This window comes from Antennarius striatus, chromosome 1, assembly GCF_040054535.1.
Source record: "Antennarius striatus isolate MH-2024 chromosome 1, ASM4005453v1, whole genome shotgun sequence".
NCBI lineage: Eukaryota > Metazoa > Chordata > Actinopteri > Lophiiformes > Antennariidae > Antennarius > Antennarius striatus.
Genome location: NC_090776.1, coordinates 22,427,166 through 22,499,254, shown reverse-complemented (window position 1 = coordinate 22,499,254; position 72,089 = coordinate 22,427,166). Strand labels below are relative to the sequence as shown.

At 39.1% G+C, this 72,089-nt stretch overlaps 3 protein-coding genes across 4 annotated transcripts; 2 read left to right on the top strand and 1 right to left on the bottom strand.

The window, feature by feature from the left end:
* The first annotated feature begins 16,510 nt into the window (after positions 1-16,510).
* zgc:162592 (uncharacterized protein LOC561993 homolog) lies at positions 16,511-18,763 on the top strand. Its single transcript, XM_068312732.1, has 2 exons — positions 16,511-17,312; positions 18,468-18,763. Exons 1-2 carry the CDS (start codon positions 16,511-16,513, stop codon positions 18,761-18,763), a joined length of 1,098 nt encoding a protein of 365 aa, XP_068168833.1.
* Positions 18,764-24,787: 6,024 nt separating this feature from the next.
* On the bottom strand, positions 24,788-30,219 carry cyb5b (cytochrome b5 type B). The gene is made up of 5 exons (XM_068308854.1): positions 29,812-30,219; positions 28,530-28,658; positions 27,917-27,943; positions 27,370-27,401; positions 24,788-27,006 (listed from the first exon to the last, which is right to left on the bottom strand). Exons 1-5 carry the CDS (start codon positions 29,989-29,991, stop codon positions 26,916-26,918), a joined length of 459 nt encoding a protein of 152 aa, XP_068164955.1. The 5' UTR covers positions 29,992-30,219; the 3' UTR covers positions 24,788-26,915.
* Positions 30,220-30,932: 713 nt separating this feature from the next.
* dhx38 (DEAH (Asp-Glu-Ala-His) box polypeptide 38) lies at positions 30,933-48,253 on the top strand. Of its 2 annotated transcripts, none has more exons than XM_068308752.1 (27): positions 30,933-31,141; positions 31,989-32,317; positions 32,593-32,780; positions 33,093-33,251; positions 33,350-33,512; positions 33,889-34,007; positions 34,112-34,188; positions 34,284-34,439; positions 34,606-34,767; positions 34,873-34,980; positions 35,554-35,678; positions 35,812-35,949; positions 36,535-36,721; positions 36,992-37,177; positions 37,353-37,493; positions 38,051-38,161; positions 38,931-39,047; positions 39,175-39,282; positions 39,378-39,490; positions 40,443-40,651; positions 41,666-41,820; positions 42,806-42,961; positions 43,499-43,633; positions 43,980-44,105; positions 44,190-44,285; positions 44,785-44,906; positions 47,096-48,253. In XM_068308752.1, exons 2-27 carry the CDS (start codon positions 31,992-31,994, stop codon positions 47,175-47,177), a joined length of 3,765 nt encoding a protein of 1,254 aa, XP_068164853.1. In that variant the 5' UTR covers positions 30,933-31,141; positions 31,989-31,991; the 3' UTR covers positions 47,178-48,253. The 2 variants fall into 2 exon arrangements, with proteins under 2 accessions (XP_068164853.1, XP_068164770.1); XM_068308669.1 differs by having other exon boundaries at positions 32,590-32,780.
* The last annotated feature ends 23,836 nt before the right edge of the window (positions 48,254-72,089 follow it).

Sequence of the window (72,089 nt, the reverse complement as noted above, 5' to 3'; positions counted from 1 at the left end):
GAATCCTTTTTTTTCATTGGACAAGAGGAGGTCATAACCCGAGTGCATATTTAATGATCGGGAGCGTTCGGGTCACTTCGGCTATTTCCGTCGGCATGCTTTGGCTATTTCCGTCGGCGCATGCCGACGGAAATAGTGGCGCTGGCTGGAGAAATATTTGTTATTGCACGGGGATTTTCGCGATTTTGCGGGATTTTAGCCTTTTTTTCCTAAAAATAAGAACGCCACTGTGGCTACACAAGCTAAAAATCTTGTTGCCAATATGGAATTTACACGCCTATGGCGACATGGCGAATGGCTAGCACAAGCCCAGACTCCAGTACCTGTCTTCTATTGGGAGCAGACCCAATAACTACTCGAGTACCTGTCTTCCATCAGGAGCAGACCCAATAACTACTCGAGTACCTGTCTTCCATCAGGAGCAGACCCAATAACTACTCGAGTACCTGTCTTCCATCAGGAGCAGACCCAATAACTACTCCAGTACCTGTCTTCCATCAGGAGCAGACCCAATAACTACTCCAGTACCTGTCTTTCATCAGGAGCAGACCCGACTAATCCAGTCCAGTCTTGCCAACTCCTCTTCCTGTTGTCCATTCAAGAGCAGGCCTACAACTACTCCAGTGTCTGTCTTCATGTTGAAAACACACCCATCAACTGCTCCATTATTCATGTCTTCTATGTGGAACTGGTCCCTGTTCCTGAGAGAGCCCCTTTGTCACTGGCCTCCCATCTCCACTGCCATCTCCTTGCCTGAGTGAATTGTTCAATGCATAATGATGGTCAGTCTGGATTCTTCCTTTCTCTTCTCCTTTTTTTTTTGGTTTATTAAATCACTGAACTACGCTTCATTGTTTTCACCATATTTTGTTACCTGCATCTGGGTCCTTTTTTGTAACTTACTATAACAGATATTTCATTTGTGAATATTTTAAAATAAAATTCCTTTTTCACCAGGCATGAAGTTGAGCAGGCCTTTCATTTGTGCTGTATTGTACTTCTCTTTTAATTAATTGGCATTCAAACAGGAATCCCATTGACAATGAAGGATCCAGCTGGGACAAGGTTGACCCTCAGTCAGAAAGATCAGCGGTCCAAGCAATCCGCAACCTGCTCTGAATATTAAACCTTTGCTTATGTCTGATACATTTTTCTGAACTTGACATTGCCTGAAATACACTGCTAATTATGAGGCACAGATGAGTTTTAGGGTGCATGCTATGATTTTTCATTTGTTTTTGAAGAGCAATAGCTGCACAAAAAAACTTATTCGCAATGATTCCAAAAACCCACAACATTCAGTGGTCAACTGTGGAATATTTTAAAATCATATTGTTGAGACTTTCAGCAATTTGTTACACTCTATCCTCCTCTCATCATCTACAAAGACAAAGTTTTCAAAAGAGAAATGACTAAACTCATTGAAAAAATAATTTCTGTAGGAGAAAATATGGTACCCTGAAATGTCTGTCTTTGATCTTCGGCGACTTGTAATGAGGTTTACCTCTCTTCCATCAAAGAGTTCAACAATTGGAAAATGTTTGAAACCATATACAGATAGTCCTTAACATAGAAACACAATTAGTTCTGAGATGTTGTATATAAGCTGAATAAGTCATTTTTATTAAATTTCGATCATGCATCTATATCTGTGTATCTGTAACAAGTAATAATTAAAATAACGAGAAAACCATTCAAATAAATAATATTGTGTTACAAGAATGTTATAAGAATAAAACCATATATCATGTTAAAATCCATCTGTATAGCTCCAATATCTACTGTTAAGCGTCACTCTTGATTGTTTAAATTCAGATTATTTTACGGTAAGCTTTTGCTCCTTATAATTTACTCTTGAGGAGAAGAAGAACACCTCGATGAACTCTCAACCAGTTTTTTAAGCGCATCAAACAATAGCCAAAGTCAGTTGTTAATGTTTAAAATTTATGTACAGTACTGTATTATGTAGCATGTAGCTTACATTTTGAGTGAAGGAAGAGGAGGAGGAGGAGTTATTGTTAGTGAGAGGCAGACATGGTCACCAGTAGCATTATCATTACTAGCCTTCGCTTTATCATCAATGATAAACAGTAGTGTCCAAGGCAAGAAGCTTGCTCTGGACTGTTGAGCCTAAGTACTTAAAATCCTCCACCTTCTTGATCTCTTCTCCCTGTAACCTCACTCTTCCACTTGGGTCCCTCTCATTCACACACATGTACTCTGTCTTACTGCGGCTAACCTTCATTCCTCTCCTTTCCAGGACAAACCTCCACCTCTCTAGCTTCTCCTCCACCTGTTCCCTGCTCTCACTGCAGATCACAATGTCATCTGCAAACATCATAGTCCATGGAGATTCCTGTCTAACCTCGTCTGTCAGCCTGTCCATCACCATAGCGAACAAGAAGGGGCTCAGAGCTGATCCCTGATGCAGTCCCACCTCCACCTTGAACTCCTCTGTCACACCTACAGCACACCTCACCACTGTCTTACAGTCCTCATACATGTCCTGCACCGCTCTAACATACTTCTCTGCCACTCCAGACTTCCTCATACAATACCACAGTTCCTCTCTGGGCATCCTGTCATAAGCTTTCTCCAGATCTACATAAACACAATGCAGCTCCGTCTGGCCTTCTCTGTACTTCTCCATCAACATCCTCAAAGCAAATACTGCATCTGTAGTACTCTTTTTAGCCATGAAACCGTAGTGGTATGGTTTGGTATGAAACCATATTCTAAAGAAACAGTAATCCATATGTATGGAGGAAGACTATGTCATCAGTGTTTTCAGCCCCACTTCCATTTTGCCCATTTACGCAACAATGGATTACTTGAGTTGATTTTGAACGAGGTGTTATGCACTTACCCAGGGATTGGCTAGGCACTGAACCCTTGAAGGAACTCAATGCTCTATTTTCCTTTTCCTCCATGTAGAGATTGGCCTCAATAGGAAACTATGTGTAGTGGTTAAGCAAAGGATAAGTAGGGCACATATCAGATCTGGGGTGAGGTTGGTTCTACTGTTTATTTTTTTGACTGCTGTATTTGTGTTAAGTCCTAAATAGATAAATTAATTGATAAATAAATAGAATAATTGATAAATAGAATAATTGATCAGGTGTAGCTACGTTTACCTTTTATCGTTATCTGTTAATGTCATACAACTCTAGTGAAATAACAAGTTTTCAGTGTGAAATCTTGGAATGAATCAACTTGATATTGATATTTTTGATCACAAAGAACATTTTCATATATTATGTCATAAGTTTGAATGAGTAAACTTCAGTGAGATTTTCCTGAGAGTATTGATGTACTTTTTAAAATATTTATAAAAAGTACATTGTCACACATATTTCAGTCCTCACTCAATCCTACTGAAAGGCAAGGCTGATAAAAGGAGGTTTTAAAGTATCTTTAAGTTGTCCAGGAAGTTGAAGCACTGCACAGTGAAACAGATGGCTAAAAGAAAAAACTCAAGTTTGCTGTCAAACTAGCGAGGCAGTAAAAAGTAATAGTCTTCAGACATATGTGGATGATCTGAAAAAGGCACAGAAAAGACAGATTGAGATAGACAGTCCACTTTTTTGGACATTTCTGGAGGCACTTAAAATCTTCTGGCAGACATGGATTGATTTTATAAGACTGGGCTGAGAGACAGAGAGGATAATGACAAACAGTGGAAAATGAAGTTACGAAGTTCAGTCATCAAATGAAACAATTTTGTTGAAATTTTTTTTCAAACTGACAGCTTTAGAACAACTTGGAGGTTGACAGAGAACTAGAAAGAAACTCAGAGACTGTACTCCTCCATCAACAACAGTAATTCGCTTCTCTGAACATGAATTCAGCAAATGCAAGAACTGTATGTGTGAACATATTTCAATCTTGTGAAAATATGGTTGTGTATAACTGAAGCATCAGGGGCACATCACAGTCATCAACAATGACAAATGAGAAGTGCGTGGCGGGGTGTCTGTTCCTGTACGTCTGCTAGTCATTATGATTTTGCTGTATTGGAGTCATTTCAGCCTCTGGGCTGTGGGCTTCAAGTCAAAGAACGTCATAAGAACTGATGACTAAAAGCATAGCACCAACATGTCATTTTCATCTTTGAGGGGAAACTGTTATAATCAACAGAAATTTTGGCGTGACATTTGTGACAGAAAAATGACAGGTGAGGAATAAAAAATTAGGGAAATGTATATATTTTTTCCTAATCCATGTATCATGCTGCTTCATCCCTTTTCTTTTTTTGTTCTTCGAATACATATTTGGACCGAGGCTTGGTGTTGAAAACAGAAGCTACTGGAGTTGAAGATTCCATCCCTAAAGCTCTCTCTATTATACTCCCTCTAGCATGGATTCTACCTACGCCTTGCCTCACATTGATGTGTTTGACATTTCAAATGTTTGACTAATGCTTCATCACTGCCACAGATTTTATCTGAAAGGCTTGCTTCAAGATAATGCCTGTCGTATGTCAGGACATTGGTATATAGAGAGTGTTTGGACTGGAATGCTGCATAAACAAAAAGAAAAAATTGAAATGCAATTTTCATCAGTTTAAAGGTCCCATATGATACTTTTTTAAATTAATGTCATTCAGCTGTTAGATGTCCAACTACACTGTATTTGAAATGTGTCGCCCCAAACGGATCCGTCATCCTCAAAATCTTCGATTGAATATTGATCAAATCACGTATGGTCCAGACGCTTTGTTTAAAGGGGTTGACCTCTGAGTTACCTCTGTCAACACCCACCACTAACGTTCAACCTGGCCCCAACTGTTTGCAGTCTCCATGTTCACATAAATACATTGTGTGTTCATTCCCTGCTCAGAAGTTCACAGAGACGTGAAAAAAATAAGGACAAAACGTTGATGTGATGATGATGTGCCAACAGGACAAGTCCAACTTTAGAGCAAACTGTTCCATTAGTCTTATTTGCTGTTATTTTGACATGGGATTTGAAATCTTAATCTGTTAATGTTACGATGCTCCGGGGGGGCTGTGACAGAAAGGGGAACTACAGTAGTTGGACATGGCAGCACTGAGTTGTTCATACCTACAAACGTTCGTATCTTTAGGACTACCTGTACAGCATTAGGCACATGCTATTCATCACTAACAGTGCTGTGACTGTCTTTACTACAGTATCTTATTTCTATTTTTGTAAAATAGTATGAGTTGATAATCTCTGTCACTCTTACAACATTAATTTATATGTTTGGGATTTAATTAAAACCAACAACAACAAAAGCCTTGTTATTAAATGGAGGTTAATTCTATAAGACACAGAGTTTCTAAGAGGGTAACTCATACAACAGTAAAAACTTTGAATCAACTTCAAACAATGATAAATCATCTGAAGTTTAATATCTTTTGCAATGATAATATTTGCTATATTGTTATTGCCAAATTTGCATATACAGTCCATTATAATGTCAAATGCAGATTTAAATTAATAACATTTTGTGCCACATGTAGTATATGGTGTAACTGTTTATAGAAGCCCTTTCATATCCAGACAAAATGTGCTACGCATTTAAATCAATTATTTGCTGCTGATTTTTAATTTGATTTGATTAGCCACATGACAGTAAATGAGACAGTAATGAAAAGGAGATATGAGAATTACAAAGCCCTAATAAATGTGAATGATTTTGCAAACATAAAAACTATTTCTTATTTTGAAGACAGCATTCATAAAGAAGCACTTGCCTGATTTAATAAATATTATGCATTTCCACTGGGTTCCAGTCATTAATGAGAGAAAGAAATAAAGAAATTTTGCAAGCTTATCACCATTTAGACACACAAGCACACATATCAATCTGTAGTAGTTTAGTAGCAGTTGCTGCTGCAGTCTTTGGTGTGTGTCTGTCTGCATGTTTTACAGAGTTCTACCATGGCCATAGTTCATACACCTTCTGAGGCTGTGAGTCATTCTGTCAGGTTAAATTGGGTTGTTGATAATAAGACTTACTGCTTCATCATGAAACCACTGGTCAGTGACAGGAAACCTCATGTCTCACATTCATTCTCACTCCCAGTCAAGTCTCCTTCCACACTCATTATTTGTTCTTTTTTTGTTGTTCAGAAATTACCCACATTTATATTCTACATATTTAATTATTCCATCATTTATGGCTGACAGGGTCTTGTCATTCTTTATTTGTGAAAGAAATTAGAGGTTTACTCAGCAAAACTTTTGACTATGAGTGGTTTTTTTTTAACCAGGAGGTGTAAGCATGATTAACAAGAACACTGAATCAGATTTGCTGATTGTTTGGTTGTCAACATATCAGTATTTGAGTCATTGAACACACAAGGCATGCTGGAGAAAGACCAACAACAACTGCACATTTTCAGTAGAAAGGGACCGTGTTTACATTTGGTTAAAAATCAGAGAGCTATGTGGTGATGAATCTGTTTACTATTCATTTATGCTTGTATTTGAATTAAAATTACATTAAGGGTATCCTTAATGATGTTAAGGATATTGTAGAATTTGTGCTGCAATTTAAAAAAATTATTTTATATCTCTGTCAAAGGGAGTATACGGGGCTAACCTTGTCTACCTGGATGTAACCGACAAAGAGTATGGCCGCCTCACAGCAAAACTCAGGCAAATTTCACACATGCTTTGTTGGAGCTTTTGCAGTGTGACTCTCATGGCTGGTTTCTTCAATTTGCTTATTTTTTTTTACATTTTTAGGTACATTTGAACCTAGATGACAGGAGTTATACTCTATAGCCTACCCACATTGAAGCACAAACTGATGTAACCATGTCCTTGGACCCTTTTGTATGTTACTGCCAACCAGCTAAGGGGCTGGATGCTCACTACTATTCAGTGTCAACGGGAGAATAAATTAAGCACAGTTTTAATTATGCACAATTGAAACACCAGACATCAGGGTTCTCATTTGCATTTTGAGAATATAGAGAAAACCTTTACACATAATAAATATTCATTTTATTATACAGAGAGCATATTTCTTTGATTGAAAATCATCATACCATTCAGTCAACTCAAAATATTTTCAGGCTTTACAAATTAAACATTGAATTATTATATTTAGAGAGTAATAATTTACACCAATGATTCCTGATACAACCTTTTTCACAATAAACAGAGAGGAAACTGTGTGGCTCTGCAAGTAAATGAGAAGATCAGAGCTTCAGTCCCCGTTGGCTACATGTTTGAGTTTCTCTGGGCCAGATACTGACTCTTACATTGTTCCAAATGGTTGCTCCATCAAAATAATGAAGTGCTTTGGATGTGGCATTTGGAGAAAAAAATTTAAGTGTGAAGGTAATATCTAAGTGAATGGAAGCAGTAAAATAATGTTTAAATCAATGTTCCGTATCGCAGGAAAAAGGCAAAGGACAGACGTCAAGGAGATAACAGTAGAAGAATACAGGACAGCAGTTTGCTTTCATAATAACCATTAACTCTTTTTTTCAGGTTGTCATGGACTATGATTAAGAACCATTATCCAAGATTTAGTTTCTCTCTGGATCTGCTTGCTAACTTAAAAAAACAAAAACAAAACTGAAACCATTGCATATTTCACTCTATGGTTGAAGAGCCAAGTCAAACACTGGAACTGGCAGAAATGAATGGACTGAAGCCATTCGTTATTCCCAAAATCAAAGTCTTATTATCCTTTCAAGAGCTTGAAAAATATCATTCAGCATTTTCTGTCTTCCTGTCTTGATTATTGCAATTGACTGTTCACCATCCAGACTACTCTGTTCCTTTCTGTCCAAAACGCAGCAGCTAGACCTCGAACTACAGTTTGACATAAAAAAACATTTAATCACCTGTAAGGCTAGATCAATTTTTATTTCAACCACTGCAGTAGCAAATCCAGTGGCTAAGGTTTACTGACTTCTGATCACTTCAGAATCAAATGCTCAGAACCAAAGATGACAGAGATTTTGAGGCTGTAGCCCCTCCCTCATATAACCCCTTAGTAAAGCATCCAGTTTTGCTTTTGCATCCACTTGACAGTTTTGAAGAGCTATTTAGATTGGTTTTTCATTAGAACTCAAATAATGGTTTCCCTCCAACACACCCAGTGCTCTCTGACTTTTCACCATCCAACCATATGCAAACAGCAGGTGCAGATAGATATGGGTAGGTCTTATTTGCCAATGGAAATGGCAGTAAATGGAAAGGATGAAAGTGGTTTGTTAAGTCTGTGACACATTGGAATTGGTGAAAACGTGCATTTCTTTGCCAGCATGCTCAAACTGAAGCCTCTGTTTGACAGAAGTGATTTTGCCAACCTCCATATTCATTATCACCACGGCTGCCAGTGTGTTGCTGTGATAATGATTCATAACTGGACTGCCTCCCCAAGTCCTTTGCATTACTGGTGCATTGTAAAGTTGTAAAGTTGAAATGCATCAGAAAAGCTTGTTGTCCATCAGTTCAGTTTGATTTCGTCTTGCTATAATAGTTTGTATTTTTTATTAGACTAGCGTATAATGTATTTCTTCTCAGGCAGCCTGATCATCAAATAATATACTGTATTTGTTTATTGCTAGAGTGACCATATTAGCTTTGCTGCAATACTTGAATGTAGCCTGGGTCTCTATAATGATCATTTCGAGAGCTCCCTCAGAGGCATTTTTCTCAACAAAAGTAATACTGACTAATGATGAGTTGGAGTTTAGTGTATGTGAAACCTTGGTTATCACTAAATAATGACTTTCTATTAACTCAAACATTTCTGTTAGGAGATTAAAGCAGTCTCAGGATTCCTCTGCGATCCTCATCTTTATTCAGACGCAGTTATTAAATCCTATGTTTAATGTGAATGCAGTAACGCTGAATCGTTGTTGTTTTTATTATGAATTCGGCCTGTTTAACTTGGACCTAATGACTTCTGTGGCTTAAATTTTTATCATCTATAATACATACAACTACTGCTAATTCAGAAACATGAGGGGGTTTGGCTGAATTTACATTTTATAATTGTAAGAAAATCACTTCAAGGATTGGTCAGATGGACATATACATTGTTTGAGACTGTTGCTTTGGTATTTATCACATCACACACTAATTATGGAACAAAACAGGGAATCATTGCTGCTTCATTTGAAGAATTATCATGATCAATAGTACGTAGTCTATTTAATACCTGGTTTAGATGAGATTAACCAACAGTTCACTGTGGTCAACTCAATCTTAATGTCACTATTAGCAATGGAATCAAAACATTTTTTTTTCATGCTGTTTTTTTATGATCAATCACAACAGGAACAGGTGTAAACTAATTTACCCCAGAGTAATTCAACTAATGGAAAAGTGTGAAAAACCACAGCCATTGATTATTATTTGCTCTACTAGTTTTCCTACTGCCACATGCAGTTTTTAAGCACAAAATTATGACTTTATTTGAGTAAAATTGGAAATTAATTATCATAATGTTTGTCTCTATGATCCAAATGGGTGATTATTTTCTCAGTATGTCTTGAATGCTCTGTTGAAAACAAGAGAGTGTAGCATGAACTCATAAACCCAACCCAGACGAGATTAAAAAGCCATTCAAGTAAATTAACATTGGCCCGTCTCAGAATTAATGTCCTTGTGAAAATTAAAAGTATAAATAATTTTTGAGGTCTGCATTCATACTCCACTGTTTGTTATTCTAAATGATTTGGAGATCAAGATTGGAATAAATCAATATTTATTCGAAAAGTTTTCTTGGGGCTGCACTTTAAATTCATTGTGACGGGTGTACACAAGGAAAAAAACATCCATTAGGATGACAGTGTAACCTATGTAACCTTTAAGATTTTCAAAACTCATTATGGGATTTTTTTTGTTGCAATCTCTATGTCTATGCACAGTGAAATAACTTTTTTTTTTTTTTTTTTACTAAAGGTTATTGTGGATATTAAAAAAAAAGACCTCCCATGATTTATGACTCACCAGGACAGTCTAGTCTCTCCTTGGGTGAGACACTGATGTCCTGTTTTGTGTTTGCAATCAGTATGAGAAAAAGGATACATGGACATAAACAGGACAGAATCAGCCTTATTTCTCAAGAAATACTTTTACCAGAAATCTATGGATGGGGAAGAAATCTGTCAATGGTAAACAAGAGTCCTTTAAAAAAGAAGTCCTGTGGGACTGTTGTGCAAAAAGCTGGTCTTAGATTAACAGCAGTGAATCAAAAGGAGAGTATGTATACTGGGGGTGGGAAGAAGTGGAGGGAGGGGTGCATGCTGTCAATGAGTGTGAGATCCTTTATCATTCCACAATGACAGTTTGTGGGATGTCTGATAAATAAACAGAGCTCAAAATGAGAAATTTAAATATCTCATACATGTCCTGAACCAGGACAGAATAAATTAATCTGGGTTTTCCCTCATGTGCCATTGACTCCAATCTTTGATTTATTGCAAAATACTCCATGTGCACATATCATTGACTTTCATGTTTGAGTGACTAATGATGTATGAGGTCCAATGATAATCACTAGAAAAATCATTTAGATGTAATATTAGGAGCGATAACTCTTTATTGTCTAACAATACCATTATTTAATCCTGACAAAAACCGGGATGTTACTTCCAGGTAATAAAGTAAATAACATTTCTGTTTCCATGCCCGCTGATGAAGTCGTAAAATGACTCTTATCACAGTCTACTGCTGAACACCACGACTGAAAATGAGAGGTCTTCTGTTCACTTGTTAAATGTGTTTTGTTTTTCTCCAGCAAGATGTTATCTTTGGCATTACAATCTGATATTCTGTTAGCATGGTAAACAAGTCATTTTCCTCAATGGACAGATTTAATAAGTGCTAGTTATTAGACTTCACAGCAGCCCTGGAACTGGAAATTAAAAGTTTATATTGTGTGCATTCATTATTTCATTACTTCTGCTTTTGATCTTTTCATGTGTTCTTCACAAAAATAGGATAAACCTTTAGCTTCAACAGACATTATGCTCTGGGAATGATACACTATGGGAGGACAACACCAGAAGAGAATATCAGTGGGTAGTTGTAGCTGTAAAGCAGATAGATATTTTAATACATCACTAACATGATTTCATTACTCAAGGATAAATTAGGTAACGGACATAATGATTATACCATTAAGAATAATTTTAATAGTCTCCATCTGCTCTGTTTTACTGTTAATTTACCAACAATAGCAGTCAACCAGTCAACCCAGACCAGTTAGCTGACACTGAAATCTCTATTTCTGTATTAATTGCCATCAAATTTTCATTCACATTGGTGTAGCTATAGTTCCCAGAAAAAGCAGTTTGTGTGCTTTTGAATTGGTCAAGGTTTTAATATAATCATGCTTAATTCATACTGTTTAAGTACTCCTTACTATTACTAATACAGTACTGCTCTTTACAAATACAGTTTTTCTCCCTTCCTTGACCTGCATGATGGCAGTGGTTCTGTGGTGTGAAGAATAATAAGAATAAGAAAGGTGCATTTAATGTGCTTGTTATTTTCATTGTAGTCACATAAATAGCATTCTTTAGTTAACATAATCTTTGGAGTCGAGTGAACCAGGCCGGGTCGGGTTTTGTACTCTGTATGATATTGGACTGGAGTGGTAGTAACCTTTAGAATCAGACCATAATAAGCATAGAGATTATTAACATAATCTATATGTTCTCCACTGATCTACTGTTTTTATTACTGTTGTTTTCTTCATGTTCTTGTTTTACCTTAAACTTATGAGTAGTATTGCTCAAAAAACACTTTTAAAAAGTTCATGCAAATGATTTATACAATAGGAACTTTAAAGGGACTATATAAATAAAAGTTGATTGATTGATTGATCTTTACTGATGTCATCAAACAGCCCCTTTAAATGTTACTGATAGGCCCTCTAAATATCAGATTCAATCAGAAACATTTACCATCAAATTTTAGGAGAGGGATGGTAAATGGCAGTCCAGATAAGCAGCAGAAAAAAGTGCAGAGTCTGAATGTGGAAAATTGCTAAATGTTACATGCAGTCACTTCTAGTATCAGATTGTATGTGTGGATCAACCTGAAATTTTGATATTCCAAAAATCCCTTTATTTTAGATTAGTGGTGAGTAACTGACTTTGAAGTAAATGTACTGGGCTGCTAGCGGAGAGACTATTGTGCGGCTCTGATAAATATCATTATGATGTGTGTTATTATTTGCACTAAACAAAACATGTGGCTTCAAGTGACACACATTGAGGCACTTTTGTTGATTCATTCATCTTGTTTTATATAATCCTACATTACAATGCTCAATTCACAGTATCACCAAAGCAGGATATACATCAGCTGTTCTCTATCTGGTAACCTTGTTTCAGGATAACCTTTTTGAAAGAGATCCACTACAGAAAAGCAAATTAACTGAAACCAGTGGTGATTGTCTAAATGACTCTATGAAAAGGGTAAAAATATCTTCAAAGGTATTCAATGCAAAAACCTTTATTATGAAACAGTGGTTATGCAAGGCTAAAATTCTTTGCTCCAAAGAAGAGTTACAATGACAAATGTGGGGTAACGGCATAAATATGTGCTGCTTAAATTACTCAACAATTTATTTTAGGACAGTGGTAGATTGCTCTATTTTGCAACAATTAAACAAGTTTCCCTGCACACTCATTAGATGAACTTGTTTTATTTGGCTAACTTAATTTTAAAAAATTATTTAAGTTCATGTTGAATTGAAAAATATTCAGTTTAAAAAATATATTCATATATATATATATATATGAATTAAATGATTGAAGAAGCAGACGAGATGAATGAATACAGTTGAATTATTACAGGAATTTATTACAGGAATTATTTGGTCAAATCTGAATATGATGAATCTATATTCCTTCTGTCTTTCATATGGAATGCGTGATTATGTATGAGCAGTTCACTTATAGTACTTCCCCCATTCAGATTCTGCACTTATCTCTGCTCACAGCACACTATGATCTTTACTATTTGAGTCCACAGGACAAATTGATGTGTAGGAGCAAAAAAAAAAAAAAAAAGATAAATCTTCAGCACTATTTTCATAATGCAAACCTACCAGGGTGGCTTTGTCTGTGCTGGCAAGCCCTCCTTATCAGTGAATGCTCCCTGCTATACTATCTCCTCTAAACATTGTGCATCATCCGTCACTGGTAGAATTAGATAGTGTTACTGCCCACACACACACACACACACACACACACACACACACACACACACACACACACACACACACACACACACACACACACACACACACACACACACACACACACACACACACACACACACACACACACAAACAATTCAAATCCATGGGTACTTCTTCCTCCACAACAGGAAATGGTGTACAGTAGGTGTCTGATGGAAGAGACCACCCACTCACCGGATATTCAATTGCAAGCAGATACAAATTCATCCATTCTATCTCACACATGTTCACATGGGACCATCTACATATACACATACACCTTTGGGCAAATACCGCTTGCGAACGCACACCCACACGTGGACTCAACATAGAAACACAAACAAACAAAAACACTGATCATTTGATCCTTGCAAAAATATTCTAGATGCAGCTGGATTTATGAATGAACTGAAAGAAAACAAAATAGGGTTGGAGAACACTTTGTACAAAATGTGCATCGGGTTACTCCTTTAAAAACACTTCTTGCTGCATTGGCTGACAAACGACGTAATGAATGACATTCTATAGTTATTGGAGCAAAAAAAGGGGACATTTTATATATGGAAAGACAGGCTACCATTCACTCTTATCACCTCATCTAGTAATACATATATAAAATATAATCTTTTGTGCTATTTCTGTGCCGTCCTGGTGCTACAACATCCTTTCACAAAGAGACAGAATCAGGTACTGTCATCAGCATGAAGGAGTGAAACAGGAGAAAAGGGCTGAGAATATTAACCCAAGAGCCTGAGTCCATTCCATCCTCCAGGTCTCATGTTAGACATCGCTGAGAGAAATCCACTCATTAGGAGAGAGAGCAACACATATATCAAGCACAAATATCTGTCAGTTCTCCTCTGGGGGATCCAACCTCAGCAGCAGAACAGAACAGCTATATGTCTTTGAGCCATATATTGCTCTTGTATATTTACAGACTGTGTGTGTGTGTGTGTGTGTGTGTGTGTGTGTGTGCGTGCGTGCGTGTGTGTATGTTTACAACTACTGCCTCCCAAGGCTCATCAAAACATCTGCTGCTCTTAAATCATTAATATCCTCTGAAATAACGTTGATTAGTTGAAATGATACTGTAGGAGGCTGCAAGAGGAAAAATGATTTCCGTTGAATCTTATGACTTAATTAGATTTTCTATACATTCAAATGGATGTAATTTATTCCCACATGGCTAGTTTTAAGGTCATTATTTACTGTAAACTAAAAGTTAACATCTCCTTCATTTAATGTGAGAAATGATGGCGTATAAGACTGCTCGATTTTTTATTTTTTTTTGGCACTGGTATAATAAATCATTGGTGATGTTAGTATCCTTGGGGATGAAGGAAATTGGGTGACTGTGGCTGGGAAGAGTGTTGGTATGTGCTGCTTAATGGACTGACTGTCACACAGAGGAATATGGCTGAAACAGATGCACACTTCAGTGGGAAAGGTCAACGACAATCTTTCCTGCCCTTGTTTTTTTAGGAGTATTGTGTTTTTTATTATATGCAGGAGGGCAGCAACCACCTGGCAGTGCAGACAAAATCATTCGTGCCTTTGAAGCAGACGGTGGAGAAAACATTGACACTGATGGTGTGTCATCATGGAAATTGGTGCATGAATGGTTGTGAGATGTCACACTTCCAAGGCTGCGACTGAGTGTACATTCTCTGGGATCTTAATAGTGCTGAACTGGTGACTGTTTTGTACTTTTTGTTGGTGATAAAACCAACCACAAGTGTTGCCCTGCAGTCTCGAGAGTTTGATGGATCCAGTCTTTGAGTCTTACAGCTCTTAGAATACCTCTTTGAATCACAATATGTCTGCTTTATTAATTATTCATGAAATGCTCCATACATTTAGTTCATAACAGTGTGCTGCTGTAGCCACATTTACACACTCACTACACCTTTGATTCTGATTACGCAACTCTACTGGATGTAATAAAAGCCCACACAGCTGAAATGGTTTTGCCATCTCTATGTAAAAGAACCATATGTAAATATACAAATATTATAAATTGAGCATGATTTATGTTCCATGTGCCACTGGATATTTAAGGTATTTTAGATTCTTTATATGCAAAGACAACCCTATCATTAGCAGCTCAAGGAACAGAATCCAACAGTGCAATCACGTGTCTAAATACTTGGATTTTGCAATTTAAAAAGGAGATGACAACCGGATTCCACTAACCATCCTGAGAACATGGATCTTCATGTGGATAGTTTCAGTTTATTCCACTTCGCCTCAACCTGATTAAATGTGGACATTTGTTCTGCCATCTAGTGGTATGAAAAGTACAACAGATTGTGGATGTGGTTCATAACTGAATCGCATGTAATGGTTGAAATATTTCTTTGTGTGCTGGAGCATTTTTAGTTTGTTACGATGCATCAATTTGATGTACGTTAGCAAATGACACAACAGCTCCTTAAATAGCCCTTGCTGGTGTCTTGTCCAGGGTGTACCCCGCCTTTTGCCTGTACCCTCCTGGGATAACTTGCAACCCCATGACCCACAAGGCAGATAAGCTCCTGTAGACGAGAAGATTGTGATCATCTTGCCTACAAGTAAATGGATGGATGGATGAATGGATGGATGAATGGATGAATGAAACTTAAAGTTCATTCAAAGTTAAGGTGTAAGGTTTTGTATTTAGCCAAAGATGTACAACAGAATAAACACTTTTGGCTTGTGACCCAAGTTGTCAACATTGACTTGGATCTGATGTGTTAAATATTTCCAAATCACTATAGATAAGAGCAGAGTGGCACCATTGCCTTACTATGACCTCATTAATATTTTACATTACTTCTAAGTAGCCTATTTACCCTACGGTTGCAGTATAATAAATAGTATTTTTCACAATGTGTATAGTGAGAAAAAGAGCTGATAATTGAGTTGGATTTTACCATCGGAGACTGATGAACTGATTATTCTAGCCCAGGAGACAAAAAGAATTAAAAACAGCACTAATGCAAATAATGTCTGTGAATACGCTCAAATTTTGTATTACATTACTTATTATAATGCTCTGAAACACTGGAACTCAGTGACCTGTTAAGATTACTGGTATTAATACCAAACAGTGACGTCATTCTAACCTGTATGACGTCTTCACTAGTAAAAACGACCCGCTTCAGTGAACGGTACCACCCTGCACTAATTGCGTCAGGTGCGCGCTGATTGTTGGTTAGAGGCGACCGGCGGCTGCTGGCTCTTCACGTTTCCCCTAATCTCCCCCAACTTCTGCAGATCAAATCACCATTTTTACTCTTTAGTTATGTTTTAGCTGCCGTCATGCCCCTGTAAGGGAACATGTATGCAATACTTAACCTGACAGTGCCGGACTACGCCGGCCTGCCAGGTGTTGACCCGCAGAGCGCGCAGGAGATGACCCACCGCTCCGTTAAAATTAGCGTCATCATCGCTTTGGGCGTGATGATCACTCTGGGAAACATTGCGGTTCTTCTGGTCATTACTTCCTCCGTGGCTGGTTGGTCAAGAAATTCTCGGTACTTCCTCCTGTCTCTCACTGCTGCAGACTCCGCGTTTGCGCTGCTCGTCATGCCCTTGAATCTGGGGGTGAGTCTGCTGAAGGATTACGCAGAGGGCCCAGATGCGCTCTGTCATGTCGTGGCCTTTTGCAACGCCACCGTCTACTCCACCTGCATGTACACACTGGCTATGATAAGCCTGGAGAGGTACATTGCGGTGTTCTACCCGCTGCAATACTCCACCCTGATGACAAGGAGGAGGACGCTGCTTCTGATCGCCTTCGCTTGGTGCTTCCCTCCCTTTCTCCTGTCGCCAATCTTAGTTCCATATGGCATCATCGAGGTTCATTTTTCTCACGCATCACTGGTCTGCAACCCATCCTATTCCTCAAATGTTGGATATTCCCTAAGCCTGACATGCTTTATATTCTTTCCATGCTCAATCGTCATGACATTCGCAAACTTAAGAGTGTGGCGCGCTGCCAGGAAACAGAGGCTGAAATTGCGTCAATATTGCTGTGCGCGCCGCAGCAGACACGACGTGGCATCCAAAGTGCTGGTTCCAGTGATGGCAGCTTATTATACCTGTTGGACACCCTGTATGGCAGCTATGATATACAATGGTAAGCAACGAATTATTAATCTAATAGGAAAATCTTAAAATGTGGGAGATACCTGACACTTTGATTATATTTGGTTCCCTAATTGTTGCCCAAACACTCCACTAAGAAAACATGAATGGACAAATCCACAGCATCAGTAAAAAAACAAACAGACTTGTAGAGAATGCATCCTGTTCATACATTTAGACTAAATTGCATAAATCATGTTGCTGGATAAATTCATTTTCTTGAATTTTTACTATCCGTTTCCTGTCAGTTTTTTTCTTTAATGCATGTTAGATCTCACTTGTATTTCTTTGAGATCACTTCACTCTCAGCTGTTGCACCTAAAACTCTTATCATGAGAAAAGATGAGATAATAACTGGGAAAAAGCCCATTTTCTCATGTTAATATTAAAAACACATTATTTAAATCAAGAGGAAAGTGGAGAACCCTTGCGAGATCTCCTCTTAGATCTTGTTATTGTTGCCTTTCTGTTTTACTCGGATGAGATTTCTCCTGTCAAAGGTAGAAAAACAACTTCAAAGTGAGGCTTTGAATAGTTACAATTTAAATAGCTTTCCAAAAAAAAAATGAAAAAAAGGGGGTACTGATGGCTCTTTCCCCCTCTCCTTTAAGTTCAACCACAACTTGGCAGGAATAAAGCTGCAAGTTATTTTTGTAAATCTGGGCATGAATATACTAATTCAAGGCCAGTTTTATGACTCAGACCCTTTTTTGACATTTTCTCACCTACCTCAACTATGTGCTGTCTTGGAGTAATCAAGATTGAAAAATGAGTCAGCTGAATATTTTTAGAAGTGAAGACCTTTCCACAGAGGGCTGTAATGTATCTGTAATGGATGAAAGTCCCAGGAAAATTAAGCCGACGATCTTACCCGAAACTTCAAAGTGTATTGCTGTCCAAAAGCTTTTGAGACTCACTGTAAAGTGGATATCTGCATTTTACCAAATGTTCTGTTATATCTAAACAGTCCCTTTTAAGTTAATGGCTGAACAGTCTTGCTTTCCAAATCAATATAGCTCTATCTTTCAATTATGAACACTTTTAAGTCTTAAGAAGCCCAATCACTCATTGAGACGCATCACTTTTGTGTTGCTGTTGTACTGTAGATTCTCGCGCCTCTTCATTCCCATGTTTTCTGCCCCCACAGCGGTCTCAGGTTGCAGCGTGCCAGAGTGGATCGAGTTTGTGGTGGTATGGCTGCCAACTTCCAATGGCTTCCTAAACTGCATCTTCTACTTCTGGATGAACCGAAGCTTCCGCAGGAAATTCCGCCTCGTCCTCCATAGGCTGGCTCTGGCCCTCTGCCCTGAACTGGTCGATGTCCTTGCGTGCTGTGATGCTTCAAAGACACAGTTTGTGTCAGGAATCCTGGATAACAACAACACTGTCCATGAACGTTCCTGCAGCGTGTCCTCGACCAGCACCCTGTTGAGCTTGGCTTAGGATGTCTGCTCCTGAGGGGTGGGTCATAGGAACATAACAATAATGGTTCGCAATGGTTGATATTTGGACTCGGACAGGATGGCAAGTATTTCAAATAACCACTGTACTGTATGCATCCTTATAATCAGGGATATGGATCATTCCATGTATATACACATTTTTAATCAATTTTCAGTTTAAATGTAGGAACACAGGCTCAATTTGTATCTTATTTTGTTTTGTTTTACTTACGCAAGATTTGATTTACTGTCGGAGACGGCCTCTTAAGCACTTTTTTAGTTGTATTATATTTAGCCATCAACTATGTCTGTGGCCCAGAAATGTGAAATCAATTATTCTGCTTACAGTCACATAATCAATCTTTTAATAGAGTAATCTGGTCAAAACTCCCCCATGTTGCTTGGCTCGACATATTTTACTTCAAACATTTGAGGGTAGTCAATCAAGTCATCACAAGAATATGATATTTAGACATTAAACTTGGATTGTGTGAGCAGTACGAAGTGTGGACGATTTGCCTCTTTTGATTGAAATTATGCATCAAAAATCTTGACACAACAGCTGGGAGATGTTAACCTTTACGTCGCAGCATTTCAGCGTCTGGATGAAGAAAAGTAATTATGCACCTGCTGGGTAGAAAGGTCGCCACGTTTGTGCTGGCAAACAGATAACTTGAATAACTTGTGAGGCTGTGGTTGTTAATTATGAGATGGTTAGATCCTCCTCATAGAAACTTCCACTGCAGTATGGCTTCAGTGATCATGTCATTTCTGTGTGAATAAGTGATTTTGTGAATGAATATTAATGTTATACAAAAGAAAAGAAGTGGAATGCAAAACATTTTATTAAGCTTGTTTTAGCTTGTGGTCGCTGTTGCTATCAAAGTTTATGATTCTACAAGTGGTGACCTTAAAAACCTCTGTTGAGCATCAGAGGGTCTGTCTTATGTGTTAGAAATTACCATCCTAATAATATATTTTGTACACTGTATAAATGTTATGTTTCTAAAGAGTAATTTTTATAAATTCAAACAAAACAATTGAAAACACATTGGTTTATGGAGAATGTACTAAATAAAGCATTATGCCTTTGGTTGTTGTCATTTGTGGTCTGATTAAGTTTTATGAACACATTACTAAAGAACAATACAGGTTATTTTTTGATGAAGCTATCAAATGTTTCCTGACTCCCCTGGGCTTCACAATATTTTATTTCAGTTATCATGCCATGAAGAGTTGCTGTAGGTGATCACCTGTATTTGTATATACAAATGATAGCTTGAAAAGTTGTGTAGGAGTTGTTTAGGAATCAAAAAGGGGGCCTTCATTGCATTTTGATTGAAGTTACTGATACAGATTCCTAAATATTGCGAGATACATTTAATATTTAATATTCTCACAACATAGTGTGTTGATTTGCAAGCAACCTCATTTCCAGTCAAGTAGAGTTTATGTTTTACCACTAAATTCATGCAAATTGAATTCTAATTGAAGATCTGTGAGATTAAATTATAGTATTTGGAGGAGGTGTTATGTCACACTAGCAGGAGTAGAGCCATAGGGCTGTATAATATGTAGATGAAATAAGGCTGATGTAGTTTCAGTGAAATGGATTTCATGTATCTGTGAAATGTAAGCAGTGATCTCAGTGAAAATTAAGTCTGAATTTGAAATCCTTTCATGTGGGTAATAATGTTTTTGTTGGTAGGGACATAGACATTAGGTTATATTCATTTGTCATAAGGCAGAACTGAGTAAAGCATGATGTTCAATATGCTCCATACAGCATGAGCAACAACCAATGGTCTCAGAATGATACCAAATGGATGAAATGTTCACACTGGTGATTGTATTCATTTCTTCTCTCAGACGTCTGAGTATTGATGTCAGATAATGAGAGGGCTCTTAAATGGGGAAAATAACTTCCTGGTTGTCTGTGGTATCGTGGGAATGGTGTTGGAGGATGTAACCAGTCTGAGGGATTTTTTTAATTACATGGAATGTGTTTCACATACTGTATTCATGCTGTTTTACAGTTGGCTAAAATATGTAGTTTAAATATGTTTGTGGGTTACAAAGAATAATGTATAAGGAGCTAGTTTAATGTTTTTGTAATGAAGAAAGCAAATTAAATCATTGCACAGCACAATACAGACGGGATGACGGGTTATATCACTTAACAATGCATCACTATTGAAATTATCAATTATGTGATGGAATCTTCATGCGGTTAATTTTGTTGATTAGCATTACAGATGTTGAAGTTTCATTTTACAAATGCTTTAACACTCCTGTGAACAAACAATAGGCATGATGGCTGACTAACAGGTCCATGGAAATACTCTTAACTCTTCAGTGAACAGTTTAGTTTTTGTCTGAAAAAGTGTGCTATAATATATAGCACACTTATATAATGAATATTTTGAATATCTTCCAATAAGATAAATTATGGATCACATACGTGAGCGTAAAACATTTAGGATAGTCAAAAACGAATGGTTACAAATTTGTTGCCAAAAAGAAAGTACCAGAAGAAGAACTTGCAACTATTTGCCTGGACTTAATCCAGAAAATAAAAATAAAAACTTAACTACAAACTACTTTATATTAACAAACAGCATGTTCCCAGTTCTGTTTTTTCAATGGTATATAGTGCCTGCAGCCTAAACACAGTCAACTCATTACTGAGCAGATAGAGTATATGTGATGCTTGCATATATTAGGTTTGTATTTTCAAAATGTCAAAACTCCTCCCATGGCACTAATTCAATGAAGTGAGAAGGCAAAATTACAACTCAAACCTTTTCACCGAAGCAGCTGCACTTTGTGAAGTGTTTAATGTTCTCAATTCTATTAGTACTAAAAAAAACTCCACTGGGGCAGATCATTTGGAGTCAAGCTTTTAATATTAATGCTTCCATTTGTTACTGAATGTTTAACTTTACATTTTAATCCAACTGAGAGTGAATTCCTGACATTTAATAGACAGTGTACATTTTACCTTCGCACTTCAGCAGAGACTAGATTTGTCCGGCAACGGAATCATTGAAACAATCATAACTATCACATCTACATTACAGAATCTTTTGAACAATTCGGTGAGGATGTTATTATCTCAGCTCTTTTTATCAGAATGTTATCAATCTGGCATTGTAATGGGGCAGCAGTGAACCAGCAGTTATTTCTAGTGCACTGCATGATAATCAGGACCATTTTTGCCCTTTTTTGTATTAATTTGTCAAATGCGCCATACTGTCACTCATTCACACCCCCTCCACACACACACACACACACACACACACACACACACACACACACACACACACACACACACACACACACACACACACACACACAGATGCACACACAGCTTTTTTAAACTAGTGAATAAGGTGTAGATTTCAGCAGGGGTGGTACTGTGGTGTGCAGTGGTTATGTTGCACTCTCAGCTCACTCTGAGAGCTGAGAGTAAACTGTCTCTTCGTACAGTTTATACATATTCCTTCTGGGTGTTGTCTTTTCCTTCTTGTCCTAAAACATAAAATAAAAATAAATTTGGGATTCTGCATTCGTCCATCTCAGGTGCATGCCCCACTTTACAGCCAATACCAGCTGGGTTCCACAAAGAATACGTGGTAATAGAAGAAAAATGTACGAAGGGGAACAATATAAATTGTACAAATTGTACATTGAAATACAACAACTCAAGCATTTTGAAATATCTCTATCCATTCAAAATAACTTCAGTCATCTTAAAACTATAATGCATGATATTCTAGGAAAAGCTGAAAACAAATCTACTAAAGTTGATATTACTTGTTTAGTTGGACACCAGTTGAAAGACAAACCTTTTATAAATTAGCTTCTCACTCCATAAAAAACTGTGCTCTAAGAATGTGTTTAAATCCATCCATCCATCAAAACTAGAAACAAGGCTTTGTGGTCAAAATGATTGAAAACACACATTTCTCCGATCTACATTCATCTAGAGACGCAGCTATTCATTCTTGAGTGAGATGAAAGCAGGGACAGCTTAATGATACACTGATGTTAACTGTGATAGAAAATGTGTGGCAAATGTTAGTAGGTAGAAGAAATAAATACTGTATTTTCTGCACTATAAATATATCCCTGCACTATTGACACAGATTTACAAAGTTCTTGCCTCTTAGATTTCCATCCATCCATTTTCATGTAGACAAGAAGATTGCAGTTGTCTTGTCTAGAGCTGTTTCTCTGTGGGTCACAGAGAACCTGCAGTGAACCCATGCAGACACAGGGAGAACATATGAACTCCACATTGAAAGGAATTGAACTCAGAACCTTCTTGCTGTGAGGCAACAGTGCTTCCCACTGAGTCACCATGCTGCCCTACTATTAGACCTCTTACCTCACAGGCTCAGGAATCATCCCGAGGTGACGTAGGCACTGGAAACAGGCTTTCAGTAGGCCTTAAGGCATCTGGGTTCTCGTCCTGCCGTGAACCGAGATGAAGTTCTCTGTGTGTGTGTGTGTGTGTGTGTGTGTGTGGGGGGGGTTAGTGTCAGGGGTCAGCAGCCTCAGTTGCCATACCAGACCACTTTGCCTCCACATCAGAAATGTAGTCTGCAGCATCACACATGATGCTAGTTTATCTGTGATGCAGTCTTTAACCTTTTGTAACAGCAGTCAATCTACATGTATCTGCACATGTATGATGTGAATGAACTTCCTGTTCACATCATCAGCTTCATTATGTGAGGAAGCCTTGATGGGAATGTGGGTGCCATCTGTGCAGTCACTGACGCTGGGATATCCTGAAAGAAATTAAAGTTAGTAATCCAATTCTGAGGTTACAGCACACTGTCAGCAAGAGAATATAATTTCAAATTAATTGATCAGATTTTGACATCATTCGACTGCAATCCTGTGGAACTTCTAATTGATGATTGTGACAGATTTATCTCCAGGGAAATTTGCAAACTAGAGTAAAAGCTTTTCAAGGCTGACCGAGGATTAAAATGTAACACATTTGGCAAAAAACATCAGACTGTATTTTCTGAGTGAACACAATGATCTGATGGGTCCAAGAACTTCAGGGGAAAAAAAATAAAGTTGGGAGTATCTCACTGATGGGAGCTGAGTGTTTTAGTGATCCTTTCAGGTAGTTGTTAGAGCTGCAAAATCTTCAGCATTCCCTCTGGAGACAGATGTTTTGACACCTTTCATCGGTGTTGGGGTGTATCTCTGATGTTACCTATTATAACTGCCCAGCAAAAACCAACAGAACTGAATTTTCTACTGTAAAATAATATCTGATATGTATTTTATGATTAGATGAACTACTACAGCCCTGACCCTAACCTAACACCGTTAGTGAGGGATCATACTCATTCCTTTAACATCTGCCAGCATTTTTCCAGGCATTTGAGGTTTTTGCTCAGCGTCTCTCCCAGGACACTGGGGTGTGTGCATTAGCAGTCTCAGATCTCCTTGACGATGACCGGCAATTCAGTCAGGGGGAATGCTGTCTGAGGGCTTTGTGCACTCCCACTGATACAATATGCTGTGTGATGAGAGCTCATCTTTCTGTCTAGTCATTGCTGTCACAACACTGATGCCAACATGGATATTGACATTGACAGCTTTAATGCTGTTGAAGATGGAGAAAATATCCAAAACACACATCTATGAAAATCTCAACCAGGACTTACATACATCAGATATCAGCAAGGCTAGTTAATCTGTAGAAATTCACTCAGAAACGAGAAAACAAATAAGAAAAAAATATAAAAGGAAACACTTAGTAAAAATACTTTTGTTAATGCAAATCTGTGATTCATGTGCATCAATATAAATGCATTTTGTTTTCCCTATATGGTTCATAATGATTTTCTTCATGCAAAGTTATTGGGTATTTCCTCCATATGCCAACATTGGCCTCACTGAGTTTTGTATGAAAGCCTGAAGACAAAATATGGATATGAATGTGGGTGCGCAAGTGAGATTAACCATTTTAATACACTACATACAGTACTTCCACTGTCATTTACATTTAACTCCTGTACATGTATGCTTGATACTTTGGCACCATCTAGTGTTCATAACAAGTATGACATAAAAAGACAAGCTTTCAGAAAGTTTGAGATTCACATTTACTAATTATGGTTATGGTTGATTTGAACAAATTTTATTTCATTCATCATTGTGTGACATTTACTGCCCTTCAAAGCTGCCCATATTGTTATTTGGCTGCTAAAGCAACTCTACTGCTGTGATTTAAGAAACTTATAAATGCAAAACAACCAGTTCAATTACATCAAGAGGGCATCCAGTTCCGATCCGTCTCACCACACAAAACGGGATAGTTGAATGGATATTGACTGTTGTTTTCTGCAGTGTGCTGTTCAAGGTGTTGTGAGGATTGCACTGCAGGTGGACAGGCTTTTATTCTAATCACTAGCTCCTGCTCTTCTCCCCAGCAGCTGAAGGGAACATATCAATATTGGCATGAAAAATTATTCACTTGCTGTTATCACAGTACCAACCTCTTATCAAAAGACAGGTGTTTAACCACATTACAGTATTATTATATTCTGGAGAATAACCCATCTGTCAACAGGCAGGAGGCAAGGTATGCCCCAGACAGATCAGTTTCATTGCAGAACCACATGAAAAAGAAAAGTTGAAGTTCGTTCACGAGTTAAAGTTCATCCTCTGCGGGTAACATGTCACGTGACAGCTACATACTTGATATTGTGTCTGATCTAAACAACCATTAAATGTACTCCAATTAAATCAATTACATACTAAGAAATTTGATATTAGTACATTATATCAATGATGGGCCAGTTGTACGTATTTGTCTTTTCGCTGAGTGAAAAAAAAAGGAAATTGCATCTTTTTTTGACTCCAAAATGAAAGGCAGTTGATGGAATTTATAATACAGTGTACAGTGTAAGTACATTGTAGTTTGTTGGTTATCCACTTTTAGTATATTCAATAAATGGGGAAATTTAAGCACGTCATAAAGCTCGCCCATGCAAAAAAAATATATTTATAAGCTAAACTCTGGCCAGGAATATAATGAATTAACTACTAACTAAAGTAACTACAAAAAATTAATATGCATGCAGGGAAAATAACATCTTTACCAACATTATTCGATACAAATCAAACCATCCTGAGACAATTAACTGTACCTTTCAGTACAACACTCTTGAGCTGTATCACAATGAAACAGTTGTAAAAGCATAATTAAAATAAACAATTAAACGGCATAGTGAGAAATTAGTTTAAGACACAGGAAAGAATTGTCTTTGTCCACATCTATTCACATATATCTGGATATTAAGCTATTAATGTATGATTAAATGCTAAATTAATTTATATTAATATATGGATCAACACTTTAAAACAAATTCCCTATTAAAGAACTGTACAAAAACAACTTGGATCACATTCTATCATACTCACTGATGAAATATAGTTCTGTCCTATTTTCAAGAAGGAACAGACAATCTGACACTCCAGTTGTACAACTGTAAACATTAAGCATCAACAAAATGATAAATTTAACCAAGTATTGATTAACAATAGAACTGAGTGCTCAAGAAGAAGGGACGACACTCATGAGGGGTTAGACAGATGAATGGGTGACTTTAAAACCGTTTTTGGAACTTTACCTACATTCTACCCCAGCACCCTAAAAACAATTACTGATTTTAACCTTTAAACATAAAATCTTACGAAAAACTGCATTACAGAAGTGACAAATAATTACATTTAACAATTCATCAGAAGATATAAATCAACATAAACATAGAATGCATACCCTGATTCAGCATTCGTCATCATTGTGCATATTAACATTGTCTGTAATGTAACATAATCATGGTGTGTGGGCAGTAAACCAAGCCAGGAATAAATGTTTATCCAAGATTAAATTAAAGACAACACTTAAAATTAATTAAAAAAGGCATAGTTACAATGACACACAAAGAAAGTCAAGGCAGATAATTTATAAAGCTGCTGCCTAACCGTAGCTGGGACAAACTGTTCCCCTCCCTTGCTAGTTGTGGATGCAGACACCCTTGCGTGCATCCACTTTGAGGAAGGTTCTGTCAAACACGTCAAGGCCTCCAGAAGAAAAGATGAAAACAAGATGCCAGCACTTAAGACGACTTGTGTTCAAACATGTAGTAGCGACACACGATGCCAACTATGGTTGCAACGATAGCAGGTATCAACCACACGGTCCAGGAGCTGTGGGAAAGATTATTTTGTTAAATCAAAGGAATCAAATGAACGAACCAAACAAATAAAAGGGCAAACACACAACAAAGAAAGTTATAACTGGAACTCTTTTTTTTTTAATCTGTAACTTTTACATTAAATAATAAAACAAAAAATGGTGGAAACCCAAACACATTTGCAGAAGAACACCAGCCGGATGTTTTTAAAACACATCAAGGTTGATTCATACACATGTAATAAAGGATTCCACCATTTTCCAGCACATTTTCAGAACATTTTCCAGAATAATTGGACTTTGTTTACCAGAAACAAGTTTGATCAATGTTGGTTTGCAGTAAATAAGATAAGTGAGTTTGAAGCTTGGTGGCTCACCTGGACTCTCCTGAAGTTGTCTCATGTTCCTCCTTGAATAAAAACAAAATGGCAAGAACAGATATTGTATGAAATAAAACCAAAATGTTTGGTACAGGTAGTCCTCAAGATACATTTGACTTACAACTTTCGTTGCTACGAGTAAATGCGTACCACCATGCGCGACGACTGTGGTGGAATACCTCAGTGGCTTAAAGCTTGTTTAGCCTCTACACCCCCGAGGGTAAAATTTATTCAACAGAGGTAGAGATGTAAAAGTTACATTATGGTACAAAAGTATTTTATCCCGTTTTTGCTGTCTTTATGTTCTGTAATTGTTTCTGGTAAGTCTTAGGTACTAGTACTTTCGTATATCGAGTAGTATTTGCAATTAAATGACCTCAAATGGCGATTATAGATTGAAATTTAATAAATAACGACATTGAAACAATTTAATTTACAAACCAAGTGTGTTTGTAGGTTGAGGACTACCTGTATTATCTTTGTTAATTCCATGCTTTTCTGTTGCAGTTGACCTGAGGTTACATTTATTGACAATGTCACTTACCTTTTTGGCCTCCTCTTTTCTGTCATCCTACAAAGAAAATCAATAAATTAAGTTTACTGTTTAAATTGTATGCATGACACATATTACAATCCCAAACAATAAAAACAAACCCTGCTACCCTGGTATAAAGTGTCAGTTGTGGACTTGGACTGGAAAGCACAAATGTACACCAACAAATAATGTTGTTCATAGCCCGATTACAACGTCCATTTTCATTCTGCATTTCATTGTAATTTGATTCTGGTGTTGTCACGGCAAAGCAGCCATGACAACACCAGAAAACTAAGTGTGATGGACCGAAGTATTCCTTGCTAAGCTGCAAAAGAGAGACAGTATGAAAAAATATTGTAGTAAACAAGCTGCAACTTTGGAAAATACCCCTTGGATTTGTAGATTTCACAATGTTAAACCTTCTAATCAGGCTGAACTGTACTTATACATGCATTTAACAGCAGAAACACTGGACTTTGTCTTCCTTTCTCAGTCACTCTTTCCGGTAGACTACATATGACTTGTGCTTGCTGTTCTACGGACATGATCTCCATGGGATACTGATAGCATGCAAACTCACTACAGGCAGGAAATCAAGTCTTTTAATAAAAACACATCTCACCATGTGAAGCTCCCCGATCAGATACTGCTGGAGCATCTCCCTGGCATCAGTGGAATGACCCACATCCTCAAAGCTCTCTGTGGCATCTGCACCCGCCTGCTCCAGCAAAACCTCCTCACCTCCGGGATGCTGGTGACATAAAACGGATGACAACAGTAGTGTTACTGTTGTTTATTTTGCTGAGTTGCCTCACAACTTTAATATTTTCAGCTAGTTTCTGTTTGATTAGATTCAGCCAAAATCAACAGAGAAATTTGATATCCCTGACATCACAAAGAAAAGTAGTGAAATAGATCATTAAGTCAGTGGTAAAAAGATATAAACTGCATTAACTCTAATACTATAAAGATTGGAATATTTAATGCTAGAGTTATTCACTTTTAATATTTTATAAATGTATTCATTTGTTTCAGTTGAAAAATTGTGCATCTCTTTAACACCTGCCATTCAAATTTAACAGTTACAGCACTTTGCTGAATATCATATTTCATGAAAAGAAAACGGATCAACTGATTCTTATTTAAAAAATTCAGTTTCATACCAAGGTTTAAATTAGTTCTCCTGTAATTAGACGCACAAGAGATTATACTGTATATCTCATCTGAAATTGGGAAATTTAGAAGAGACATAGTGTGAAACACATTAAGCCATCATAATATTTCAACACTAAAATATAGTCAGGTGCGTGTGCGCGTCTACTGAAACTGGAGCATGACTAATTTTACTATGGTATTGATATTATCAGCAGTCCAGTGACCATGTCACGTGATTTCTTACGTCGCTGCGATAGGCTGTGTTACGGCTGCGTTATCAAGTTAATGTTTCAATGAGTTTAACATATGTTACTGTTCGTAGCTAGCTAATGTTACAATCAATTCTGGATTTAAAACATTATTGCCTTTAAAGCATATATTGTGGATGCCTGACGATGCATTTCTGCTTTTATGCAACATCTTTTGTAAAACGTGTGATCAAAAGCCTGATTAGCCTTAGTCGTTTTTACTGATAGCTACTTATGACGGCTATAATTCTAGTTGATGCAAGCGTTGCTTAGCATAACCTTGTTTGACAAAACTTCATAATGGCAAGTTAGCTGCTGAAAACAGTATCTCCTTTATTCGTTAACAACCCGAGTGAAGATGACCAGAAAGCGCAACACGTTAACCAACAAGGCTAATAAGCGTTTCGTAATTCCAGGATGTAAAGATTAGAAAAATTACAAACAACTAAAATAACTAAGTCAATGATTAAATAGCAGCTAATATCTGTACTAATTCCTTACCTCTTCATAGAAACTTGTGATGTCATATACTTTATCGTGGATGATGAGCCATGAGTCGCTGGCCAGGTTATGTGTTCTAATTTCTTCTAATGTGTAATATTTTACAGCGCATTCGAGTGTTTCGCCGTTTTCCCCCACACCGGCAGGTCCACTGCCCGTGTCCTCGTTCACCTCTCCCATTTTACTTTTGATGCAAACAACCTTTTTCAATTACCAGGTTAGCAAACGTTAGCTTATGTTAGCCAAGTAGCATGTAGATTTAACCCGCTATCTGCGAGCAAGTCGGATCACCTCTCAGCTGTGTTTCAAATACGCTCCTAATGTTAGTGTCGAAAAGAGTGTTGTCAAAGACACTATCGCCCCGAAAAGAAAAAAAACTAAGAATGTGAGGTTACAAAATCGCCTTAACCCGGCATATCGGCAGACACATAAAATAGACCAATAGCATGCTGCTCGTTTCAGCAACTGACCAATGGAATTTGCGGCTCACTGAGTGGGAACCAATCACAGTCCATCAAGAGACAAGGCCTTTTCGGTAATTGTCAACCGTCAAGTGTGCGCTGTCATAACGCATACACACACTCCGCGTCTACTATTTCGCAACGCAAGCGCATTAATAACTTTTAATTTCGGAGCAGTCGTGTTAAGATAAAAAACCGAGAGTAGATACGGTTATCTGAACTTTCATAAAGGAGTCAACATTTGATAATCGTAGATGTGTATTTAACACGAATATATATGTACATTTCGAAAAAACGGAATCATATCTGAGCAGTCACAAATCTGAAATCTAGTAAAAAAAAAAGTTAAATTTATATTAAAAAATAATATAAGTTCAACTGATGTTATTGCTACACATAAAAAACTACCTGAATGCAAGCCTGAACGCTTCAATTTTGGGGATTCACTTTGATTCATGACAGAGGTAATGTGAAACATATACACTGGTATGTTTTATTAAGATTATTAGAATACCAAACGCTAGATTAGAATCAGAATACGTTATTGACCCCCCAATGAGGACATTTTGTCATCATTTTTTCAATCGGTCAGTGCATCTACATGTTTTAAATAAAGTTGTACGTAATTTGTCATCTTTCCCTGAGAATTGTGGGATTGCAATGGCTGCCCCCTTGTCTGTAAACAGACGCGTTGCGTTTACGATAACCGTAGTTTTCCTTTGACATCCACAGTCCGTTGCTTTCTGGCCTGTTTCTCCAATTTCCTCTTGAAGTGAACCAGAAACATTCTTTTTACCGCCTGTTTGTCTTTGTGCAGAATCTAAGAGTTCACTGGATACAGACTAGCTACCGCTAGCTGCTCTACGGAGGTACGTAGTTGTTAGCATCCACTCGATTCATCGATCTCATTTTAATACGTACGAGTGTATCTCAGTTTGTTACCTCAGACAAACACGTTGTTTAAACTGCTGCAATAAATACTGATCGTCTATAAGCATTTTACCGGAAAAATAGTCTTCAACCGCCGATTTACTCTTCATAGTTTTGTTGTTCAGGGCAAGCTAATATATTTCTACAAGTTGTCAATTTGTAAGTAAAATTTAACGTTATCAATGTTACATCCATCTAAACTCTTAGATACCTGGATTACCTCACCGTCAGATATTTTACAACAAATCTGATTACTTATTCATCTTTTTAAAAGATTTCTTGTGAATGCTTTGCGACTCACTCCTGTTCCTATTTCCCTTCTGTTGTTCTCGGTTTTATACATTAGTCAGTTTGGCTGACAAGGACACTACTCAGTAAATCAGAAAATCATTAATTTCGATAAATTATCAAAATGCCAATTGTAGGGAAAGTAGTTTAAGTAATTTGCAAAATGCGATGTTTTTTGATTTCCAGCGAGAGCTTCATGTATTTTTTTAGTTTGGTGGTCATGGCCAGACAAAACGAACTACTGTACAGTATATCTAGAGTTTTTGACTGGGAGTTCATGTGATTGGCATTATTCAGTGTTCTCTGATCGTTTTCAGGTGAAATAAAGATATTTTTAGGTAAAAATAAAGACTTTTCAGACTTGGTTACAGCCCTCCCTCAGTAATTACAAATACCATTACCAGTATTTGGAATTAAATAAGAAAATATGTAAAATAAATTTCCTTTCCTTTCCCATTTAAATTTTTTTTTTTTGCACATATCCCACTTTACCCACAGGTAATGGATGACGATGATCCAGTGGTGTATAGACTTGAAGGGACTGATCCGACTCAGGTTGGTGGCCTCATAGTAAAGAAGAAGAGTGCTGCTGCAGAGCCCCATGTTTTCCAGGCGCCTACTCCACGCACATCCTTGCTGGGCTTGGATCTGTTGGCAGCCCAAAAAAAGAGGGAGCGTGATTTTAAGGACCAGACAGATGTCAGTGGCTATGACAGAAATAACAAAAAATCGAAGGTTTCCTCCTACAAGGACTGGGAAGAAGGTAAAAGTGACTCAGGGTCTGATGATGAAGATGACAATAAGAACAGTGATGCTAAGAAGGAGAGGTAAGTAACAATAAATATTATGTTCATTGTAAATTATGAATAACTGATTATGTTACTGATTATGTCTGGTTTCTGGATGTCTTGATTTTACATTTTCAAAATATGTGACACATGTTTTGCACATTCCTTTCATAGACAATTGAATAAGCTATTACAGTCACTAGCAGCCATTGTAAAATACAGTACCAATTTTTTAAGGTTTATTTATTCCGTTTTCTATTTTATCCTTTACTCGCTGGTTTAAGTAACTTTTCTAATAACCATCTTCTTAGCAGGAAGTATCGTGTGACTGGTTCAGAGACACCCTCCAACCCTGGAGGGGTCAGTGAAGAGTTCAGACGCAGACATCAGCAGCGGGAGAAAGACAGACGTGAACATGGAGTCTACGCCTCCTCAAAAGAGGACAGGAATCGTGAAAAAGAAAGAAGCAGAGACAAGGGAAGAGACCGAAGGAATGAAAGAGGTGATTCTTTAGTTCACTCAGGTCATGTATTTACAGTAGTTGTATTTTTATGTGACTAAGTTTTTGGTTGAAGCCCTGCTGAATATACTGTATCATATTATTATAAACTGAATCTAATATATTTTTTTTCAGAACAATAAGTAATTACAACTTTAAATTTGTTAATGGTTCATTCTTAACTTTATAACATAAATGTTGTAAAATAGTTGAAGCATTTTCAAAAATGCATTTGGTAGATCAGTGGACCACAAAACAATATCATCATGTCTTCTGAGTCTTTGTGCATTAACATCTTTTGTCTTTGTCTGTCAGATGAAAGAGAAAGCAGCCACAGCCGTGGTGTCGTCAGCCGGTCAGAGCGTTTGGACCGTGGTGAGAGGACTGAGCGCTCACAAAGAGATGGGTTTTCAGATCGCCTCAGCCGAGGGAGTAAGAGGGATGAACCCCTAACACCACAGCAGCGCCCCAGAGGTAGGTGTCTTTCATCGTTTTTTTTTCTCATTTAATTGATAATTCATAGTGACCTTATGCTGATTTAGTTAAATGAATTTTATTTTGCTTTGATACAGATTCTTTCACACCCTCCCGCTCCAACTGGGAAGAGGATGACAGTGGTTATGCCAGTTCACGACATTCCCATTGGGAGTCGCCATCTCCTTCCCCGTCTCTCAGGGAGTCGGACCGTTCAGAGCGAAGTCATCGTTCTAGCAGAGAGAGCGAAAGGAGGGATAGGTAGATTCCTGTCATTCATTTTATCACCCTTTTTTTCTGTTCTGCACATGCTTAGTTTTATTGGAACAATGTGTATCAGTCAGATAGATGTAGAATTTATTGGACTAACATCTTCAGACACCTGACAAATTTACTTTTTGTGCAGTTGTGACAACAGCTACCAATAGTTAGCATTTTCTATGGCTATGTGCTGCATTCTGTCCCATTTGTACATTAAAAATATTGTCATTATACCCCTTGTATTTTCATTAAGACATATTTGAGAATTACAGTCTAACTCCTTACTGTGTAGCCAGATTGTCACATTTGGGATGAAGTGTTTGCTACGTAAGCACATTCTTGATAATTGTGTGACCTCCATCCACTGTAAATGCAGGTCAGTCAGAAGCCGTTATCCTGATGACACTCCGCTGCCCACCCCATCGTACAAATACAACGAGTGGGCCAATGACAGAAGGCATTTGGGTTCAACACCTCGTTTATCACTTGGAAAAGGTGGCAATCAAAAACATATTGTCTGCTTACATGCAAGATTTAACTACAATGTATGTGCAGTACGTTTCTGTTTGGACTGAATGCTTATTTGGCCTCTGTTTCAGGTCGGAAAGAAGATGGTGAGGGAGGAATTGCCTTTGACAATGAGGATGAGAAAGAGCAGTGGCAGGAGGACCAGAAGGTGAGTGGTGCCCTAATTTTGGACATATAGAAAGTTTTGTTTATTTTCTGGAGATATTTTTTCTCAATATTTTTAATTGTCTGATGTTTTTTCAGCAAGCTGATAGAGATTGGTACATGATGGATGAAGGCTATGATGAATTCCACAACCCTTTCACTTCCACCTCTGATGATTATGTGAAAAAGAGAGAGCAGATCCTCCAGAAGCAGACTCAGAAAAGGATATCAGCCCAGAAACGACAGATCAACGAGGTACAACAACAGTTTTTTACTTGATTAATTTATTCATAGATTTATTTATTTACCCCCAGGTAAGATCATCGGAGAAAAACTTCTCATTTATAATGATGACCCAATGCAATCAAGTCTGTGTCAGTGTCCACACATATTTCTAAACAGCTATGCCTTTTTTTCTCAGGATAATGAGAGGTGGGAAACTAACCGTATGCTGACCAGTGGTGTGGTGCAGAGGCTGGAGGTGGATGACGACTTTGAAGAAGACAATGCTGCTAAGGTTCACTTGCTGGTTCACAACCTGGTACCTCCATTTCTGGATGGAAGAATAGTCTTCACCAAGCAGGTAAACAACATGAGTTTACCTTTTTAGGTGGATTATTTTTAATTCAGTGCCTTAATGTTTCATGTTTATGTCATTTAAAATATTTCACGTGTCATTCTGCTGCAGCCAGAGCCTGTCATCCCTGTGAAGGACGCTACCTCTGACATGGCCATCATCTCTCGTAAAGGCAGCCAGCTTGTCCGCAAACACCGTGAGCAGAAAGAGCGCAAGAAGGTTGGTTCCATTCACACTAAGAGCATCACTTAAACAGATGCAGAACCTGAATGAGTTGTACTCATGAAATATATGCAGAAAACTATTTTGAGTTCTTAAAATTTTGAGACTGGTGTATTAATAACAAGTCCAGAGCTTCTCAGACAGAAATACTTCCATTCATCCTACACCTAATCTAGATCTGTGATATTATTGAAAGTGCAAGTAGGTTGTATTGATACGAATGCATAAAACCAAGAAATCTTTCAAATGAATGAATCACTGCTGCCTTTATTTGTGTGAAGAAGTATGGTGAGGAAACTGTGATCTTCTTGCTTTGTTGTTGAAAATCTTTTCATGTGATTCACTGCGTGTAGTTCCCTTGTTGATCAGTCCACCTCAATAAATTATTTATTCATGATTGCTTAACCAGGAGGGTTGATGACATTTGAATTAAAAACTACTATTCGTGAGGTGAAGCAATTTGATGAAGCTGTGCCTGGGGTTCTGTCAACTTCTCTGTGTTTTAAATATGGATAATTTTACAAATTGACCTTCATAATCATAAGATGTCATTTGAATAACTGTTTTCAGGCACAACACAAACACTGGGAATTAGCAGGCACCAAGTTGGGTGATATCATGGGGATCAAGAAGAAAGAGGAAGAAGACTTGTCTGGGGGAAAACCTGTCGGAGAGGATGGCAAAGTGGATTACAGGTGACCAGAATACCATGCAAAGTTTCCATCTCAATGACATTTTCTGTTGTAACACAGGCTCAGTGGAAACTGAAATCTCAAAACCTCTGAACTGCAATACTAATGGTTATTGCTTTTTCTCTATGCCTCACAGAGCAGAGCAGAAATTTGCTGACCACGTGAAAGAAAAGAGTGAAGCGAGCAGCGAGTTTGCCAAAAAGAAGAGTCTTCTAGAGCAAAGACAGTACCTGCCTATTTTTGCTGTCAGACAGCAACTTCTTAACATCATAAGGTATTGATGTTTGGTCATAGACAGTTGCTGAAAAGTTTTAGTCCCAGGTTTTTCCAAATATATATTTTTTCATATCAAAACTGTTAAGTTAGGTCTATCTCTAATTATTCCTTTTAACCCTACCCCTCAGTTTGTCCCTCAAAACAGTTACAAGTAGTACTGGTTGAAGTCATTCATCTAGTAAACAACAGCACCAGTAAATAATGTTTCGTAACGGTTAAGGCAATTATCACAGACATTTATACACTGGCAAATGAACATTCTTTTGTTTCTTTAAAAACCTTTGCTGATTATTTGTGAATATGTATGTATATAATATTTATGTTCTTCCTTTACCAGAAGGGTAGTCATCTTTCAGTTTCTCTGCCCCTGTTCAGATTTATTTCTCCTTCACCCATTCGTTTTGAGTCATCATCTGAACACTTTATTAGTAGGGGTGTCTGGAGGCTTGATGCCCACTACCCGTCCATCCCCTTAAACAGGATAAACTACCCACCCTGATCACATGCACAACATAGGGATATGGCCAAGTGCTACCACCTTAGTGGCAATTTATCTTGTTTTAATGTTTCCTCTCATCTGTAGGGATAACAGCATAGTGATTGTTGTTGGGGAGACGGGAAGCGGCAAGACCACCCAGCTTACTCAGTACCTGCATGAGGATGGATACACCAGCTATGGCATGGTGGGCTGTACTCAGCCCCGAAGAGTTGCTGCCATGAGCGTGGCTAAGAGAGTCAGTGAGGAAATTGGTACCAACCTTGGAGAAGAGGTGAGTCAGCTGTTCAAAGATCAAGTAAATAGTCACCACAAGTGGAACAGCTGTTGAAGAATTTTAGTCTTCCTAAAACTGTCATCAATGCACAGTAGTCTGTAGGCTGTGAAATACCGCCACCTAGTGGTGAGCAAGAAGACGTGTGGTAGGGATTGAACTGAAGGCGGTGCAGTACACTCAGTATTATCTTCTGTAAATATGTACCGGTACGTCAAAGTGTCAAACACAATATTGTACAGCTATTTATACTGATAATGTCACTTACAGGTTGGCTATGCTATCCGGTTTGAGGACTGCACTTCTGAGAAGACGCTAATCAAGTACATGACCGATGGTATTCTGCTCAGGGAGTCACTGAGGGAGTCCGACCTCGACCACTACAGTGCTGTTATTATGGACGAGGCGCACGAGCGCTCCCTTAATACTGATGTGCTATTCGGCCTGCTACGGGAGGTTTGTACCTAAAAATAAATACCCAATTAATAAACAGTCCCTTGTTTTACTAGTTTTTTCAGACATACATCTGCATTCTCCTTTGTGTGTAAATGATTAAATAACCTTTTGATTTTTGTGATCTTATGTTGATCATGTTCTCCAACCATTTCTTGTCTATGCTGTCTTCCTTTAGGTTGTGTCTCGACGCAATGATTTGAAACTCATTGTTACCTCGGCAACGATGGACTCAGACAAATTTGCAGCATTTTTTGGCAACGTACCCATATTTCACATTCCAGGAAGAACTTTTCCAGTAGATATCTTATTTAGCAAGGTATGTTTCTATTTCCTTTTGACTCTTAGAGGTGCCAGTGACATGCACAACCCATCTTGTCGTAAATACATTCCACCATTGCCATGAGATCTTTTTAACAGCTGTAGATTGTTGTATTTTTAAGATTTATTGCTTGCATTTAAGTTTTTAGATACATTTTATACATATTTTATTGAAATACAATAATGGTTTATAACATTTATTTATTATACACATTTGTCCATAGCGCCACACTGCCTTAATGTCAGTCTTTGGGATAAAACATGAGTTAATTGATGGTTTAAAAAGACAAGGGGCTTCTGACAGTGACATGGATCGTTGGTTGGATCACATATTATGGTAATATGATGTATTGCAAAAGCTACTGCTGTGGAGGATCATCTCGTTCATCAACCAGTCGAAACCACCAATCAGTGCATTGTTGTGTGCAATAAACATTTTTAATTTGACACTAATTACCCTGTGAGTAATATAAGCTATGAGGTTTTGCCTGTCTTTGAGTTTTTACAGTGTTTCTCTTTGCGTTTGTCGGGTTTGTTGTGCTTTGTGGTGTGTAGACTCCTCAGGAGGACTATGTGGAGGCAGCAGTAAAGCAGGCCTTGCAGATCCACCTCAGTGGGTTAATAGGAGATATTCTCATCTTTATGCCGGGGCAGGAGGACATTGAGGTAAGGCACATGGCTGCTATCATTGCCCAACTTTTGTAACAATATACCGTCCAACATATTTGTCCAACCTCTGGACTAGACAGACATGGACAAAGTTGTTGGCGCCCCTCTCTTAATGAAAGAAATACCCACAATCAGTGAAAATCAAACATCGCTTTTGAATTGTGGTTCAACAGAATAATTTCAAGAAACAAAAAAATGAAACAAAAATGATGGTACCCCAAGAAAAGATTGAAAATAACCTGTCCATCAGACACGTCAAACTAAGTCATGTCTACTAATAAGGATCAATGTCATTTTCAAAGTTGTGTTCAATCAGTCTGCCCATTTAAATGTGACAAATAGTCACAGTATCCTAAATACACAGCAAGGCCAACGAACCTGTTGAAAGATGCAGAAGTCTCACACGTAGTAACAGAAATCATTTGGTTGAAGTGTTTGTCTCAAAAGGTCGTGCAACAAAATATTGACTTCAGGATACCATCATATTTGTTCAACCCTGTTTCATTAGTTTGTTTTGAGAAATTATTCTGTTGAACTGCAATTCAAAAGCAATGTCTGATTTTGGTTAATTTTAAATACATTTTTATATATCATTACTTTTCTCAGGTTCAAGTTGTTTCAGTCACCATTGTGTGTTTTTTTTTTTTTTTATTAAGAGAGAGGTACCAACAATTTTGGCTACATGTGTACATTGGCAACACAGTCCTGTATTCACTCTTGTATGAAGCATGGCAATATAACTCATCTATTGATGCTTTTCTGACAGGTGACATCAGATCAGATTGTGGAACGACTGGAGGATCTGGAGAATGCTCCTCCTCTAGCCGTCCTTCCCATCTACTCCCAGCTGCCCTCCGACCTCCAAGCGAAGATCTTCCAGAAGGTTGGTATTTATTGTATGTATGTATGTGTTGTATAGTGCATGTACTTCTACACTTGGAATGAGAGAGAAATTGGAATAAATACATCTACGAAAACCAACTGAAGAGAGTCTTTAATTTAACTACTAGGCTCCTGATGGCGTGAGGAAATGTATAGTTGCTACAAACATCGCTGAGACCTCCCTCACTGTGGATGGAATCATGTTTGTTGTGGATTCAGGGTTCTGCAAACTTAAGGTATTCAGTCACTTAAGCCTCATTTTATACATGCAGCTTTTTTTTTAAGTGAAAGGTGATTTATTTTTTTTGCTGTTTTTTTTTCTTGTCAACAGGTTTTCAATCCTCGTATTGGAATGGATGCTCTGCAAGTTTATCCCATCAGCCAGGCTAATGCTAACCAGCGTTCTGGCCGAGCAGGACGAACAGGACCGGGACAGTGTTACAGGTAGAGGCACAAGTTTTCTCTCTCTGTAAAACATTTGTGAACATAGCTGTAACTCCATCAGTGTGGATTGATTCAGTGATTACACAGCAGGTGCATGCATCAGTGTGCATATTATATCAGTAAAACTGAGTGAATGGCTGTAAAACCACTTCCCCATGCTGTTTCTAGTCCATGCCTGCTTTGAGAATGTACCATCGCTATACCATGACTGCTATTATAGTGTGTTGTATCTCTTTTAGTCAGTCGTAGCTGATTTGTTTGCGGCCCTGGGTGCATGACGTGAGTGTGCTTTCATGGCAGGAAGAAGTAGCGGGCCAGAACCCTAATCTCCAGAGGATTTCATGCATTTTAACCGTATTTATGACACAAAAGTCCCCATCAGAAGTCTCCCTCGACCCCCCCCCCCCTCCTCTGCCACATTAACTTCAGCCAAGATTGTGTGACATACACAGAGGGGCACATTTTGCATCATAATCAGCTAGGGAAGCTTATGGGAGCCTGCGCATTCCTGAGTTTATCTTACCCACCTGCTCTCACTAACGGGTTCACGCAAATCTATAAAGAATCAGTTTAGGTGCAGCTTTGCATCAAGTGCAGCTGAGGTGTCTGAGTAGCTGTTTTTGGGTGTATGTGTTGAATGACTCCATTTGGGTGGAGAATTTGTCTCTTGTAGCTGCAACCGCAGGCAGTCACTCACAAGCTCGAAAAGCCCATCATTCGTCCTGTGATGATAAACCTCTCACGCCAGATAGCTGTAATTGTTGTGACAGCTTTGAAAAGGCAAGCTGTTTATTTTTTAACTTAGACTCTTGGATGTGTCCCAAAATAAAATTTTCTCTACAGGTGATCAGCACCTGGGGCTTAGTGTTGAGTTATAATCCAACTAGCGTGTACGCATTACTCTCTACCTGTTTGTACATTGTTTCACTACTCCGTTCTTGTCTCTGTCCAGGCTCTACACTCAGAGCGCATATAAGAATGAGATGCTGACGACCACCATACCGGAGATCCAGAGGACAAATCTGGCCAACGTTGTCCTTCTGCTGAAGTCGCTTGGCGTTCAAGATCTGCTCCTTTTCCACTTCATGGATCCACCCCCTGAAGACAACATGCTCAACTCCATGTACCAGCTCTGGATCCTCGGAGCTCTGGACAACACAGGTAGGTTGTGAAAAGGTCATTATGTGCATTTTAATATGATGTGCAGGGATGTTAACATGGAGATTTTATTACCTTTTGCACCAGTCAAGTTTTAACTCACCTCCGTATTATTATAGCATCACAATATAATTATAAGGTAGACAAAGAGAGCAAAACATTTGTAATGAGTGACCTACATAACTTTTTTTTTTTTAACGTGTATGAATTCACGTTTCAGTCTGACTGTACGGTATAATGATCACTACCTTGTCTGTAAAATGTTACATTTTCTGAAGACAACATCTTCAAATGTCGTCTTTTGTCCAACCCATTTTCCAAACCTCCAAGACATTAATTTTACTGGCTTGTTAGAAAAAGAAAAATAAGCAAATGTTAACATTTAAGAAGAAGAACCACAAAGGTTTTGAAATAAAAGGTTGTTGGACTTTATAAATTTGTTACAAACACAGTGGGATACTAGGTGTGTAAGGAATGCTGTAGTGATGATGATGCAGAAAAGCCTGGAGGGGGTAGTTGTGGAGTAATCACCCAGTAACTGATCCTGTGTTTGATTTGACTGATTGGGTCTCATTTCTGTCTCATCTTTAGCCAGATTCCAGAGGATTTAGGGATTTGGGGATAAGGGGAGACTTTTGATGATTCCCTGTATGGTGTGTTAACAGCAGATTATCTCTGATTAAGGCTTACCTGCCCCAAACGGGTTCTCTGCTTCTCTGCTTTTCCTCTTTATAAGCTTCTTAGACTCTGTCGTCTAATCATTTAAATCAGAACTGGTAAAGTTTTAGATCTCACTTTCTATTTTTTTTTTTAAAATTCCTTACAAGAATTTTCAGCTGTCAGCTGTTCATTCTCCTCTCACACAGTGACAAATAAGTGTCGTATTATTCTTCCTTTTCGTCACACCTGGTGGAGTAGTTTATCACTCATCCGGTCCCTCTTATATTCTTCACATCTCATGCACGTCAACATTTTTTTCATGTCACCTTAAAGTTGTGTTTTCTTGTCCACTTTCAGGTGCTTTGACACCGACGGGACGTCTGATGGTTGAGTTTCCCCTTGACCCCGCCCTCTCCAAGATGCTGATTGTTTCCTGCGACATGGGCTGCAGCGCCGACATCCTCATCATTGTCTCCATGCTGTCTGTGCCGGCCATCTTTTACAGACCTAAGGTAGGTCTACAGTTCAGGCCATGACTTTCCGACACACATTCCCTTCTGACATGCTATTTTCCCCCAAACGTTTTCTATTGTGTTAGAAAGGAAATAATAACTATTCTTATATTAGGTCAAGAATATGCAAATCTTTCTGTAGAGGTAGAAAAATCTTGTATTGTCAAACATGCAAATATAGCCGGGGCCAACATGCAAATATAGGTTTAAAACGTTCTCATGAGCACCTCGTGCCTGGAACTTTTTTGTAGCACCTCCGTCAAGATTCCAGAGAAGCTAAAATATATTTACATATTTAATATTAGTAGCTGAGAACACTGCAGACTATTGAATAGTCAAAGTAAATCATCGCCGTGTCATTGCGTCATCAATGCCTGGCTCACAAGTAGAATATTTTTCACAGCACCAAACCAAGCTGAGTCTAGAAGAGTTACTGTCTTCTGTTTGGCTCTATGAATCATTTGAGTATTTTCAGCTGATGGTTTTATTTTTTCAGTCTCCAAATATATTGATTTTTGTCTCTGACATAACAGCTTTGTTGTTTGTTTGTTTTTGTTTTTTTTGCTGTGGCAACAGTTCTAAAACCCACTGTTTACTGCCTGTCTAGACCTACTGTATATGAGAGACATACACAGTCAGTCAGTAGCTGGGGCACATGGTGGAGCATTTAGTCAGATGAACGCCTCAGGAGTTCATAGACAGCAGCGCTTTAAAGTAAACAAAATACAGCTCTATGACTGCTGGGTGTGTAAATAAACACAACCATTTGCAAACACATTTTCCATTCCAACAACAAACTACATGTCTATGCTGTCATCACAGCATTATGGTCAGAATAAAAAAAAATATAGTGTACATATTTAATATTTCTGGTTTTTCTGGTGTTTTTTAGTGTAGAACAGTTCACCACAATGAAAGACAAATTTCCTGTATGTTGACAAGAGCTCCCAGTCGTATACTGAAGGCTGAGCACGTGTTTCTACAGGGTCGTGAGGAGGAGAGTGACCAAGTCAGAGAGAAGTTCGCCGTCCCTGAGAGCGACCACCTTACTTACCTAAACGTATACATGCAGTGGAAGAACAACAATTACTCCAGCAACTGGTGCAACGAGCATTTCATCCACACCAAAGCCATGCGCAAGGTCAGACCTGCGGTGCCTCAGCCAGCTCAATCAGCCCCTCTGGCTCTGGATAGAAATTGTGCATTGTTTGTTTTGCTTTGTGACCTGTCACAGGTAAAACGCCATCATCACTTGGTTTATTTTGGAGCTAACTGCAATTATTTTCACATAGAAATGCTTCAGTTCATTTTCATATTTTTCTCACTACAGTATTTCCTTTTTTGACATCTAATTCTGCTGATTCTGTGACTGAAGCATTGAATTAGCCTTTAACACCAACCTTGCAGTGAAGGGGTCAATAAATGTTTCTGTCTCTTCATGAGGTGGGAAGAAGAGAAGAAGACAAGTCATTAACATCACAATTTTAATTTACAATAATACAGCATGCCACTACCTATACAGCCTAAAGTGTGTTTTTCAAGTCCTGCGAGGCCTACTTAGTGGCCTGCTGAATTATTTTTAAATGTCTGTTCATCATTCTACCAATATATAGATTTAAACTAACAGTTAATGGCATTTTCTGCACTGTTCAACTCGAACACCTGCTGATTTGTGTAGGTACGTGAGGTGCGTTCCCAATTAAAGGACATCATGGTGCAACAGAGGATGAACCTGATTTCCTGTGGGTCAGACTGGGACATCATCAGGAAGTGCATCTGCGCTGCTTACTTCCACCAGGCTGCTAAGCTCAAGGTACGTCTTGTTCTCTGGGCCCCTGTTACATGCTAGGCCAGATGACAACTAATTGTGGCATATTTAGAACAGCTTAATTATAGAGTGGTTAAATATATCCTGTGGCCTCACACTAAAGCAGCCCTAAAATCTGGTAATGGATTTTTGTCATGACTGTAATCAAACTGGTGGTAGTTGTCTACACCAACAGATTGTAGCGCTGTTGAATATTCTTCAAATTTAAGTTCCTGTTTTCTGAACCAGGTGAAGAAGCACACCAACCCAGGTCTCTTTAACCTTAAGATGCCCCCCATTTGCCAGACTTGAATCTGTTTAGTCTGTGACTAATGCCTGTGTTGTCTCCCAGGGCATTGGGGAATATGTGAATGTGAGGACAGGTATGCCGTGTCACCTCCATCCCACCAGCTCCCTGTTTGGAATGGGCTACACTCCTGACTACATCATCTACCACGAGCTGGTCATGACCACCAAGGTGAGTAATCGGCCTCTACGGACGTCTTGTCAGCACAACAACGCCGCTGTATGTTGGTGTATTAAACTGGACTTGCTTTTGTAGGAGTACATGCAGTGTGTGACGGCCGTGGAGGGAGAGTGGCTGGCAGAACTTGGGCCCATGTTTTACAGCGTCAAACAAGCTGGAAAGAGCAGACAGGTGAGATCACGCTGGCGCTTGTTCAATATATTGAGTTTGTTCACAACGTGGCCCAAAGTTTTAACTTAATGATTTCATGGGAACAAGGAGAAAAAAGCAATTGAAATCTGATAATACGTGAAAATATTATTACTTGTTTTCCTGTCATGCTAATCTCATAACACAACCCTGTAGGTTTAAGATGGTCGTGTGTGTCCAGTGTTGTTTCAGTACTTTTGGGGAAGTCCTATTTTGTTTCTGTAAGACGATACTCTGCACATAAACCACAAACGTGCCACCATCTTCAGACAAACCTTTTCCAGAAGTGTGGAACTCATCAACTTATTTATGTTACTTATTAGAATATGTTATACTGTCAGATGGTTTCATCCCACTTACTTTTGTTCAGTTCTTGACCCCGTGCATGTATCCTTGTATCTGCTGTACTAACTAAAATCCTTAATGACTAAAAATCTTAATATTATTTCTGTCTATCCCTCTTATCTGATTGCGCTTTCAGGAGAACCGTCGCCGGGCCAAGGAGGAGATCAACAACATGGAGGATGAGATGTCCCTGGCTCAGGAGCATCTCCGAGCACGCCGAGACGAGCAGGACAAGAAAAGCCACTGTGGAAGCGTCAGGCAAGTCGCCAACCATCTTCTCCTACTTTCACCTCCTCATCATACGGGTCTCATCTAGCAATAGTTCCCCGTGGCCATCATTTTCCATATGCAGTCAAGATAGAAACATTTAATTTACTCACCTTCTTCCAAGCCATATCTTCACCCCTCCCTCCATCGCTCTCTCTTTCCCACTCTCTCTACTTCTCTTTCTTCATGATGAGCTTTTCTCACCTCTGGTCTCTGCAGACGAGACAAAAAGAAATAATATTGACTCCTGGCTGACCCCCATTACTGCGGCAATTTAAATTGTGCCATAGCAGAGTAGAGAGAGGAGGGGGGGCGTTCAGTTTAAAATTAAACCAAAAAAATTAATTTCACACTCATCTGTGGGCTTTATTGAGAGAAATAAGGCAATAAAGACAGATTAGAAATCTAACTTATTGTTAATTAAACAGGTGACTGATGTGTTTGTGGGACCACGTCTGTAACAGATCTGTCGAAAATAATCACACTCCAGCTTTAGGATTAAGAATTAGATGTGTGAAGATGACTGTCGTCGACTCTCCTGGGCTGCCTTTGTTCTCTGGCAGGCCTCCAGAGCGACTTCAGTCTGACTGGGATGAAACATTTTCGGGGAAGCCTTTTGTGTGCCGGCTGCTTATCACCTGTTTCCCTGCCCACTAGCACAGATCAGTGGTGTGAATTAGTCAACGGTCCAGTCGGTTGTTTTGTGTGTAAAAACAGGAACGGTGTGAGTTCATGTTTTTGAAGTCATGTCAGCGGTAAGGTGCTTGTATAGTTTAATACAGTATGTAGTATTTATGCCAATGCCAGGCCTCAATGCTTTAATTTTGCATGTAGGTAACATGGAAAGGCCAGTGTGAGTAAGACCATAGATCAAAGGTACTGCTTTGATCCATGACAGTAGGTCAGAGCACTAGCTTTGATCTTTGAAATATGCATGTAGGTCAGGGTAAAATTCTAAATTCAGGGGTGTCGTGGGATGTTGCAGTCTGTGACTGCATTGGTTCTTTTTTGAATTTGTTACTCACCATTTTTACCGGTTAACTTAAAAAAATAACAAAAATTGCCTTTGGAAAAGTGATGACCATTGTTCATTCACTGCTTACTGATAATTTATAGTGCAATTAGTCGGTTAAAAAATATATTATAGTTTGCAGATTAATTTAAAAAAAAGGTCTAAACTGCAGAACTACAATACTTTTATTATTGAGAGTTGGCTTTGAGAACTTGTTGAAATTTGTCCTAGTATGTACTGAATTTAGACGGGTCCTGATTAGAATGATTATTATACCATGTTTCATAGAAAGATTATTATACCATGTTTCATTCAAATGTTTGTGGGTTTGTCATGTTTGTAGACCATTTTTAACTGCGTACTGTACAGACGTAGATTTACATTATTCTTAGCATTTCAGTCACTAGTAGGACTTATTGCACTGCCATCAGTAGACCTGTGGAACTTGCTGGAGTTGTATTCATTGTGGTTTGTGAGTCGGCCTTGGCTTGTGTCATGCCTCTTTAACAGAAATTATTTTAAAGTCTACAGGTTACAGGAATACAACTGATATCTTACGCAGTCCCGAATTAAAATCAAAACCAGCAACCATATTGTAGACTGGTAGGCAAAACATTCAGGTCTCTAGAACACAGCTGTATTTGCCCTCATTTATAATGTAGAACACCAATCAGAATGTCCTCGTCAAGAAAATATAGCAGCTTACATATTTATAAATACAATAATTCCTCTTTAAGTGAACGCGAACACAGAAAAGGGCACACATTGTGACACAAAGGGTTACAGCCTGATTGCTGCAGGTGAGTGAGTGTGTTTGTGTGTGTCTGTGAGCGAGCAAGAGAGATGAGGAAAGTGTGGGCAGTGTCAGAGTGTCACGCTGCTGTAATTAAAGATGATAGATTTGCTGTCAGAGGGGTCAGACTCTACTTACCAACACTCTTCACAGAGACACCAGTCTGCCTTTTAACTGTCCTCCAGTCTTCCATGTTCACATTCAGCTTCCACCCACATTTATTTGTTTATTTACTTACTTATTATACTTACTTATTAGCCACAGTTACTTTCTTACCAGATATGTTCATGATTTGACTAGAGAGAACAGTTACGAATTCATCTTTTACCACATGCATCAAATGTTCCAACCCTTTATTTTTTTTCTGGCATTCAGAGCTGTGAAGATCTGCACACCAGGAAGAAAAGAAGAAGCCCCCATGACACCCAGACGCACCCCAGCTCGTTTTGGATTGTAAAACCTCCCTCGGAGGTTTAGGCCCACCAAACCAACCATGCCGGCTCCAACCCATCATTTCGGACCCGGACCATCCTAACATAAGCAAACATTTACTACCTGTCATTTGAACCTCCCACATCTTGACAGAATCTGCAGTTCCTGTATCGACCACTAGAGAGAGAACTTGTATAATGCACTCAAAGACGAAGCTGGTTCGTCAAAATCTGGCCATCCACCTTTGATCAGCTGTTAGCAGTGTCTGTGATGTTTTGAGAAATGAAATTGGACCTGGTTCTTTGTATGTGTAGTGTTGGCATTAAAATTATTTTTACAGTCTTCACTGTAATGATTTTAATGCAGTCCTAGTGTTTATGTTTTTCCTGGTCTGCTGTATTTTTCTCCATCCAGAAGCTATCATCATAGGAAAAATCTAATTCCAGTATTTCATGTCTTTGTGTCCATACGTTACTGGTTCTTTTACTGCTGTGGCTTGAACAGCATTTGCACCACCATTGAGTGCTCCTCTAATGACTGAAGCACTATCATATCTGTACTTGTGCTGTGAGTGTCTCAGACTATAGAGTTGTGCTGTAATAGCCCTATACATACACAACATGCACTCATGTAGGCTAAGACAGTTGACCTTGTTCTTGCTTTTGGTAACCTTGTTCCAACAATGTAATATAACACAGCTTCTCTGCAGACAAAGCTAAAGCAGGATATTTTCCATGGTCCTTGTTGTTCCAAACGTGTGTCTTTTAAATATATTTTTATGTCGTTATACAACTTTTGCTCTTTCAGCTCAGAATATTACACAAGTTCAGATCAACAGTTTAGTGAAGGCCATGTTTGGATGATGACAGCAGTGCTGTGTTTTGTTCACGATTCCTAGACAACAGGATGTCTACAGATGGATTTAAACAATAACAAAGTTCAAAATCTTTTGTAGATTAACATTATTTTGAAAATAATGTCGGTAATTTTTTTTAATTCAAGGTGCAAGTGCCTGTGGTGTAAATTATGAACGTTTTAAGGTATTCTGCTGTGACATGAATCATGAAAAGCTCAATAAAGAAACGTCATAATATCAGTTTACACTGTGAATCTCTTCCATGGTTTCTCCGCTTCTATGGACATGATCTCCCTGTCGAAACAAGACTGGTAATATGAGACATACTCAGCTGTGCACATACTGAATGGAGTGTTTCTCTAGAGCCAAGGATGTAACTGTTAGTTTGGTTATCTGGGACATTTGCGACTAAAAAATCTTTTCATACATGAAAAGAGGCTCCCCATATTTATTAAGCATTGTTAATTGTAGATTGACTAATAATTGTATGATAAGAGCTTGACTTTGCTCTTTTCTCTTGGGTCATAAACCAATTTAAAAAGGCTAAATTTGTTATGTTAATGCTGTAATACTTTCATTTTAGAATCTGGAACCACAGATTCACAGACGCGGTTCACAGCCGATGTGCCCGGAGCCTCCTGTTGGCCTCCAGTTTTCAGCGACAATATCACCTGCTTGTAGCATATTAAACTAGAATGAATTACATGCAAGTATTTTCCAGCTTTGGAAGTATGGAGTAACCCTAACCAGCAAAATTATGCGAGATAAGTTAAATACCACAATCACATTAAGTTTTTAATGTTTTTTTGCACAAATTGAAACTATTAAATGACTGTTGACTAGTGAGGCTGATATACCAGAATATCTCTTTGTTGAAACTAGCTTTATCAGCGTCCATCAAACATGAAAATGATGATACTGCGATTTCTTCTTATTTTGGGTTTCCCTCCTTATTGAATCTCCTGCAACAGTCCTCCCATTGGTCAGTGACAGTCTGCCTCACTGTAACCCTTATGCAAATAAGTGTGATTATGAGCGTTTCCTCGACCTCTTCTGTTCTCCAAGGCTTAGTGATTGAGTGTGGCGGGTGGAGGAGGGCATGAATGTTATGGACTCCACCAACTTTTACGAGACAAAGCTCAGCTACGGGCTGACATTTTGAAATAGTCAATGTGAATGACAGAGTCAGCAGTCACCTTTACCAAAGCTTTCTAGGGAAGGTCCCTATAATGATGGAGGGAATTAAAATGGTCTCTAAGGCTGGGGGAGATTGGAGTCACAGGATTAGGGTGCAAAGCCACGCCTCTTAAATGGGCTCTGCTGCCACGCCCCAAATAAAGAAGGTGTGGTTTCATAAGAGCACGGCTCCACCGGGTCCACACTGTCACCCTGAGATTTGATGGAGGGATCATGGTGAATGTTAGCTGTTGTCCACTGTGAGATTTGCTGAGATGAGCTGTCCCTCACATTAAACACTCCCCCTTTTCTCTCTTTCCTCCCCCTTGTTGTCTGTCTGGTGGCAGACAGGGACAAGCTCTGCTGTCATTACAAACTTAATAAGAGCAGAAGTGAGATTGATGAGAAAAACAGAGGCATCAACTGCGCTTTTAATTAACTCTTGTCCCATACTGGTGCTGGGACAGAGGCACTGAGCAAAGAATGAGACATTTTCTTTCTCTCTCCATTCCTTTCTGTTTTGTTGCCTCACTCACCCCTCAATAATGAACAGCCTTCTGGGACCCAATTACATCCAAGGCTGCATTAGGAGCACAGCAGGCCCAGTGGAAACTTCAGCTGAGTGCCCCCACCACCAATCCCCACCATCCACTCCCTGTTCCCCTGCTGGAGATGGCCTTCACTTGATTGAATTTTGAATGTTACACCCCACCCACCCTTACCTTCACCAGTAGTGAGACCACAGTGGTTTACGATGGAACAATGAGGCCTGTGCTTCTTGTAAGCTGTCCTTCATTTTAGAACTGCCTGCACTGATTGTGAGGCTCTGTATGCAGTGTGTAATAGGCAGTGTGAATTGGTGCACTAAAGATGGTTTGTGTGCTGTGTCTCTGCAACATATTAATATTATGAAGATGCTATTTAGAAACATTTAAGTGTAGGATTTTAAAACTGAATAAACACCAAAATCTGTTCAGTCTGTTCAAGTCAGTATAGTAAATGTTAATCACAAGAAAATAAAAGCTATTTTTCTACTCAAAAGAAAACAGTCTATTATTACATTTTTCAAAATTCAAACTACAACAAGTTGTCAAATGCAAAGTACTTTAAATCAAGTTTATTTCAGGGTATTAGCATGACAAACGCATAGTTCAGCTAATTCCAATGTGAATGTGATTTGATCATATGATTTGGTATACATTTGTTGTTTATAAAGGAAAATTATCCCAAACAGACCTCAAAGTTTGTTAAAGTCCTGGATTATTCTACCGCCGTATCTAGATGGGATTTGAAGAAGGTGGGTGCAACAGAAAAATCCATGAATATTACAGAACTGAAGGGATCAGGAATGAGGTAAGTTTCTCAGATCATAGGAGCTGAAGAATACTTGACAATACTCGATATTAAGAGGCTGAATAATTTTGAAACTGAAGCAGTCGGTAAAAGTAACATTTTGTAGTTTATAAAGGAAAACAGTTATCATATCTGTTTTATTTAGCTAGATTATTTATACCTTTCTTGTGTTATTCTGTTTTTGACAACATCTGATATATACATATTTAGTAGTCTAATTAGCCTAGTACACTAATGGGGTTCAATCTTTTTATCTTTTTTTTTCAACTGATAGCTACTACCCTCACAACCAACAAAGGAAGACAGAAGTTGTGTTACCTGCTTGGTTGAAATTCCAGTCTTAACACTACAGGTGCATTAGACTTACATTTGTCTATATTGGTCACTATTTCTTGTACAATCTTTTTTAAGAGTCTTAGAAGCCAGTGTAATGCCTGGGGACATCCGATGCATTAATAACAATTATTGGTGTTCCTTACTTTCCTCAGACACCTTAAGTGTGGTGTATTGACTGCTGCACTGGAAAGAATGTTGCCTATTGATTTGGCCAAAGCAGAAACCGATGGTGTCCTCTTGCTGTGAGGCTGGAATTAATCCTTACACGCTGCCATGTGAGTGAATACTTAACATACTACAACCCAGAGCCATGCCACTGCTTCTGTGTGAACTCAAAATATATCCTCACCGATGCCTTCTGAAAAGTCGAAAATGAGAGAAGGGGGCACCGCATGCATGCAGCGACAGGAAGTAAAAGCAATAGCTGCTGGAACTTGGTTGGGAGCAGTCGAGTCATGGACCAAAACTCTTGTAACTCCTCCTCTTCAGACTTTCAGGTCATAATAATTGAATTTCAAAACTATATTGCTGTTGGTATAAAGATAAATGGATATTTAACACACAAAACAGACACTATTTACTTCTGTTGGTAAAAAATTTAAGCACTTCTTTATGCAACCGCAATTTTACTGTTCCATTGTCTTATCTCTCACCAAGAATCTGTGTGTACTGTACTACCATGCGTGGTCTACCTCCCTGTGGACTGTATAGTTACTAACAGATCATCCACTATTGCTTAAGGGTCTTATTCTGCAGTAGAAGAAAGACTTTATGCTGTCAAACTCAGACATCCCATGTGATTGAAGGCCGATGGGCATGGAACTCTCAGAGCTGCCCTCAAAGCTGCAACAATGTCTGCTTTCACACAGTCAACTTGTGGTGGGTGGAGTGTAAGAACAAAGGCAGACTTGTTAGGGTTTAGATGCCTTTATTATTCTTTTATTTGGCTGCAATTTCTTGCCTGTCTGCCCTGATTCATTAAGATTTTGGGCTATACTGGCGTGTGAGTCTGTAGAGTAGTTACAGTATGTGAAAATGTACTCAGCATTTCAGTGGTAAAGCATGAACTGAACTTATACATGTAAAAAAATATTTGATTTCTAACACCATGGAAGCTCAGGACATTTATACATACGGATCAGGGATTTCACATGTCATGTCAAAATAACACAGCAAATATCTGACTAAGAGAACAGTTTGCTCTGAAGTCGGCCTTCATGTGGCCTTTTCGGCTTTGAGACCGGCGTTGACGCTTCATCTGCAGCATTTTGTCCTTATATCCACATCTCTGTGAACTTCTGAGCAGGGAACAAACACAAAATGTATTTATGTGAATAGGGATGTTTGCGAATAAAAAAACTGCCGACAATTCCGGTCGGGTTGAAACTTAGTGTCAACAATGTAGACTACAGGCTTCCTGTTAGAAAACTCTGTCATAACCTGCCTGTTAATTCACATTTTTAAAAAAAATCACAGCGGGGTTCTGCTCCTGTAGGAGCTAAAAGATGTAGGAACCAATGTTAGCCGGGTCAGGTTTCTGCCCGGAAGCGTTAAAGCTGAACTCTAAATGTTTTACTACTTGATGTTAACTATTGGTCAAGTTAACTGAGAAATTTAATGGAAATAAAACAGAATAATCATGCACTAAGTGGTGTGTTGGACTTTTAATGACCAACAAGCCTAACAGCTTGTCATTCACATAACTGTGGGGGAATATCTCAGTGGCTTAAAGCTAGTTTAGCCTCTACACCTCCCAGGGTAAAATTCATTCAGCAGAGGTAGAGATGTAAAATTTACACTACAGTACTATTTTATTTTATTATGTGTTGTTTTTATGTTCTGTAATTGTTCCTGGTAAGTCTTAGTGAATAAATAGTACTTTCAAATCAAGAGTAGTAATGGCATTTAAATGACCTCAAATGGCAATTATAGATGGAAATTTACTAAATAATGGTTAACAAACAATTCAGTTTATGAATAAACTCTCGGAACCAATTACATTTGTAGGTTGAGGACTACTTGTATAACAAAATCCATAGAAATCTTAGGCTGCAAATTCAAAAAGCATGCAAACAAACAAGAAAACTTCTCAACCAATATTGCACAGACATGTGTAAAATGTTTTAAATATTTTTAGAACCCACAATGAAACACAATAATTGAAAACACATTTTCATTTCACTTTTTTTTGAAAAAATGAAACATCTCATTTCATTTGTTTTCATCATCATTGATAAATTACAATAATGTAGATAAAACATTATGAGATGCAGCCAATCAGAAAGGCTTTCAAATCTTCTCTTGAATCAGCTGAAACTCTGGAACTCATGCTGCGGTTTGTAGAATTCAGGCTTGGGGAGGATGGCAGCTGAGAGTCTTCTCTTCTGGGAGCTTTCTGCTTGCCTAATCAAAACTCCTCTTGCAGTCAGAGCACAGCTAAAGCACAAGAGACTTCATTCAGACAACACATGCAATAAATGGATGATTAAAGGGCATTAAGGCAGCAAAAACGAGCTATGCTATAATGGACTTAATGATGCCTGGGTTTTGGGGGTATCACTGGAATGCTCAGACAGAATAATCTTGATTTTGTTATCGAGTGTCTGGTAGAAGACACTGTCGAGCTGCATTATGGGAGAAGCAGGATCCAGTGTTTTTGAACCACTACACTACTTTAGGACATTAAAATCTCAGTGTCTGTTGTCTCTATGTTTTATGTTAATTTACAAACTATTTTACGATGTTAAGAGCCACAGCCTAGTAATACTGGTTAAAATTAAAAGTATTTTTTTAGTTTAATAATAAATAAAGACTAAACTGAATATACTTCCATGTCATCTTGCTGTATTTTGATTAATGTCCTCTGCATATACAGTATAACTATGTGTGTGCAGGTGCCAATCTGAGACTGGATTAACTCACCAGTATACTGAGGAAATTTCCATTAGATGCTGTGTCGCTAAAGGCCTCGCTGATACAGGGTATCTGCAGAGAACAAACATCAACTGTCAGTATGCAAAATCACAGGCGATAAAATGCTCCGGTAACAACCAAAACCCTTAAATGTGATTGCTTGTTATTTTGTTTTCTGTGTCAGAACACCTCCCTCATTACATGATTGGATAAAAACAGCGTTGTTATTTATGAAACGGGTCTCTAACCATGTGTAAATTTTAACAGAATGCAAATATACTCTTTTTTTCCAGCCGATCTTCCACATTGTCCCAATCCCTCTTAAGCTTCTTGTTGACCGCTTCCACCAGCTTTGTATACACAATTGGCCCCTCAGCTATTCCAACTGAATCGTTAATGTCTGCCCTTTTGTGCTGCTGAATTCCAATGGAATAACCAAAATTACACATGCAAAATTATTTTCTAACACAGATAATTAGCTGGAGAAACTATTCAGCATAAATAATGATGTGCCTTGGTAACGCGATAACTTTTCTGCATGGGAAAAGAAAGAAATTTGAATCCCACATAAAATGAGCTTATCAAATAAAGCTTGACAATGCGCGGTGAATGAAATGAGTCAATCATTTTAATGTGTGACGGAAGCCCCGAGGAGAATAAATAAGCAATTGTCACATCATGCAGGGAGAACAAATGAGCATGGGACACAATTAGGCAGGGTCACATTCTGCCAGAACTGTGATGGACTAATGAGCTGTGTGCTAACGTGTGTGTATGGTTGTGTGTCGCTGTTTGCGTGAATGTGTATGAGGAAATAAAAGCAGATACCTGATGTACAGACAGACAGACAGAAAGACAGACAGACAGACAAAGTGGCGAGTTAAGCAAGAGATAAAGATTAAAGTGACCAGGGCTGATGGAAAGGAGGTAGGCTTTTCAGGCGACTTTGCATCGGGGGCAAGTAGACATGGGTAGGTACAGCAGCAAACAAACAAAAAGAAGAGAAATCCCTCAGAAGGACTGACGGCACAGAGCTTTCAAAGACGACTCATAGTTATTAACTATTCAATCATATAAAGGAGAGCTGAATGCGTGAAAGGTTGCGGACTGAAGCACTTTTGCTTCAGTGCATTAAGACCCTGGTCCAGCACTCTGGCTGTGTGAAAGAGAAATAGATTGCCTCACAGGAAGACGACTGCTCAAAGGAGTTGGCTTTTCCCCTTAATAACAGCAATCTGCTGTGAAAATCTAATCCCAAGTACCATTTACACTGAATCTAGATAACTTCTGCTTGGAAAAGTGCACAATATGAATATTTCATTCCCGAGTATACAAATAAAAAGAAACCCCGCACACGTCCCATCGATCAGGAGATGCTCTGAAAGTGAGTGAACTGGAAGACCAGATTGCTAATGAATACCACGCTGCTAGAAATGCACATTTTAAAATTGCGTAGTGAGTTTTGTTTCACAACTGGCCAGAGGTGGACATTTGGTTCTTCACAATAGCATTGTAGTGAAAATATCCATTAAAAAGAGAAGCTGAAGTGAGACGTTCAACACTGTTGACCTGAGTGACATACAGTATGAACAACAAGCAGCACTCATCTGACGTAGTCGCTCCATCTTTGCCATTAAAGTCAGGTATAGATGCACAATTTAAGCCCCTTGCTCTCCTGCTCACTGGCCCAATTCCCTCACTCCTCAATGCTGGATGAGAGGGATCAGAAACCCCTCCATATCCACGGCCAAGTATTTGCAGATGGAAAGTCAGGTCTCATCCTGGCAAGCTTCTCAAACCTACTGATAATGGCACTTAATGAAAGCTGGGGAGACAAGGCCGTGAGATGGGATAGCCTCCACTCGCCATCCAGATCCGGCCTCAAGACACCATAAATAAACAAATGCAATGTGTGAGAATAGATGTGCCATTTCCCTATCTACTGTCATCTGCTTATTTATCTATTTATTATTATTCCCAAGATGTCTGGTATGCTTTTAGGCCACCTCTGCACCCCTGGATTCCTGCAGGTTTTTTTTTTAACATCTCCAAACATCCACTGGACTTTACTGCAGTCCCCCTACAGGCATTAATGGGCTGAGACTGCATCCGCGCTTTGTTTGTCCTCACGCTGCAGGAAGGACTGTCAAGCCACCAGAAACGGAACACATATTCAGGAGTGTCACTAAGCTCTTCTGATTAGCAATTATGCTGCTTACTTCACCTTCTCTAACTAACTTTGCCAAACCCCTCCCAGGCCGGTTAAATTGTCATCTGTTTAATTGGACTATTGCCATACAAAGGAGCTTCTCTCTTTGATGCAGGGGAGACGACTGAGAAGAGAAGTGTGAGGAGGGCACCCTGGTAGAAGTGATGCTTGTGTGAAGGGGGACAGCGAAGCATAAAGTAAACAGAACGAATGAGAAGATAAAAAGGTTTTGTCTCTCACAGGCCCCTAATCAGCACAGTCAACACACGGCAAATTGGGTTCACATCTTTTTCCATATGGCTGTTGCTCTGCTTCGGTCCTTCCAACCCCATATTTTATCCCTTCCAGGATCCCCAATCTTCCTTCCTTCAATCTGAAAGGATATCAGATGGGAATTGTGTTGCAGTCAAATTCCAGGTAGCACAAATCTGGCTCATTTGAGAAAAGGTTGTATTGAAAAATGAGAAAAATGAGATGGCTTCAAAATGTTTGTCACCGTTACACCAACAAACAACTCTTTCTAAAGCAATACATTCAATTCATATTTTATTTATCAAATGTTAAATTAATTCTGTGGTGATGCTTGTGCAAAATGTTTCTTCTAAAGCACATATGTCAAAGTCAAGGCCCGCGGGACAGATCTGGCCCGTGATGAATTATTTATGGCCCGCAGGATGATTTTTAATTACTATGAGAACCAGCCCGCAAGCCGCATCCGCCTGCTGGTGTTTTGCCCGCACCAAAACTACATTCCCCACAATGCAACGGTAGCAGAAGTCACTGCAGCACAGCATGATGGCTTTGGTTTCATTGCTGGATTTAGCTACTCCCCTCCTCAGAAATGGATAAAAGGACGGTGGAGCAGGGGGTTTCAAGCCAGGTGGGAATCAGAGTTCATGTTCAGAGAACCTCCAAAGCCTGCAGCTAGATTTGTGTTAAAGATTACTTTGTGTTACAATAAACACAGTGGCCTCCCATCATTAACAATACTGTTACTGAGAGAACATGCACCGCTCTGGATTTAAACATTTGTGTTTCAACACTACTGCAGACTTACAGAAACTAACAACACATCTGCTGTGTGATTGTTACGGGTTTACATAGGCGTGTGTATATTTGTGTTTGGTTCCCTCCTCTCAATGATTCACCACCCTTTAGTCCTGACTCCTCCCACTCCACCTGTTCCATCCCCGGCTCCCGATTGGTGCAGCAAGTTCTCCTTGGAGTGCTCCAATCCCAGATCCTCAATCAGCTGTTCAGACGTGGCGTCTGTTTCCTCACAGACAGTCTGCTTTGTTTGCTCCTGCCAGATGTGATGTTTTAACCAAATTTGTGACCACATTGTGGATGATTTAAAAAGAGAACATACTGTTTATTACTGGCCAACTTAGTCCCCTGGCCCCCTCCCAGCCCTGTTACTGCAAGACATAGTTTTGATTCAGAACCTGCAGCTGTGGGTTGGGGCATGAATAGGAAACCCAGTGATCATTTTTACGGGCTAACCCACCATGCTACTGATTCCTTCACGCTCAAACCTTTTCTCCGTGGGTATTTGTCTTCGTCATTCAGGAAACGGCCTGAAAAATGATGGGATGGGTGGGATTTGAACCCTCAATGTCTGCACACCTGCTCTTCACCTTAACAGACTGAGCTACCTGTCTCCACGCACAGGTTGGTTGGATGTTGTATTTATTATTCACTCTGGAGAAAATCTAAAGGCTGAAGCTGGGATTTGAACCCATAACCTCAGATCCAAGGTCCTCCTCTCATCTCTCTGAGCTAAACCTTCAGCTGCTGTCATGTGGTTTGGAACTTACTTATGGGGTTCACAGGTGGAGGAAACATGGCCAAAATGTTTCTGTAACCAGGTTCTGAAACCTGAAACCCCACCACAATGACCCCCTGGGTGTGTCCTCTCACCCCCTTCATACCTATGAACACTTTAACTCAACTACGTACATGTTTTTGGAACACCTGGAGAACATTCAAACTCTTCACAGAGAGGCCCTTAGTGGGATTTGAACCCAAGACCTCCTGGCTGTGAGACAACAGCGTTACCGCTGCACCACCGTGCCGCCCTGATGAGAGGACGAGAACGACTTCAACAACAAATCTTGCTTCCGACAAAACCTTCTTTTCACTGCCTGCACTATTTAAAACTATTTAACACTATTTAACGTTCTGTTCTCAGGGAGAACAGAACGCTATCCTTCCCATATATTGTGTGTGTGTGTGTGTGTGTGTGTGTGTGTGTGTGTGTGTGTGTGTGTGTGTGTGTGTGTGTGTGTGTGTGTGTGTGTGTGTGTGTGTGTGTGTGTATGACTCTAAGCTTATATCACACGTGTCAAACTCGAGCCCCGGGGGCCAACTGTGGCCCGCCACATCATTTCCTGTGGCCCCTGAGAGCATAGAAGGTCAGAGTGTCTAAAAATAAATTGACCAAAAGTGTGCTTTGACCAAAATTACATTTCCCACAATGCAGTAATTCAGCCCCTTTTAACTTTGACAAAAACATTTGAACAAAGTTAATGTCCTAACTTGTATTTGATGTTATTTTTCTTTATTCATTGATCGTTTAATCCTTGATTGATGGAGTTCTGTGGGGTTTTTTCATTACCTGACAAATTAAAATGATTTATGTTATGACAGAGAAACAAACAAACATATTTTTCTGTAATGTTTGTAACTTGAATAAGTAATAAATTCAGAGTTATTTAACATTAAGGAGTAGTTACATTTATTTTACATTACATTGAGTTACATTTATTAGTTACATCTGGCCCTTTGAGGACAGCCGTTATGCTGATGTGGCCCTTGGTGAAGATGAGTTTGACACCCCTGGTCTAAAGCAACCTCTGCAGTCTTACGTGAACACCAACAGTAAATAATCTGTTTGCGTGGCCAGAGGAGAGAGGTCTTTCTTTCAGTTTGGTGAAAGTTTTCAACTCTATAAGTTCAAGATAAGACCTTTTCCAGTACTACAGCATGTCACCATCTCCATTTGACCAGCCCCATCACATCCAAGGTAACTGGTCAAATGTTCCTTTAGTGCAAACAAGCTTTAGTCATCAGTCCAGGCTGCACAGAGAGATGGGAATGCCACCAGCAACAAAAGCCCAACAGATTAAGGTAAACGCTATCTTGGACGCAGAAGGAGAGGGTGTCAAACACACTTGAATGTAAAGGAGAGAGCTTCGGGACAACCTGGAGGCACCACCAGAGGACTGTGGGTACTTTTAACACTGAAGTACAGAAAGTTCAGGGCTCTCAGGTCTGCACTGAAAACATACACCATTAGTCACAGAAAAACACTCTGAGGGCCATTGATAATTCCAGAACAAGAAAAAACAACATGACAGCCAATAAAATCATCTGCAGCAGCTTTACTTTTTGGTGACACTGTCTGGGACGTGCTGGTGAGTGTTTGTATTGACCCGTGTTGAAGATGAGCTGTTCCATAAACACACTCTTTCTGAAAGCTGCATTGTCACCAATAATGTCTCTGGAGACAATCAGAGTACACAAGAAGAGGACATGTAGAGGGAGAGAGGTTCATCTTTTACAAACTCTTGGAGGAGCACTGGATTCCTGGCCTGGACTATAAGTCAGACTCTCTGATGTCTATGAAGTGAATCTGGTCAATGGATCCAGATGAACGCCTCCACAGCATTAGTACGGCTAATTTACTACATCAATACTAAGATTTGGTTACAGCTGTGGAAACTTCAGTGTTGTTCAGAGGTAACATCCCATCATAGAAATCTTCCACCAACATTTATTTATGGTAATAAAATAAAGTGAAAACATAAAACCACTTCTATGATGGGGACAAGCTATTGTGTGATTAAACTGTATAATAGATCAAACGGGAAATCTTTATTATCTAAAAACACTTTTATCTCATTCTCTACTGACAGATAGTCGCCCCCCACGACCTAAGTCAAAAACTGCAGCTGAAACAGCAGAAAAATGAGCTAAACTGTACTTGCTTTTGATGGTGGCTAAGGCAAATGTTTTACTCTGGCCACCGCACATGTGAAAGAATCTAATTCCCAGTCACCAGATAAGTTAAAGGTGAAATGTAAATCACACATCTTTAGTTTAGCACCAAATATCTAACATTAGCTTCATTCTGCCTTATATATTAGTAGTTGTGGTTTGCTTTGGTTCTCGTCCAGCTCTTTCATACTTTTTTTTATGACTTGGCTCTGGGAGTTTGTCACAGTGATTAACATGGACTGACTTGGTTGTGTGTTGTGTCAGCGCACTGAGACCTGCCTCGGACTACATCGACGGGTGACCTTCATCTCTGCTTTGGTTCCCAGGCTCCATACCTTTATAGAGGATGTTGTACACTCTAACGGGCTGTGTAACCGCTGCACATATTGTATATAGCTCTGTGATGCACCATAATGTATCCTGCACTAGTTATAGGCATTCGATATTGAACTGCAATAGCCTGTTAACAGGGATAATACAGCAACAAATAAGCAATGCTGATACCGTATGCAAATACGAAGTAGAATAATGTTTCAGCACATTCTTTGAATTCCTTACAAATAGCTATATAGTGAGAATGGATGGCAAGCAGCAGGTGACAGAAATCTCAGCACAACCTTGAGACTTGACTTGGGGGGGGGGGGGTGCTTCTGATCATCTCTGTGACACACAAAGACATACACGTATGCAAAACCAAAAAATACACTGTAATGTGCACCATACTGCATTGAAGAATAAAGTGTACATAACTCTCCTAGGTTTTTTTTTAATTTTTTATTTTTTTTTAGCAGAGATGGATGATCTTTGTGCTTTGCCATTTTATTTTCAGTGCCAGGTTTTCATTTGCTTGCCTGCAGCAATTTAGGGACATCATAAAATGTGCATTAGCAATTGTTGGGATAGAAACCAATTATTGTGCAAGAACAAAGAGACCTCAGCACTAATGCGGTATATATTAAGGCTTTATTTACATTCCAGGACGCTGGGTCTGCGTTGTCGTGTGGACGGTGTGTCTGCAACTTTTAAAGAACGCTGACGTCTTGCCTGCGATGAAAACCGCTGTGACGTCATATTTATGGGCCCGTGTGTTGTGACAACAAAACACGGAGGATTCCTATTGGATAAAATTTGACTCAATACTGCCACCACATGGTTTGGGATGCGTATAGCCGTCTTCGAAAACGCACTGATGCGTTTTACGTGTGGACGGAGATTTTTTTGAAAACGCTGTCGTGTGGATGCAAATCAATTTCGATGTGTTTTCAAAAAGTTGCGTTTTCAAAAAAATCTGTCATCGTGTGGACGGGGCCTTAATATTGTGCACAGGGGATTTAATAAAGCACGTACATGTCTCTTATTGAAGGGTCTCTTTTCTTCACTGCTACTAAGCAAACATTCTCAGTGCCATTAACACTCAGCACATATCCTTCCTTTGTCATGTGCATAAGCCATTTTTAATAACAATTGTATATTTGCTTTATTCAGCATTCAGCCCTAATATCAGAGTTTACATATGACTTGGAAGGAATAGGATCTATTATCTAAATGGCTACCATCTTATGAAATCCCCAATATTGCTGTGGCATTCAAAAATATAATTCTGCTGTTAATTTTACTTTGTTGTTATGAAAAATAAATTATTCATGCTATGCTGTGTGCACAGCCTGTCAGTAGTTACCTTGTTGTGCCACTCCTTACCTCAGCTTCAACCCCTAAGCGGTTTCCTGCTAGACAGGGAGACGAAAGATATGAGCCCACCTCCACCATCGCAATGACCTTTCCACAGGGCTGGGGAGCACGCAATGCAGAGGAGAGGCAATAAAAGTAATGAAAGAAGCCGAGGCAATTAAAGTGGTGTGCAAGTGGTGTGTAAAGGGGAGCGTGGCTGAGATGGCGGCAGCTCTGGATTGCACCACAGCTCTATATCCTTCCATAATCCCTGTGTGATCGCAGAGCAACCGTGATATACTCCCAGTCAAACCATCGTATTGCAGCATTCACCAGCTAATCTGTGCAAAAGGCCAGCTGCGTAGACCGCAAAAATGAAACACTGTAGTATAATAAATCAACATTTGATGTGTGAAGGCACAGACTGCGAAAAAGGGAATTTATCTGCATGTGCAGATAGAAGATATTCGCCTTTCAGATGCTTTCTTATTAGGTGAAATCAATCAAAACTGAAGAAACTTGGGGGGATTGTTGGATGTGTAGCAGGAAAGAATTCATTCAATTTTTAAGTGGATCCAGACAATGGGCAGATCTGGGAAATTTTATTTTAAATTTTCATAAAAATTGCACAAGATCTTTTCTTTTCTTTTACATTTCTGTCTATTATGCATACACTACATTGTTTCAGAAGAAATATCCGGTCAGACAAAAAAACATGTCCTGGTTTTTTAAAGAACTTTAAAGAATCTTTCTTATATTTCATTCTTTCACACATAGATGTATGAAATTATTCATAGACACATGCTTCTCTGCACACACTGCAATGGAGATTTATTACTGACTGCATACGATAAGCACCACACGACAAACAGGAGAGACTAATGAAAAGAAATGATCAATGATCATTCAAAAGCAAATGTGCGTAAGCAGACACACACACACACACACACACACACACACACACACACACACACACACACACACACACACACACATGCTCTCACATGTTTGGTTCTAGAAAATGAGTTACTCTCCTCGTGCCCTCTGCAGCGCAGCGTTTCCTCGCGGCCAGTAAGAATCATTTGTGCCCTTCGTCTGATGCAGCCACACAACCAACAGCAATTATTTCTAAAAGCAAAAAGTGAAAACAGGCAGCGAACACACAGATATACACAGCACATAATCATTATTTTTTTTGTTAGTGTGCCTGTGTGGGGGTTGAGGAGGTGGCAGCGGCTTGGACTTCATTTTCTCAAGCGGAGTTTACTGACCACAAAATGACAAGGATGCTTTCCCTAAACCAATTAAGGAGCTGCAGTGCTGCTTGGTGCATGTGACACTGACAGCACTTAAAGAGGCCGATTCCGGACCTTAGAAATGAGCTAGATATGACTTAGGGTTTGTTACGTACACACACATGCACACATGTGCAAGAGCAGAGAAATACACATGTATGCAATCATGCATGTTACGTTCAGACGTCATGGTGATGAGTACAGCAGGAGTTTTAGGGCAAAACAAATAAAGAACTTACAAAACAGTAATACTTGAAGGCTACAGTATCTGTGAGTGCTACTGAAACAATAACCCTCCAAACTATCCAGCTGGTAATGTCGGTAAATGGTCTCCCCTCCTCTCCGCAGCAGAATATGATCTTCCCTGTGGTGAACAATTAGTGAACAGTGTGACCTCTGAGGGTTATGACATCTCGTGAAAAAAAGGCTGCACGATCCATGCTATTGACCCTAAGGCTCTGTGAAAGACCTAGCATTGCGCCCTATCTCTGATTCAAAGAAGTCAGCCATCTCAGCTAATATCTGCCACTCAGGAAGGAGATAAGAATCATTTGTGTCCTCTAAAGGAGAACTCACACCACAGTCATTCTTAGGGCTGGTGGGACAGAGTCTAGTCCATGGAGAGCTGGTTTCTACCTGGGAGCATTTTAAGTGACATAAACCTATAAGGACTCACCATGTGACTGTCTATGAAAGGCCTTTTGTCTGATCATCTCTTTATTTTTGGTGGTTAGTTTGGTTCCTTCACTGGCTGGAAACTCCTGTGCTGCAGATAGATCATAAAGGTTTACAGTGGACTGTAGACCTATTGGTCAAACAGCATTTTTCTTCACAGCACTGACTCAAAAGTTAGAACACAGTCAATCAAAATTGCCGTAATGTTATAACATACTGATCTATTTGACATTTACTCAACTGAAAACAGCACAACACCAATATAATGGGCCTCATTAGCTTTAGTTATGTTAGAGTTTATTCTGAATTTGATGCCAGCAGCATGTTTCAAACAGGATGAGATGAGAAAGACCAGAAAAATAGTGGAACAGCCCCAAGTTAAATAGTAACAAATAGTTAAAGATATCTATATTTGGTTTATCATGGTAAAAATATTAAGGTAAAATATGAGCATTTAATTAATGACTAGTTAACTAAACACAACTAGTTAACTCACCTGTGACTAGGGCTAAGTCTAAATGAATTACAGCTGTCTATCATTTAATTCAATTCAGTTTTCTTTACTGTAGATATCTACAGTTGTTCACATTTGCACTGCTAATTGTTCCTTACTTTGAAACACAAAATTATCTTTCTGTTGTTTATTCTTGATTATTTTCTCATTATTTATTTATAAGTTAACTCCACACTGAGTTAAGTTATTTGGAGATCTCTTGACAAATTACATTATGTTGCTGCATGATCACATCATTTCACTATTATTTAGTCTTTTTTTCCCCTTGAAATGCACTGTTCATTTCCTTGTGTTTTACCTACACTTTTTGCAGTACAGCAGTTCATAAATGGAATTGCAGATGTTTAATATTCAATTAGAGTAGTTTCCATTACCTATCTGATATGTTTGCTTAGAGTTTTAATAGGTAGTAATGTAGCTTGGCCCCCTGTGTGTGTTTGTGTGTTCAGGGCCTACTGTATATACATATGTATGCATGTGATTTAACTAACTAGAGTGTGCCACTAATTTCCATATATAAAATAAACAAAAATTAAAAAAAAAAGTACTTATGGGAAAACAGAGTAATGTGATCATAAAATAAAAGGTTAATTTTTCATCAGAAACTTATTCAATAGTGGTTCTGGAACTCTTTTGGTTTGTAACCGTTTAAAACAACTCAACTTCCACATTATGACTGGAATTTTTAATGCAGAATGGTAAGTAATTTTTATCTGCAGTTTCTCTTCTCCGATTGATTTGTTTGATACAAAAGATCAAAATAGCAAGGAAAAAAATTACACTAATCAATAAATATTTGTAATGAAAATAAGACCATTTTCACACAGTTTTGGTTCCTCTATCTTTGCCTCTGGCTCCATCACACATTTCCTACAGTCCTCCATGGCTACAGCGTGAGATAATGGGTGATTGTCAGATACGCCCCTCGGTCCTTATCTCCCCTAATCAGCTCCTGCATCTCAGTGGGTTGCATGGGTGTTGGAGTTTCACATAGGGTGAAGTTTGACACATGTCACGTTCAACTTAACTCAGCGGTGAAGATTTAAAACACACAGGTAGGCAGATGAATGATACCCCTTATATGCATGAAAGACATGAAATTGGGATTAAGGAGATTAATTTCAGATGGTAATTGAGAGTGAAACTTTTTCATCAGATTTATCTAACTTTCTAAAAGATGTTAAATGTGGTGTGATTTAATTTGCTAACAGATGACTAGTTGGTAAATTGCTGTGCTTCAGGCTTGTGTCCCTTTGGTTGGTGTGAAATCACATATCGTCAAATTCCATGACTTGTGAAGACCTGACTCATTTCTCTTGACTTCCTCAGGGGTTAAAAAATAATTACTAGTTTTGAAACACAAATTTCAGACTGAAACTAATTCAATTTGTGAGCATGGCTGGAGGGTGACTTCCTTCTGAGTAGAGTATAAATGTCACGGCTAGACATCAATCAGAAAGCAAGCATGTGGGAACAATCCTTCAGAGATGAGATGACCTTGGAAATCATACAGTTCATACAGGAACAGGAATTCAACTCAAGATGTCAGTAATGGTCTGATGCACCTAGATGCTGTAAATGTTAATACATACATATCAACATTATAAAAATCAAAATTATTTTGTTCATTCATTCATTTAGCAGCTGGTGGGAGTATGAAAGCAGGTGAAAGTGGCGCAAAGCCATTAGTTTGACCAACAACAATTGTTGCAGCAAAAGCACTTTGCAAAGTGAAAGAATGGGTCATCAACGTAAATCCAGATGGACTCGTTATTCTACAGCTATCACACTCAATTGGCAAAATACATGTTTAATAACTATCTTAGACCTGAAGTATTTAAAAAAGTTCAGCAGGTCAATGTAAAACATGAAATACAAGGCAAAAGATGCAGAAGAGCTACTGAAATAATTTCAGATTAATTCAACACATTTACCTTCTGCATCAGTGCCACAGACCACAAACATATTACGATACGCCGTGAAGTTTGACTCCACGAAAAAAAAAAGTTTGATAAAGTTTCATATTTTCTAACATTGCAGGATCTTTTGACCTGGCTGTGAGCTGAGTCAAAACTTATCTGAAGTTATTCTCTGTCTCCCTCTAATTGAATCTCTCTCTGACCTGTTGCTCCTGTTTCCTGGCTTGTTTTATGGTACATGATGCAGACTTGAGTTTGCTCTTAAAGTTGGCACACAGGCCACAGGCTTCACCATTTGCCATTTGTGGAAAGTTCTTATTCAAAGTGGCGTACAGAGCTGTGAACATTTACACAGTGCGTTTCTAGGATGGCTGGGAGCCAGTAGAAAAATCAAACATCCGTCTGTCTTTCACTTGCAGAACCTTTAATACATTTGAGTCAAAGAAAAAACAAAAGTATACTATTGGCATTGTTAGATGTAATTACATTGTTTTCTTCCGCTATGCCATTGAGAATTGACCAAACAAATAAGAGTCAAGTGATGGAATCTCTGGCTCAAAAGCCAGTGGTGCTGCGATTAAGTGAACTGAAGATGAAAAGATTAAAATCCAGATAAGATTCAAGCAGATAAAACATGCACAGCTGAACAGACTGTGTGTTTACAGAGCAGTACACTGAGACACTCACTTCAGTCAATATATTGATGTTTTGTAATAGTCTCTAAATGACTCAGGTTAAAGACTGCTGTGCAAGAAACCTTCTCACTGCTTCGCCATTCATTTCAGCAGGAGCACAAGACAGTAGCGGTGATGGCCTGTGAAAAAACTCAAACAGATAGCGATTAGAAAAAAAAAAAAAAAATCCATTTTCACTTTTACACAGAGTTTGCACAACAGCAGTGCAGTGGAATCCCTTCTCCGTGATGCCTTCATCTTTTAAGGCTGAACAAAACCATGAGAAACAGCAATGCTCCAGCGTGTGTTGGACCCTAATTTGATGTCTTAAATACGCGTCAAACGTTTGCATCAAAGAAGTTGGAAAAGTTGAAAAGAATGACTTAGCATGTCCAAAAAAAAAAAAAATTCTTTTCCCTGAAGGTAAGAAGCCCTTTTAGTTTGGCCGATATTATTTCTAAAGTTCTGAACGTCTCCTTGCCTGTCTTCAGCTCTCCATACAGCATTTCAAGACGAGTTCAAATTAATGAATCCTTTTCTATCACATTTCCTTACTGACTGTTTTTTAGCAGAGGTGTAGGAAATTAATGAGCTGTGCATATATGCCATACATTCAAGTAAGTCAATAAACAATGTGTGCATGTATGTGTGATGCAATCTGACCAGGCAGACATTTGAAAAGAGGATGAGGACTAATATTGCATGTACAGTATTGGTTTGTAATGGTGATATGTCCCTGTTGTGTACATGATGAAGCTGGAATCAGAGAAATATGTGTGTTTACATGTCTGCGATCAACAGGGTGCTGACCGGGCCCTACTCCCTACCAGGTGAAGCAAATAATTAAATAACAGCGCAGGCAACTCGTCCTCCTCCAACACTAACTAGGACCATGGCCACGGGTCACAGCCCTTACAAACTCAGGGAAGCAAGCTGTATGGGAAAGGACTGCACTGAGGGGGATGAAATACAGGGCTGGGAATAGAATGGGTTTTTATTAAGACATAAAATTACTGCTCGTGACCTCTCTGGAAAACCCTTTCCCTGATCCCTTTGAGAGTCTCAAGCTGAAGTTGGGGTGGGGGGGTGTTGGAGACAGCCTTCATCACATGCTGTGTCACTGACTGACTCTATGTGTGTGTCAGGAGCTACTGGTGATGAGGGATATGGTGGGAAAAGCCCAGAGCCTTTCCAATGCTCACCTCCCACTTCCATCGACGAGTGAGGTGCAGTAACAGCTAATCAATGGCTTTTGAATTCCCTGTGCACCCCCCTCGTCAGGCTGATCAATATTCTTGGCAATTAGAATCCCCTATCTAAGTGGCTGCAGGGACCTTGGGGTGGCTTGCCAGCCCACAAACACCCAATTTAGTCCTCAGCCTATCACTTAATTACTAAATCCTCCCTAATGCCTATTGGCAGGTGGCGGGCGAACGCACAGCAGCCCCAGTGGCTGAGTGAACATGAGACCTTTGGCAAGGTGCTGGTTAAGATGCTCCCATTCCACTCCAGCTGACCAGTTAAACATCTGATTTCACACAAGGGCCCCGACCTGAAATGATCCGTCTATTGAACGCCTGGCCCACACATCCATCCCAGAGGGATGGTGCATTACAGGGAAGGTAGAGGGAATAGAGGAACGAGAAACCAAGACTAACAACACATAAACACCTGTCAGCCAGTGGTTGTGTGTCTAAGAGTGGTTGTGTTTTTGTTTCCTTCAGTTGGATGGAGCCTCGTGTGTTTCATGTGACTATGGCAAAAAATGAGACAAAACACTGAAATAAATACAGTTCATTTCCTAAGGTGACAAGGGTTTTTCACAAAGAGTTCAGAAACTCCTGTATCAAGTATTTGTAATTTCAAAAAGTATTCTAAATGTGACATCATCCAAGTTTTACAAGCTTTTTTTGTCCAGGTAGGTGATACCATACAGAAAACACCGGTAGCTGGCTTGACTCGAAAGTTGCTCGCCCTCTGTCCTCCACCTTTCCTCCCTCTCTCTGACTTTCAACAATTTTCTCTTTGTTTCAATGCCTCTTTCATTATTTTATTTCTTGATTTTGTCATTTCAATACCGTCTCCATAAAGACATAGGAAAAACCAATGAACTGTTCTACCATACCTACACACTACAACGGTTTCTCTTACCATTGTAGTCTTGTACTATGTTAGGTCTTGGTACTGTGGACCACATAAGGGGGCTTCTGTCTGTAACATTAGTTTGTGTCTTAACTGACGCCTGCTTTCTTTCAGGGATTTGTCTGTAAACAGTTTTTTGTGTATGGTGAGGTAATCCTCTGCCCTAAAACTGTTGCCTTACCCCATGAAGCTGCAACACTTCCAGATGAAAGGGTAAGGATTCAGGGCACATATTTAACCTAACTCAGATTTATGGTATGGGGAGTTATAAAGTATTTTTGAGAAACTAATCTTCATCTTGAAATCTGTCAAAAGGCTGTCTTTGAGATTGTTGAGTCTGGACACCCACTACTCAGCAGACACCCTCCCTCTGCATAATACATACTCACCTCCTGTATGCCTTGGGCAGGTCTCAACAGGGCCTGGGGGAGAGACTACCAGAGCATTCACACACACATACATTTACATAAACAGAATACTGTCACTTCTTTGTCACATTCTCATAGAAATTGTCTGGGGTGAAGTAAGGATAAATTCACAAATTTTCTTGAAGGGAGGTGAGCACCCGTGTTACCCCCATCCTGGAGTTTTTCTCCAAACCTGCTCCACTCATTCGGTGACCTGGCCCTAATTTGGTATCTCCACAAAGACGACATATGTATCAGGCAGAGCAGGAAATGTCCTGGGTCAGGAGATAACAGCCTCCTGACAGGTGTCACCTCCAATCTGCACAGGTCTGCCTCTGATGTGTTAACCATTCAATTAACCAGCACATTGCATTGAGTGGATGCCAGCACCTAATTACCTCTGAGAACGAGCCTGTGTATGGAGTGAAATATGTGTGGATGACAGGTCACACATCATGTAAATGTTGTGGGATCTTCTCTGAACTGCATTAACATTCACACAGAAACTGCGGTTTACAGAATTTGAATGAGAGAGAGAGAGAGAGAGAGAGAGAGAGAGAGAGAGAGAGAGAGAGAGAGAGAGAGAGAGAGAGAGAGAGAGAGAGAGAGAGAGAGAGAGAGAGAGAGAGAGAGAGAGAGAGAGAGAGAGAGAGCGAGAGAGAGAGAGAGAGAGAGAGAGAGAGAGAGTGAGAGAGAGAGAGAGAGAGAGATGTTCCCTTTTTCTACTATGTCTCTTTTTTTCCTTACTTCTATCTCTTGGCACCAAACTAAGAGAGCAAGAAAAAAGGCAGCTTTTGTTCTTTGAGTAAAATATGAGAGCAAACATTAAATGAGAATATAAACAGTGCAACAGTATAATTTAGCCATGTTTGAAAATGACTCCTGCCATGAGGCCTCTTTATCTCACACCATTAAAATAACGAGGTGTCACCGAGCTCTGCTTCCATAGCTCCAATGTTGACACCCATCAAGACAAATCTATATTTCACGGCCACTTACAGATGTAGAAATAGCCAAATGAGGTGCGTTAACCATCTATAAAATGGCACTAAAAGGTTGCCAGAAGATGGGGAGTGTCATGAGCCAGTTGCTCTGGCAATCAATCTGAGGAGAGAGGAGAGGAAAGGGTAGAGGAGAAGATGAGAAGACTGTGCCGCGCTGCTCGGGTAAAAGGCGAAGCACACCGCCACGCCAACAAGCAGGGCAGTAAATCACATCTACACGCCATGCTCACCCCAATGACATGCAGCCACTTCAATTGACGTGGGGCTTGCTTGACAGTCTGATGGATCACCACACTACACTCCATTAAAGGCAAGCGGGCACGACAAGCACTGACATAACAAACAATTAGTCACCGCTGTGGGTATGGACGTTACATGCAAAGGCCTGTCTGGTGATGGGCACTCGTCTCATTTCTAGGGCACTGTGGAACATTGGGCTGGTGGTTCCTCTGTAAGATTAAAAGGATAAATACGGCTGAGACAGCATCATCAGACATAAATGACTTTGTCTGCAAATTATATGAGCTATTTGATAAACGTTTTGTCAGTGCTGTTCCTTGTAACCTCATATTACAATAATTTTTATAATATTTGGTTGTTAATGGTTGGTTGTTAATGATGAGTCTGGTAATATCTTATGTACGATGGACGTGCCTGCCCAACATGTGGGCATCTAGCTTGGGATCCTCTGAGATCTGAACCTATTTTGCTGTATTTATACTGTATTTATACTGTTAGAGTGGCAAATTTCTGTGTAGGGTTTGTAACGGTAACAACTCCATTCTTGAGTATTCTTGTGTATTGTGTGTCCCTGTGTATGACTATATGTGACTATTTGTGTGTAAACATAGGTGAAAAATTACCCTTCGGGATCATTCATTCATTCATTCATTCATTCATTCATTCATATTACCAGTCATTTCCAGAGCTAAGTCTATGATGACTCCAGTGACAAAACTGCACATGTCAGAGTGGCCTTTTATTGTGGTCAGAATAAGGTACACCTGTGCACTAATCATGATGTCAGATCAGCATCTTGATGTGGCACACCTGTGAGGTGGGATGGATTATCTCAGCAAAGCAGAAGTGCTCACTATCACACATTTAGACAGATTTGTGACCAATGTTTGAGACAAATGGTAATATTGTGTATCTGGAATGAATTATTGATCTTTAAGTCCATGTCATGAAAAATGTGAGCAAAAACAAAAGTGTTGCATTTATATTTTTGTTGAGTGTATGTTTCATCACAGACAAGAAAAGGATGTCTGCTTCTATTATTTAATGACACTTCACTACAGGGTCTCAGTTATTAGCAGTCTGTGCTGACCCATTACATTTGGTCTTTATGTCTTGGTCCTGAAGTAACGACTGGAGGTTTAGTCACAGCATTGCCCTTTTAAATAACATAATGACATCGTTCACAGTGAAATGCCACATCTTCCTTGTAAAATGTTGCTCTGTCTGCAGTTGATTTCTGAGTTGAGGAAGAAAGGCGAAATGTCGTCAAGGTTTTCCTACAAGTCGGGTTGACTTTATTCAACACCGAGTTCTCCCAGATCTTTTTAAATTCATTAACCCTAGTGCTAAATGACCATTTTATTTAATAGTACAGGTATCAGTATATGAATAGATAGAGTGCAGAGTGAAGCAAAATATTTAACAGATAAATAATTACTCAAATAATTACTGGGAAATTTAGAAATATTAATGGCCGTTGATAAAATTAGACCCAATAATATGACCTTTCACATCATCTACACACTGATTAAACAGGTGGTGGTATGCCCCTTGAAA

What these genes read in the sequence shown, in the direction of transcription:
- zgc:162592 (XM_068312732.1), top strand. Translation starts at nt 16,511, where the DNA reads ATGTATGCAATACTTAACCTGACAGTGCCGGACTACGCCGGCCTGCCA. An exon ending in GGCAGCTATGATATACAATG is followed by an intron (nt 17,313 to 18,467) that starts GTAAGCAACGAA and finishes CTGCCCCCACAG; the next exon opens with CGGTCTCAGGTTGCAGCGTG.
- cyb5b (XM_068308854.1), bottom strand. Translation starts at nt 29,991, where the DNA reads ATGGGAGAGGTGAACGAGGACACGGGCAGTGGACCTGCCGGTGTGGGG. An exon ending in TGATCGGGGAGCTTCACATG is followed by an intron (nt 27,944 to 28,529) that starts GTGAGATGTGTT and finishes TTTTCTTTGTAG; the next exon opens with GATGACAGAAAAGAGGAGGC. An exon ending in ACAACTTCAGGAGAGTCCAG is followed by an intron (nt 27,007 to 27,369) that starts GTGAGCCACCAA and finishes TCTTTCCCACAG; the next exon opens with CTCCTGGACCGTGTGGTTGA.
- dhx38 (XM_068308669.1), top strand. Translation starts at nt 31,992, where the DNA reads ATGGATGACGATGATCCAGTGGTGTATAGACTTGAAGGGACTGATCCG. An exon ending in CAGGGTTCTGCAAACTTAAG is followed by an intron (nt 39,283 to 39,377) that starts GTATTCAGTCAC and finishes TCTTGTCAACAG; the next exon opens with GTTTTCAATCCTCGTATTGG. An exon ending in CGGAGCTCTGGACAACACAG is followed by an intron (nt 40,652 to 41,665) that starts GTAGGTTGTGAA and finishes GTCCACTTTCAG; the next exon opens with GTGCTTTGACACCGACGGGA.